This window comes from Centruroides sculpturatus, unplaced genomic scaffold (assembly GCF_000671375.1).
Source record: "Centruroides sculpturatus isolate CEXI.00-Female unplaced genomic scaffold, Cexi_2.0 scaffold874, whole genome shotgun sequence".
NCBI classification, from domain to species: domain Eukaryota; kingdom Metazoa; phylum Arthropoda; class Arachnida; order Scorpiones; family Buthidae; genus Centruroides; species Centruroides sculpturatus.
In genome coordinates this window covers 93,580-165,416 of record NW_019385253.1, presented here as the reverse complement: position 1 = coordinate 165,416, position 71,837 = coordinate 93,580, and the positions used below count along the sequence as shown (strand labels likewise).

General features: G+C 30.9%; 4 protein-coding genes across 6 annotated transcripts in view; 3 read left to right on the top strand and 1 right to left on the bottom strand.

The window, feature by feature from the left end:
* The first annotated feature begins 2,378 nt into the window (after positions 1–2,378).
* On the top strand, positions 2,379–9,031 carry LOC111636754 (cytochrome P450 3A8-like). 3 transcript variants are annotated; one of them, XM_023382076.1, is made up of 15 exons: positions 2,379–2,391; positions 2,503–2,524; positions 4,587–4,689; positions 4,880–4,976; positions 6,398–6,447; positions 6,561–6,657; positions 6,736–6,864; positions 7,093–7,324; positions 7,414–7,553; positions 7,617–7,735; positions 7,802–7,910; positions 8,094–8,182; positions 8,249–8,389; positions 8,481–8,640; positions 8,739–9,031. In XM_023382076.1, exons 3-14 carry the CDS (start codon positions 4,628–4,630, stop codon positions 8,494–8,496), a joined length of 1,281 nt encoding a protein of 426 aa, XP_023237844.1. In that variant the 5' UTR covers positions 2,379–2,391; positions 2,503–2,524; positions 4,587–4,627; the 3' UTR covers positions 8,497–8,640; positions 8,739–9,031. The 3 variants fall into 3 exon arrangements, with proteins under 3 accessions (XP_023237844.1, XP_023237842.1, XP_023237845.1); XM_023382074.1 differs by having other exon boundaries at positions 2,384–2,524; XM_023382077.1 differs by lacking the exons at positions 8,249–8,389; positions 8,481–8,640; positions 8,739–9,031 and having other exon boundaries at positions 2,384–2,524; positions 7,802–7,989; positions 8,094–8,168.
* Positions 9,032–20,594: 11,563 nt separating this feature from the next.
* LOC111636742 (disintegrin and metalloproteinase domain-containing protein 10-like) lies at positions 20,595–24,114 on the bottom strand. Its single transcript, XM_023382062.1, has 5 exons — positions 23,491–24,114; positions 23,039–23,391; positions 21,463–21,780; positions 20,732–21,284; positions 20,595–20,664 (listed from the first exon to the last, which is right to left on the bottom strand). The coding sequence occupies exons 2-5, from the start codon at positions 23,385–23,387 to the stop codon at positions 20,595–20,597; spliced, it is 1,290 nt and encodes a 429-aa protein (XP_023237830.1). The 5' UTR covers positions 23,388–23,391; positions 23,491–24,114.
* A 9,964-nt stretch (positions 24,115–34,078) lies between these two features.
* On the top strand, positions 34,079–37,465 carry LOC111636741 (patched domain-containing protein 1-like). Its single transcript, XM_023382061.1, has 7 exons — positions 34,079–34,156; positions 34,248–34,303; positions 35,663–35,986; positions 36,457–36,621; positions 36,700–36,944; positions 37,033–37,365; positions 37,446–37,465. Exons 1-7 carry the CDS (start codon positions 34,079–34,081, stop codon positions 37,463–37,465), a joined length of 1,221 nt encoding a protein of 406 aa, XP_023237829.1.
* A 31,900-nt stretch (positions 37,466–69,365) lies between these two features.
* The window catches only part of LOC111636756 (cytochrome P450 3A8-like), a 16,381-nt gene continuing 13,909 nt past the window's right edge, over positions 69,366–71,837 (top strand). The window contains exon 1 of the mRNA XM_023382081.1: positions 69,366–69,501. The gene's annotated coding sequence lies outside the window, so the exon portion shown is untranslated. The remainder of the gene's footprint in view (positions 69,502–71,837) is intronic.

The window sequence follows — 71,837 nt, the reverse complement described above, 5'->3', positions numbered from 1 at the left end:
CAACAACAATCCAACAACACCTCTCATTCCAATGATTCCCTGGTTAAGTACATACCAATCACGTACAACCCGGCACTTAAGGCCATATACAACCAGATAGCCAAGAAAAAGAATGTCCGCTTGGCATTTAGGAGGTGCGCCACAATATTCGATTGGCTTAGGAACGGAAATGACGCTCCAGACAGCAACAGACTTCCGGGAGTATACATAGAGACTTAGCTGTTGTCTCTATAATCGATCATAGAGACAACAGCGAAGTATTCTACATCGGGTCCACTAAACGCAACTTAGTAACTAGAATCAAAGAACACAAAGCGGACACCCTACATCATAGAAACAACACCGCCTTAGCGGTATACTCCTCCGACCCAGAAATAGAGCCGCTATTCCCTCTAGCCAAAATTATTCACACCACGGTCCGCACAGAACACCTCAGATGGCTAGAGGCCATACACATTTGCCTTAACACCCTCAGGAATAAGCACTGCATTAACTTCAAACAAAAAATGAAGATATCAACAGCATGGGAAGCCTTCCTCAATAAAACTCTAAAGTAACAACATACGGATAATGGGCAAGTCTACAATGACGCCATCGGTCACACGTCACAACGTTCCAAAAAAATTTTCCAAAACAACGGTTAATTCTGGAAATTCGAATTCATATAGGAAATTCCATAGCGCCTGAAAAACCACATTAGGTTCGAAAACGTTTGCAAAGTCCTCTGTATTGGAGAAAAAGAACGCCGGTTACAGGGTAAAGTTGGGTAATTTATCTATTCTGGAGTTAAAATTTCTGTACAGTTTAACTGTCTTACTTTCAAACAAGAAGAGCGATTCGGACGTTCTCTCGTCCCGTAATCCCTTTTGAGGTTGACATTTAGTTCCCCAAATAACAGCTAGATGAAAGCGCGTTAACCACGAATAAACAGACTTCCCCGTCTTAACCAATAGCCCCATCTTGCACCTCTTTCCGCTATATGTATTCGTGAATTGTTATTGTATCTATATACTGTATATATAGGTAGATACAATACCAACAACTTTTTCGCGGAGGAGGAGGAAATGGTGAACTTCACACAAGAGACTATGATCACCGCGGTCCTCTATGTATCGGAATAAGAATGTTCTGAGATTTATCAAATGATAAACCTGAGTCATTTTAACATTTACTTGTCATTTAATTTTATACAAATTTTCATTTTACTTTTTAAACTGTGTCGGTGATTATTTTTATCGTTTTTGAACATTGTATACTTCAAACGCACAACACAAAGCAATATTCATTGTAAATTTATTCAATTTTTAGTTGAACTAAAAATTGTCAACTAGTCAACTACTATTTGTATATTTACTTACGGGACATTCCAATTTTCAACGCCAGTATTGAGTGTTGAAGTCAACAATTTGACGTCATCAACGACGTTCCAACTCGAGTACGAAGTGCTTAGTTCCAATAATTCCATTCTCAGCAAGATGGATTCCACTTAAATGTTTTACCAATTACCCACAATTTATTGGAAAGTAGCAGTCAACATATCTGTTGAGTGCTGAGTGTGTTGAGATCAGCGCTGAATCAGCGTTGAAAATTGGAATGTCCCGTATTAATTTGGATTTCGAGTAAGAGAAACACATATAAAAGTAATAAAAAAAGGCATATCAACGCTATAAAGTGTTTCGAGTGCTTGTAATTTGAACGTATAACAGTAGTCTGCATCACGCAAAAGTTGTAAAAAGTTATAACATGCTATTATATTTTTATTCTGTTAATTTTCAAATTTTACTGCTTTTTGTACTTTTTTTATTCGTGGCATCAGTGTAACACCTCCAGTGCCATCTCCGTTTACATTACAAATCTGGCAGTAATTTTTAGTATTTCAGAAAGTCGTACTGTAAAAGTGTAAATGGTATTGTTCTATGTTTATGACATATACTAGTTTTTAATAGAATAGCAAAGAATGTTGTGATATTTCTTGCAGGTTGACGTAACATTGACAGGATGTCTCTGATTTATTGTACTTGAGAAATTCGTTACAATATTTTCAGAAAATTATGGAGAAAAAACCATGACAGTCAAATTATTAAAAACATTTAAATTAATAACATTTTATATAATCAAGTCGAAATATACTGGTTTTTTCATGTATTACTTTGACAAGTAATTTATACACTGCCATGAAGTAAGTGAATCGTTTAGGTAGGTATATTAGAAGTAAATATTTAAATTGTTTATAATTAATTAATGTCAATTAGTTTCTTATGACAAATTAAATACAAAACCGGAAAATAAATCAAAATTTATACGAAAGTAAATATGTAAATCGAACGACGATTCGTTCAAAAGTGAAGGACAAACACTTGAATTTACATTAGTCTACCGTACACCAGATAAGTAATATGTTTATAACTTTCTCTCTAACAGATAAATTCTAATTGATAACGTAAGAAAGTTTATATAAATTGTTTTTCTATTCATTTTTTTCGGAAATTTGTTATCGAACAGAGTAAAACGACTTCACAGTGTGGTAAGTGTACATTTTTTTTAATTATGTAGTAGTACAATTATAAAGGAAATGAACAAAACTGTCATTAATGCCATTAACACTTATATTGAGTTACTTACGTATTAAAAGTTTTTGTTATCAGATGACTTTAGTGTTGTAGATTATTTTGTATATTACGAAATTATTTGCATACAATGTTTGTATACAGCAGAAATGTATAAGCGGATGGAGGGCCGAGCGGAGAAGGTGGCAGCCTACCGCTCTGGGGGACCCGGGCTCGGATCCGAACGGGTCGAAAAAACCCCAGTAATTTTTCGGGGGGGTGGTCCGTTCGGATTTGACTGACCCCGTCTCTCACCACTCGGCAGCCCCATAGTGGGTTTGGCCGAACCCATAATGGGCTTGCAAAAAGAGGCCCTCTTAGTGCCCACGGGGTGGAAAGAGTTAAAAAAAGAAGAAGTGTATAACGCGCGAGTAACTCTAAATACTCGTACGATCGTAGAGGCATAATTGATAACGGTTATGTTTGAAACTACAGGTTCTAGACTGATTATAGAGCATGTGACAAAACGCTTGCAGATCGAGCTGTATTCGAAGTTGGCAGGAATGAATTTTAAGTTCAAATTACAAATTATAATGAATTTTGTGATAATCAGCATTAGTGTATTCTCATAACTTAATTTTTACATTAGATTTATCTGAAAGTAAATGAAAAATATAATTATTTATGTGTTCTAATCAATTGTATATTCATTCGATAACTTATACTAACCTTTTGAACGTTTAAAGCATCGGTTAATCTGTTTATTCGCTACACCACAATATAGTCTGTAGTCTTCAATCATCACTTTGCTGCATTCCTACGTATCTACACTATACTTTGACCAGCTTTCACAATATTACTCGTGACAATTCTGTACTTTTCTGACTGTTAAGAAAATATTGCGATCTTTCAAAAGATTACCCAAAAGATATTTACATTTTTTAAAATTTATTGACATTCAAACGTCAAGAAATGCAGAAAAACTTAACTATGAAAACTATGATAATGTCTGAGAAGCAACCTGTACTTATGAATGAATGGAAAAAGAGAAATTATAACTCGATATTTTGTTTCTGTTTGTTTCATTCAATGCGTTATCTCTAATACTACAATCGTACAGTAGCAACACTGTCGCATTTATTTATGACATTTGATAAAAAGAATAGCAACAGTTTATATAATTAGAATAAAAATAAATATAAAGATTAAATCAATATAAGCTTCATAAAAACGTGGTAAAAGAAGGTGCAGAAAAAAGCAGAGGAGGGTTGCGACACAGAATTCTGCTGTAAGGTGTTTTAGTGTATATTAATATATTTATATATTATTGTTTGCAATGATTTATGATTGAGATAATGTATCGCTGCATATTCTTTCGAAAATATTAAATTATTCATTATAAAGTCTTAGAATTTACTTTATAATAATAATTGTTAACTAGCAGACCCCGCCACACCTTTTTCTGGTTCAAAATGTATCTATTATAAATGTATAACACTTCCCCAGTGGGGGAAAATTTTTTGAAAAATTTTTTCTTAGTGTACATTCTGTTGACGTGCTCTATTAAAACGCAATCAAAAACGCAAAAACCCGTATTTAAAATAGTATAATAGAAGCCAAGTTTTTCACAGTATCCTTAATCCTGTCCCTTTCCCCTGCGGGGGGAATATCGAAAAATCCCTTCTTAGTGTACATTCTGTTAACGTACTCTATTAAAACGCAATCAAAAACGCAAAAAACCGCATCTAAAATAGTATAAATAGAAGCAGAGTTATTTACAGTAGGCCTTCCCCGTAAGGCTTACCGTAAAGAACTGTCTATCTCCCATGTTTAACGGAATAATATACAGCTTATGTCCACCCTGAAGTTCCATTCTAAATATTGGTGAAAAAATTTTTGAAATCGGATGAGTAGTTTCAGAGATTACCTGCTGCATACAAACTAACATACATACAAACATTACCTCTTTATTATATTAGTATAGATATATATTTTTCAGTAATAGTCGCATTTATAACATTGCTTTTATTTCTTTGACAGAAACCTGGAATAGAATATGAAATAAACAATAGAGGACGACAATGAATCTAATTTTATCAATACTTTTATCTGTTTTAATCTGCATCATTTTCTTATGGATAAGGTGAGTGACGTTAGTTTTAACTGCACTCAGTTTTTTAAATTAACATTAATTAAGTTAATACATATGAATATTTTTGTAAGTGAATTAGCATATATTAAATTATAATATATCGTATTATTTTCGAATTATCAACAATCATAAACAAATTAAAAATAAGCTTCTAGTATACAATTACTTGTAATTTCTATAGATGGAGAATACAAAGGATGTCATTGTTTCAACGATACGGGATTCCAGGCCCGAAACCAAACTTTATCTTTGGAAATTTAATTGAATTCGTTAAAGAGGTAAATATTTTAACTATTGAAATGAAGTTACAAAGCAGAATTTCAAATGTAAAATATGATTTTTAACTAAATTATTACAAAAGTTGTTTCTGGGCAATGATGGGCACAAACGCTCAGACCAATGATGGGCACAAACGCTCAGGGATCAAAGTGAAAACAATTTAATAAACTCAAAAAAGTTACTACATAAGTGTGAAAACGAAAACCCAAAATGCATTTCGGACTATTTTCCCAATAGAAAACAGTCCCTCATCAGTTGGTATTAGTTAAAGGTAATGCTATAATAGAATTATACAAGGTAACGGTCAACTTAAAAATAACCTTAAAGTTATACAATATAAAAAAAATGGAAGACACCACTGTAATGGTATGAGTAGTAAGCATCATCAGTAGGTGTTATCTAAAGTAGGTGGTATATAAAAAATTATACAAAGTAAGGTAAACTTAAAACTATGCCTAAAACTATACAATATAAAGGTGAAGATGCCAATATAACAGTACGAGCATTAGGTAATATCAGTGTAGACAGTTATGAGTTAGACAATAATTAGTTAACACCAATGGACTAAAGTTACACTGACAGGTAATGTACTGTACATACCAAAACAAGGTAAGACGACAGAGTAGCAGGTGCCAGCTTACAACAAGGTGGTGAAAGTGGTAGTGAGGGAGGTGTGTGTCAGTCCACATCTGGTGTACAAGTGGTGACAACATGTGATACAATTACAAGTTCCCAACGGTTTTTAACAGTACATGTGAACATTACATCACAAAGATACTTAGTATTTAAAAGATATAATTATACCATCCTCCGTCAATTTTAACACCTAAGTTATCATTAATTCTATTAACATTATCAATTTTTAAAATCTGTATGTGCTCAAGATATTTCTCAAGATATTTACGTTTATAGGTGTTAGTTTCAAATTTTATTGCTTTAATTGTACTTTTATTAATTTCACAACCATATAGGTTGCAGTGTTTGCAACTGCAGAGTATTCATAATTGTATTTGAGTTTTAAGTGTACCTTACTTTGTATAATTTTTAATATACCACCTACTTTAGATATCACCTACTGATGATGCTTACTACTCATACCATTACAGTGGTGTCTTCAATTTTTTATATTGTATAACTTTAAGCTTATTTTTAAGTTGACCGTTACCTTGTATAATTCTATTATAGCATTACCTTTAACTAATACCAACTGATGAGGGGTGTTTTCTATTGGGAAAATAGTCCGAAATGCATTTTGGGTTTTCGTTTTCACACTTATGTAGTAACTTTTTTGAGTTTATTAAATTGTTTTCACTTTGATCCCTGAGCGTTTGTGCCCATCATTGGTCTGATAAGACCTCACTATTATCTGCCTCACGTTTATGGATAATTTAATTGATATGATTTTTAACTATTTACTTAGGGAGACAGATGCATAGAAACATGGCTAAAACAATACGGAAAATTGTTTGGGTAATTAATTTATTTTCCTTTACAAATGATTAGATTAAATAAATACTACTTTACATTAAAAAATCTATATTTTTAATTTAATACAATTTATAATTAATTCAACTTATGTTTAGGTTTTATCTAGGAGCGAAGCCATTTATAATATGCACTGACGTTGAATTTTTCAAACTGATTCAAATAAAGGACAGTTACAATTTTTACAATAGAGATGTAGGTATTTTTCTGTAATTTTCAGTTATCAAATATCTTAAAAAGCTTAAAATATATTTGTTATTTTTTCGGCAAAAGCCGCTGCTGGCAGGTCGTATATTTCCTCACGATGAGTCTAAAAATATGATTTCAGCATTAACTGATCAGAAATGGAAAAACCTAAGAAGTATTCTAAATACTTGTTTCACTACAGGAAAAATTAAAATTGTATACTGATATTTCTTAATTTAAAAAAAATATTCCTCTTAAAATAACATAACAATTTATATTTTAGATGAGTGCTCTAATGTCTTCACCGATAANATCAGAAATGGAAAAACCTAAGAAGTATTCTAAATACTTGTTTCACTACAGGAAAAATTAAAATTGTATACTGATATTTCTTAATTTAAAAAAAATATTCCTCTTAAAATAACATAACAATTTATATTTTAGATGAGTGCTCTAATGTCTTCACCGATAAAAGCCTTTCTAGCAAACGTCGAGAAGCAGAGAGATCAACCTTTTGATATCACAAACCTGTGTAAAAAATTAGTGTTTGATATCATTTGTACATCAGCATTTGGGGTAACCACAAATGTTCAAAATAATCAAAGTAGTAAATTTATTGAATCGACTCATACTATATTTTCAGCTGATTCTACTGTTATTTTAGTTGGAATAACAAGTAACAATTGAACAATTCTTTATTATATATATCATTATTACATAATAAAAATTTTAAGATAGCTGCGTTTAATTTTTTAAAACATTTAGTTATCTTCCCGGAAGTAGAGCCAATATGTACGATTCTTCGACATAAAATAGAGTTTTTAAGGTATATTCTGAATCTACCATGTTTCACCTTCGTTTATGAAACCTGTCGGAAAATAGTCACTTCCCGGAATAAATTAGACGTGAGTCCATTGTCAATAGTTTAACATAAAATGTTTCAATATTTATATAATTTTGTATTTCAGTCTCCTCCACTTGATCTACTGCAGACGATGATAGATGCGGAAGATGAGACTATTGTAGAAATGAAGAAACTACCAGATAATTTCGTTATTGCAAATGCCATGTTGTTCATGGCAGCTGGGTAATATAACATAATAATGACCTGTATATTATAAACATTTAATGTGGAATTTTTACACATTTGTAGATACGAAGCAACAAGTTTTGCATTAGGAATGTGTATTAAACATCTTGCTAGTAATCCTGAAATACAAGAGAAACTCCGTGAAGAAATAAAAAACCACGTTTCGGAAGATGTAAAATATTATTTTTTTTCAATTAGAATGTGCATATATCTTAGAAAGATAAAATACTAATTTATCTGTTTTTGTTTATGTATAGAAATCCGAATATAAATTTTAAAGTTTTAAAATAATAAATTAGTAATCTCAATGATAATATGACGAATTGTAATTATAGAATTTTTCATTAATTTTTAGGTAAATATTCAGTATTCTGACTTGACCAATTTCCAGCTGTTAGATCAAGTTATCTGTGAAACTCTTCGCTTTTTTTTATTACCCTCAATGTAAAATTCATAATAAATTCAATAAATTAAATATATAATATAATAAATATTTTTTTATATACGTAGACCTGTAAATCGCGTATGTAAAGAAGATTATCGTTATAAAGACATCACCATTCCTAAAGGTAGTATTATATCGATTCCAATAAACTTTTTGCAAAATGATCCAGCTTATTGGAGTGAACCGGATAAGTTTAATCCCTACAGGTAAAATGATATTCATCACTTAAATATCTGAATGATTGCTTTATTGACATGTTTTAAGAGAGTAATTATTGAAAATTTTGCATGGTTTTAGATTTTCTTCTGATTAACGGCAGAAAATTGATTCCATCATCTACCAACCATTCGGAGCAGGGCAAAGAATATGTATAGGAAAAAAGTTAGCTCTAACTATCATGAAGCTAGTACTAGCAAATCTTATACGATCATTTAAACTAGAATACTGTAGAGTCGATGTAAGCAATACCAACTTTTCTATTGTATACAACATATATGATATTGCGTGAATTACATTACATTTAAATATAACGTTTTAATTTTTCATTACATACAGGAAAACCGAAGAGCATACTCTTTATTTTTGAATTATCCTAACAAAGGAAAGGTGAAAGCAACTCTATTAGCTTCGTGATTTGTGACATTGGTTTATGTTTTGAATTTTAAACATAAATAACCATTAACGTATTATACGAATTCGATTGTATTCATGCAAATTTCGCGTTTGTTTCGTGCCGTCTTCACGGTGTAGAAATTTTAATGGGCAGCAACATATATTGCTTAAAAGGTTATTTGTATTTAGTGATGCTTTAATTTGAACAATAAAAATTAATGTTATGATAAATTGAACTATACGTTGTGTTCATTTGTAAATTATGATTCCAAAATTATTTTCAATTTACAAATTTACAATTTATAATTTACAGAAAAATACAAAAGAACAGTATTGCCTCAACTGAAACGTGCTAACCTGGCACCGTGTACATGGCGTGGCACGCGATGTTAAACTCTGCTTCCTATTAAATATATAAAGTTCGATAAGTGATTGCGATATGTTTAGTTTCTAGTCATATGCTTGTAATATTTAAATTTTGTTTCAGAATCTGTGTATGCTGCGAATTCTGATTACTACTTACGAACATTCAAAATTATGAACAATCAGACGGTTCTGGTGAGGATCCGCAGCCAGTGAAAGGTAGCTGAAAACGTTTTTATTCTGCAATAAAACTTACACGATGTGTAAGTTTTATTGCAGAATAAGCAGCGTGGTCTGTATGAACATGTTCAATTCTTTAGCAAATTCACACTGTCTGTGGGTCTGCACTATTAAATTAACTTTAATTCGTTCCATTTTACTGAGTTCCGCGCTTTACTTGTAAAAAGATTAAAAAAATATGAATGTAATTCGTATTTCTTTTTTGTCTTTACAAGTAGGACTTATAGGACACATGTATGTTTATATAGGTATATACAATATAGGTTTTATACAATATAAACAATATTGTACACGGAATGTGAATTTTTAAACATAAAATCGAATGTTACCGAAATATTATTCCATACTGTTCCAACCATTTCTGAATACATTTGTCTCTCTACAAAAATGATATAGACTTAAATAAATGCTTATTTTCTATTATTGAAAGTTTATTTTTCATTCAAAAAATGGAATTTTCGAAAATAATAGTTTATATTACTATAGTGGACAATATCACTGGACACGGGTCGCGGGTTGTCACTTCATCTATGGTTAGTCAACTGGCGTGTTCTGGATGATTTTCTGCATCTCACGCTTATATAGGTGTCAGTATAATACGGAAAGTTCGCGTGACAGGCACGTACTCTTTGGCATATGACTCGTGTTGTGTTGGCTTATTCCATCGCTATACCTATTATTCTCATCATAGATTTACAATCAATAAGTGCGAATATATTGAGAGATCCACTCAAGAAACAGAATCTGCACAATTTTGCAAATTAAAAAATTAAATAATCAACTAAATACAGTACTTATTCTAACAAGAAATTCGGATTATTCGAAACAGAGTGCAATAATATTATTTGTTTTTTTTTTAAATTCAGTTGTGATTAAAGAATTCTAAAAACGTTCAGAAACTTGATTTACAGAAGAAATTCGTTAAAAAGCGGCTAAATTTCAAGTGCAATGGCTATTTAACATGCAAGAGAAATTACTGTACAAATTCTCATTATGATTTGCCCAATATCCTTGTAGTGTAATATTAAATAACATATTACACATTTCAAGATGACAATTTCCTAATTACTTATTCACAAAGGAAACTATTAAGGTTTTTTTATGAACAACAAATACATCTTATAAGAAATAAGTCAGGAATAATGGAAAATTATTTTATCGATTATGACAAGTCCAAATGTGTGAATAGAAACTGTAACGAAAAGTTCAGTGTAACTAATAATAGAAACAACACATTATTAAAGATTTGTCCCAAGATTTTAATTTATGTTCCATTTTCAAGTTTCTTGTAAAATTCTGTTGGAATTGGTTTTACTAATTCGTATCTACGATAAATAATACGTGTTCTATAAGTTTGTTCAAACAATTAAAACAGTAACTACAGGATGATTCAACATCCTCAAAATATAGATTGTAATACTCTCGCTATAATTTACAGTTTATTATTTACCTTGAGTCTGATTTAACTGATTACACGTACTGTACTTGTGCTTTCTCTATACTTTCGGTAACATATCTCACGATGCAACACGTTATTTATGGAAACATTTGAATCATTCTGCACAACTGAATATGTATAAATTTGAAGTCTAAATTATGTCAATAGATATTTTACAATATTATACACTATATAGGGGAGACCGGGGCAACTTCGGCATGCGGGGCAAGTTTGTCAAGCGTTTTTTTTAAAAAACAAATTAAAAGGAGACTTTGGTTATAGGTTAGGCAGTTGAGTTTTATTGGTGGCTTGTTGAGTGTAGTGTTTTTATTGTTCTCCAACAAGCGTAGTTGAATTATCAAGCAAATTTTCATTTTCGTTCAATTCCATATAATATTTTTTTTCCATTTATATTGAATTGGCAGGTTTTGTTATAATTCCATGATAACGAAAGTTACTTTTCCTGTTAGAAGGATGTAACTTCAACTTATTCACGTGGCCAGATCGTGGCTTGGCATTCTGTTCTCAGGGTTGTACTTAATGTTTCGAAATCATGACTAGCGGGGTAAGATCGGCAACATAAAGCCACATTAGAAGCAAAGGATAAAAATCAAACAGATGATAAATGAAAACATGTTTGCATTTGTTATTCATGTATATATGTCTTTGAACTTGCATTTCGTTGTAATAATATTAAATGGGTGTTGGATTTGTATTTCTTTGTTTTAATAGTGAATTCCAACTTATACATTGTTAATAACATAATTTTATATACGTGCCTATCTTGCCCCATTACTGTTGCCCCTATACCAGGGGCAACTTTAATAAAAATAATTAAAATAATTACAACTTTACAAAAAGAGAGAAGTTGCCGATCTTGCCCCTATACCCGGGGCAACTTCGTCAATTTCTCTCTTCTTGTAAAGTTGTAATTATTTTAATTATTTTTATTTCCAAACTGATTTTAACCAGTTCTATAGTAAGGTAACATTCCAATAGACAATATGCAAAGATTTTTTTTCAGTTTAAAGCAGTATTTATTACACAAAATTTAAGTAAAGCTTAACATGCCGATCTTGCCCCGGTCTCCCCTGTATAATTCAGGATGTTACTTTTTAGAGAAATTATTTTTTTACTTACCGAAATTTCGGTTTTTCGTGAGTCAAATTGAAAATGTTAAGACTTGGGTTTGAAATAACTTTATTTTGCTCAGCATCCATCTTCATATCATATATCCAGGGTGGCCAAGCTCCTTAATAGTCCGAGCCATTTTTCAATATTTGAAATTTTTCGCGAGCCGCAATTAAATACGTATTAAAAAGGTATGCAAAAAATTCCAGAACACAAATTATATTCGTAGCAAGAGTGATACAAATTGTTTCCTCCAGAGCACAATGTCAACTGTTCATTACAATCACAATTTACAAATTCAAAATCGGTCTGGAGTCGGTCGATAACGGACGATTACTCTACTGTTTATGTTCGTTTGTTAAGTTTTCGATGAGTCATATCATTCTTAACTTGGACGGAAATGAAATTTGTTACAACGTTGCACTTAGTCTTTCATATTTGTTGTTAGTGATTTAAAAGACATTTTGAAACACATACGGAACGATAATAATTATTTAAAATATAATAACACAAAAATGAAAAGGGAATTCGGGTACATTTATCGAGAGCCACAAATAATCATTCAAAGAGCCGCAGGTTGGCCACCCCTGTCATATATGTACTGAATTCATGAGCATCTACAACCGAAATCGAAGGTGAAGAACGTTTTACTTACTTGTCTTTCCAGTTGGGTTTTCAACACAAAAATCAATTATTAAGAATAAACAGTAAGTAAAATATTTCATTATTTTTTCGAAAAAACTTCGTCCAAGTTCGACACTAGTACAAACGAAAGTGGACTGTGTTTGTAAGTTCCGAATTCGTACTTATTGTATGACAAAATCAACTGCTGTATTTTTGAAATTATTGATATAACTCTCTATATAAAAAAGTATAAAATTATTTTTTAATTGTCTACTTGGACTTAATTTATTAATAGGACATAATCTGGTGTTTAAAGATTGACACAGCAATGAGAGTTAGTTCAGAAAAGAACAAAATTTCTTTATTATATCACCTGTAGTAATAGTTTCTGAAAAGTATAAAATTATAATAGAAGCTGTTCAATAAATATGTGACCGCAGGGTCGGCACCTCTTTGGCGCCCTGTCAGGATGACACCACTGTCTTAATTAAGGACAGACACAGAAACCAGTTTGGCCGTTAATTTTCCTTACGCGAACGGTCGCCTGTGCGAACTTTTGGTTCCGGGATGGAGGCGGAAGGAGAAAATCAGAGGAATTACACTCTATAGATTTGCTTTATATACATAATAGCCGTTTATTGTTCTATTTAAGATATATACAAATCATATTCGATTTTAGTTAACATAGCTACTTCTTTCCCGATAACCCGTAGTAATGAGAGAGAGAGAGTTTACATTTACTTCGCGCGAGGATAAATACCTTGATTTTAATTATGAGTCTCAAGAGCTCCCTTCGAAGGTTTATTATGAGGTTTCTTACAAAGTTCTGTTGAACGATGAGGTTTCTTGCACGGCGGTGATTTTAAAAGTCACTTGCAGCGGTTAATCCACACAGTAATCCTCTAGTGAGCTTAACTCTGGAGACTGTCTTTGACGCATCGACCCCTCCTTTTTATAAAGGGGGTATCGTTGGGTTTTTTCGCTGCCATATTAGGACTGGCTTCCACCACTGACCAATAGTTGTTTGTTTTTGTCCTCTTCGTAGATTCCGGGTGACACATTTGATGTATCATCTTTTTACCAGGAACTAAGTCCGTGGGAAAACAATTTAATTATCTCTTTAAATGTCGTTTTTGGTGTTTATTTCTCTAAACTTTTTCTCTCTCAACAAAAAATATTTAAAGAATTTCTTTCACTAAGTTCGGCTCTCACAAATACATCACGAAACTTATTATTTAAGTTCTTTGAAAATTCCGTGAATAAATTAAATTTAATGAAAGTAAACGTTCGGACAATACAATATTAACAATAAAAATATTCATATTTATTTAAATATGTATTATGAATAGTCAAAATAAAACCGATATCTATCTGCAAAATTTATAATGCAAATAATTAAATAATTTCTTATAATATGCTACGAAGGTATCTTTTGAAATGATGAAAATTTTTTTCTTTATTAATTAATGCAATTACACGTACTTCTTCGGAAATCAATGAATTGTGACCGTCTAAAACACATTTCATATTAATATCGCTATGAAAACATTACAGTTTTTCTTAATTTTTTATAGAATAGATTTTTTAGCAATGTGTCTATTCATAAATTTATTTTATTTTTATATTTTACTAATAATTTCGAAAACTTTAAGCCAAATTCAAAACGTCACTACTCAACCAGATCAAAAATAATAAGAAAAATATTACGTAAGACGAGATCTATTACCCCATTACCCGAGAGTAAACAATCGTAAGAAACCATTGACCCCACCACGCTCTTCAAAATACCTTACGTAATTTATAAACGGCCCCTTGCTGTATATTTTTCTGTATCATTTGTTATCAATTTAACGTTACAGAAGTAACTATTTTTAGCAGAATCATGCCAAAAGTTAAAATAGAGAGACTATAGAAATGTCATGTTTAAATATCTGTATTTGACAAGATTGAATACAATGTTTAGTATTGCCGTAAACAATATTGTTTGAAAATACTGCATTTCCAGCAACTTATTCGTCTTTTTAACGTGATAGAAAAGTACAACTTACAGTAATATGTATGAATCTATTCTAAATAGTTAACACATACGCCGATATTTGAAAGTGATAATATCAATCTTCCTCTTATTCTGTTAGAAATTACTACAGTATATTAGATATTAAATAAGATATAATTGAATTATTTCAAGAATTTGATTAAAAACATTCATTTCAAAGTAAAGCAGAAAAAAAACATGAAAATATACATTAGCTTACATCTCCCAAATATACAACGAATGTGCAATAAAATGATGGTAAGTTTGATATCCATTTATATGCAAATTCTAGTAAAAAAGCAATAATAATTTTTAACTTCTATCTCAGTTAATATTATTAAAATTTACATGTTGCAACTGCTTTACAAAGTTACAGATACGAAGTTCAGAGTGTACAACAGAAAATACTCATAAAAGGAATAAATCATATTTGTCGCGACAAAGTTTATAATGTAGCCAAACCCAACACGCAATTTCATTTTGTTCGTGCAACAAATAAGTGAATACATCTATTTAAAACGTTGAAAAAAAACTTTAATTTTCGTAACGTTTTTACTTGAAATAAATAAAACTCAAATGTTGATGCAGACAATAGAGTTTCCTATCTCATATATATTGCAAATAACAATTATCAGTCACGTATTGTCTCTTGTTACTCAGTAGTCCTTTGTATAAATTTTTAAATTATATGTTGCTATTATTACCAAATTATAACATATTTTTAAGTTTATTGATGAACAGAACACGAAGAAGAAAAACACAATGGCAGACTAAAAAATTAAACTTTTTAATTGTGCGTATTTTGATTTACAAACAAACCTACAATTATCTGAAGCGGGAATCGAGTAACTGTAGAAACTGTCTATAGAAGCAGTTAAAAACATTTTATGAATAGATTATACATAAAGGGAAAAATTTATATATGAAGGCGACCACGTTTTTTAAAAAAAATGTGTTCATTATGCCACATTAATAAATTAATTTAATTATCCATTATATTATTTGCAAAGTACACCTGAAGTAATTTAGATATTTCTGATTCACATCTTTACCAAGTACAATTGAAGAAGGACAGTTAGACTGTAATAATCAGTGTAAATGAGCTTTTTTTTTTTGTTATTCTTTTTACTGCGTGAGTAGGAAGTGCATGGTAAGTACACCTGAAAGTAAAACACTGGTGCACGTATTTCCAGTTATAGTTTATATAATAGACGAAAAATATGGCAATTAGTCAAAACATTATCTTCAAGATTTTTACATTTTTGGCCTCAGACTACTTTGAAACGTCAAAAAGTGCGAGACAAATTCGGCGATTTTGTCTCCGTATAGAAAATGTTAGTGTGAATGTGTGTGTTTCTTGCATTTTTCAAGAACATTTAATAAGTATAATACTGAAAATATGCAATAATATTAATATTGTTATAATATTTTTTGTTGTTTAACGTATTATTGTTTAAACAACAATTACACTAAAAAGATATTGAGCAAATCATAATGAGAATTTGTACAGTAATTTCTCTTGCATGTTAAATAGCCATTGCACTTGAAATTTAGCCGCTTTTTAACGAATTTCTTCTGTAAATCAAGTTTCTAAACGTTTTTGGAATTCTTTAATCACATCTGAATTTAAAAAAAAAAACAAATAATATTATTGCACTCTGTTTCGAATAACCTGAATTTCTTCTTAGAAAAAGCACCTACATTGAAAAAAAGCTGTGCCATATTTTACACTCTTTAAGGAATGCTAAAATAAAACATCATTGCCGGAAAGTAAAACCTCATAATAAATACAGCATATATTTCAGACTTGGTTGAAATTTGCCCAATAAGCCTCTATGAAGACAATTCTTAACAACTACTTTTTATTTATGAGCATCCCGTATATAATTAACTGTAATATTTATATTTTCAGAAAGAACATATGGTTTTCTTTCCAATATTTATAACAGAAGACAGATACAAGAGACTATTTTTCTACCCCGGTGTATTTCTCTAGCATAAAATTTGTGGTTAAGATGACAATTCCGAAAAGAACTGGTTTTCGATTGCAAAACCATGTTCTTTCAAAGTATGTTTTAGCTTTTCTAATATATTAAAACTAATTATAACATAAACGGTGCAAAGAAACTTCGTGCACATGTTATAGAGTTTTATTCCAAAAACCCTAAAACATTTGGTTCTATTCTAAAAATAAACGTAAATCTCCTATATAAAGGTTTTTACAAAGCCACCTTCAACTTCGACGTATGTTGTGCAAAGGCGTTTTGTATGAGCATTGCACAAACCTTTAGTGTATTTCTCGTAAATTATGTCCAAACGTATTTGTATAAGATTTAGCAGTTTTTTTCATACTAAAATCTATTTTTAACATATTAGCACAAAGATTCGTTATACTCTGTATAAATTGTTATATATAACAAATACTTTATTCATAGGTATGGATTATGATAATTATTACTATAATTATCTGCGTATTCGTATTTAATGCGTTGCAAAATCGAAAGTTTTCATGGAATAAAACAACTCAGCATTGTACTAAAGTTAAGAATATATTCTGGTACTTTTCCGGCATTTTCTCCAATCAAGGTAACAATTTAACTCATTTTCTATTTTGAAATGTAAAAAAAGTGTGTCTCAGGTGAATACTCTGTACGTTTATAATGCAATACACTATTTAATAGTAGAATAGTTAAGAGTATACATAAAGAATTAAAACATTACTTATTCCTGATATTTTTCTACTAAATATATTACTGGGTTTAATTCAACAGTTGCAAGTTGCCAACTTTCATAGGTACAAATTACGAATTCAGGATATCCAGCACCAAAATGTACAGGTGATAAGCAAAAAACTTACAAATAAATTTTTTTTTTTTTGCTTTTTTAATGATGATAATAAACTCGATGACAGATAGCCAGAATTGAAGCGGCACTTACACAAAAATAAATTGTTTCTAGAATATTAAGTTTGTTCGAAGGAGGCGTGCATCTCAGACAGAAGAATGAGCAGGAATTTTAACCTGAAACAGAAGAAATCCGTCCACTTGAGATCGAAGCAATGTATAGAATTCTGGTTTTTCTCTGTTTCGGTTATTCACTTTTTGTTGTATGTTTAATAATAGAATTTTCTCTACGTAAATTACACTCGAATCTCCAATAACGGTCATCGCTCAGTGATGGTCAAGATCAATCAATGGACATTTTTCGCAGCGTTTTTTGAACACATCCACACAAATTTTTAATGTTGCTGTCACTAACCGTTTTTAATACGTTTTTGTGTATAATATTATTCTCATTACCTTTACTAACGTTTACTAATAGATCTATTTATTTTACAAAAGGATATTGAATCTGCAAGATGGCCGGAATACTGGAACTGTATAAGAGTGGAGCAGTGAATAGCGTGGCTTCGTTGGCATTTGGTAGAATTTCGGTTTTTTTTAAACAGATGAATAAATACAGTTACTCGGCGCTCTGAAATTCAATACTGTACACAAACTAAAAAGCAAGTAAACAGAAAGACGGTATACGTAACATGATGTAACATTTTCATGAAAAGTAAAGCGTACAGGTGCTCACATCAGAGAGTATTCCAGACAAATAAGTCTTTGAATTAGCAAGAATATAGTGTAATTATGCATATAATCTGTATATACATTAATAGCAAAATGTTCTGTCCCCACCGAAACTAAAACCAACACTTTACCAAGAATTACCATGTAAGTAGGTCACACCAGCTTGCATTTGGGGCTTACGTTTCATTTTTCGAAAGGACCATCTGTTTACTTTCTCTGTGCTCTCGGCCTATATTCAGGAAGAGAGTTAAATTCACAAAAAGACAGGAAGGTGATAGTAATAGGAGAGAGAAAAAAATTTTTACTTTTGACGAAAACTAAATTGAAGAAAACGGGTATTGGTTTACTCCCGTAGCTATTTTTTTTAATTTGATTTTTCAACAATAGCCTTTGGTTATATAAACAATACAGATATGCAGATTTAATTTTAATTTTTATATTAATTTAAATAATCATTATCTGTATATATGCGGTATTAAAAACAAAGCGTACCATTACCACCANATGCAAGAAGCTAATAAATTTTTTAAACTTTTAAAAAATTGCTAATACACTATTTAATTTTTCAATTTTGAAATTAAAAAAAAAACGTTATTATAAATTTGAATAACTTAAATGTTAAAAATTAAAAAATATTCTCTTTATAAAATATTCGTTCATATGATGCGGTATTAAAAACAAAGCGTACCATTACCACCACACAAAAAACGTGAATTTAAAAATTAATTTAATTTATTTACTATTAATTTAGTTTTAATATTAACATGATTAGTAATTATTAATTAATTATGTATTATTATTTTTGTAATTTTAGTTCTGTTAATTACAATTTTTAATTACTTTTAATAATTCAAAATCGCTATTAACAGATCTTGATCGTTTAACCGTTGAAATTTATTTCTCTTTTGCAAAATGATGTTCATATTTTTTAGATTTTCAAGTAATTGTACCAAAGAATTATAATTTTCTTTCGCTTAAAATACAATATATAACATTCAGAGTTACTGTAATAATGATAATATAACGTAAGTTTAACCACCATTTTGTTATTGTCAATTTAATTTTAAAGAAATGCATATAAATTAAACGTCTGAATAAAAGGTAACTCATAAAATTGTCAAAGAATATTTCTTAATCGAAGTATTTAAGTACGACAAGTGTTGGTTAAATTAATCTAATTAAATAACAACGTAACATTAAAGAAATCTTAACATTAGACCTCAACAAAAGTAGATAATATTCGAAAGAAATGACATATCTAATTATTCAATGAAATGAAATTGCCGAATCCTATTCAGTTTTACACTCATACGTTTTATCACGAAAAATTTTATTACCACAAAAACAAGCCCGATATAACAGAGTTTAAGATAGTGCGTTAGTAATACCCTATAAACATCGTCCATGAACTAGACCAAACCCGATTTTTCATACATTGTTCCATTACGGTTAAAGAAAAACAACACTCGGTGGAGAATATTCTATGGACTGTCATGAATCACGCACTGAACTTCTTTTGTTTCAGTTTAGAACAAATAACAATACAGTGCTTCTTGAGGGAGAGTGCTGTGTGGTAAAATTTATCGAAACTCTCATTATATAGCTGTAACAGAGTTGGTATTTATCAATGCGTCTACAGTAGCAACGCGTTTTTTCAGAGAACAGTGCTACATGTTCAATGAACTCGAAGAATTGCTCAACTAGAATATGGCAATGTCTTTCATGACTATATTCTTGCTGCATACTTATAATGCAATTATTCTCAGCTGCTTAGCTAATAACGCTACATTTCAATTCAATTTATAGTAAAAAATAACCTCTATCAGGTGTTTAGCAAGATACTGTTTCAAAAGCAAATTTCAACTATTTAATACATAGGGTGTAATTGAACTCAATGCCATAATTTGAGCAATTTACGGGGCAAAACAAAATTTAAAACTTTTACGTAAATAAATTTCTAAAGAAAGAATTGAAGACTGTATTTAGGACTTTTGTAGTACTTAAAATTCAAAAAATTATGTATTTTGCGTTTATACACAAACTTATTTAAATTGTTTTAATCAATAACCATATATACAAGTATACTTTATTCAATTTTAAGTTTTATAATTAATTTAATTTCAAGTTTGATATAAAATAATATTTTTTACGCAATATCGATACAAAAGCACGAAAAGTTGGATGATCGTGTATATCGGAATCGGTAATAAAAATGGCCAGAAAGTATTCCACCAATTTCCACGAATGTGTTTTACGTTGCATGTTCCATTCCTAAAAAGGTAAGAATTATATTGTATCACAAAGATACAAAATGTTCTGTAAAGTAAGATTTTCTTACATTAAACACTTTCCACTATTATTGTTACAAGGTGTTCCTATTTTCTCTGTTTCGGTTATTCACTTTTTGTTGTATGTNTATTCCACCAATTTCCACGAATGTGTTTTACGTTGCATGTTCCATTCCTAAAAAGGTAAGAATTATATTGTATCACAAAGATACAAAATGTTCTGTAAAGTAAGATTTTCTTACATTAAACACTTTCCACTATTATTGTTACAAGGTGTTCCTAAATAGGTTTCGAATATTTCTTTATCTGGTAGGCTAATCTTCCAGTCCGAAGTCGATTTGCAATTTCCCATCTGATCTTCACAGCATATCTGACACTCTATGTTGTCTGGACATTTACAAATTTTTAGGTCATTTCTTTTACAAATATCGATGAGGCATCTACCAGATTTACATATATTAGAACCCAAACACGGTGATCTGTCTGGTGAAATCACCTCCGGGCAGAATGGCGTCAATCCATTACACCGAAAAATTTTTTCTCTGCAAGGAGTTAAAACGAAACATTGGCGTTGCTCTTCTTTTGCCACAAATTCGCATTTCTCGTTGCAGCAATCTCCTCGCGAACTACAAAAGTTTTTTGATCGTTTCCGGAGTGCACAAGGTGCACCTGATCCTGGAGGATTACAACAACGATCCAGTTTTTCACAGGATTCTTTACTTCCGCAGTCGCATTCTTCTCCTTGTTCCGTTATTCCGTTACCGCATGTTGACTTTGGCTTCATCATGCAAGAAGCTAATAAATTTTTTAAACTTTTAAAAAATTGCTAATACACTATTTAATTTTTCAATTTTGAAATTAAAAAAAAAACGTTATTATAAATTTGAATAACTTAAATGTTAAAAATTAAAAAATATTCTCTTTATAAAATATTCGTTCATATGAAATTTAAAAATATATATAAGTTAAGCACCTCCTTTTTTCACGAAAAGAGTATCGTATATTTCACTTTTGCTACATGGAGAAAACTTCCAGTTGTTGTACAACCATCCATCTGAATAATTATATGTTGACTGACTGTACATAATATAATTTCCTAACGTATTATTCAAGTATGCGGGTGAACACACGGGATTATCAGGTGGATCGTGGTTACTCCCGAATAAATTCCCCATTATCTGAAGCAAACGTTTACTAATCTGCATTCGTGGAACTCTTCTCATATATGCCACGTTAGTTATAAATGCCACGTTCGCACTGACTCCATTTGTGTTTCCTTGGCAAACTCCTCCTAATAGAAGATATTCATTTTAAATATACGTACTATATTAAAAGTACTATTATATCTGAAAATAAGTTAGGATACACTTATTAGTTGATGAATATCGGGATTTCCTATGAAATAACACTTAAATATTTGGTAATTGGCTGTTTAGGATAAATCCCTCATTTCTCTGCAGATATAGTGGAAAATGGAAAAACAAAAAAACTATCGTCGTTTTTATTAGGAAATGGAATATTTCACATAATATGTGAAAGTACAGCTGCAGATAATTACTAATTTTAAACGTTTTTGAAAATTGAAACGTATAGAAAGAGTATTAACTCATCTGAAATACATATGATTCTCAGGCGTACGTTGTATATGCCATTCAAATTTGAAAGAGTGGCAAAGAATTTTTATATTGTAAAGATAGAAGCTATAAAGCTGTAAAGATTGTAAGAAGGATAAAAGCCAAAATAGAAGAGTAAACAGTATATATATTATAAATGATATAAATAAGAATACAGGAAGGACAGTCTAATACTGCAATTGGGAAATTGTCCCCAATTTGATATCACATGAAAAAACCTCTTGTATACTCTACGTGATCAGATTATTAAACATGTTCGAACCAATGACAATTACTGTTGTGAGTAATCGTATCCATTTGGTCACCAGTAATTCATATTTTTTTGAAGAACATTAAATAGTTTTAGAGTTCAACAAATAATTTAAAAATAATTTAACATTTTAACATTAAAACTTGGTCTCTAGATCGTGTTTTTGTGACAGATTAGCTAAGAACAGTATTTCGAGCGTCCTTCAGGTGTCTAACACCGAAGTAAGGGCCAGTTTACTGGGAAAAATTCTCCTGGAAAGCATATAACTTAACAAATCGACCATTTGTTGAGCATCCAACTAAACAAAACAAATCCAATAAAAAAAAACAATAATAAGTATATATTTATATGCATTCTAGCATGATTCAAAAATCATTTTCATGTTATATTTATATAACTGAAGAGATTTTTCTGCGATATTTCCTGTTACTGCATTTGAACTCGTTGTATCAAGAAATGGAATTGAAAATTTGAAGCAAAGTTAATTGACAATGAATTAACATATTAAATATATAATACTCTATGTTGATGTAATTCATAACAAGAATAATAAATCACACCAATAAATTAATGAGATCCGATATGAGATTCACAGAAAAATGTACATTATTAAATACACTATTTTATAAAATTTAAACGAATATTACACAACATTTTAGACTCACCACTAAACGATAATCCAATTGTGTCACTAAAATCTCTGTGGCAGAAACTTATAAACATGCACCAAGCTTGTTTTGAATAACCAGATAGAAGGAACGTGTATTCGAAAGAGTCATCTATAGATTCGTTTAAATAATAACCAGGATTATTTCGGTTTTCTACGAGAGTAATTTTCTCCACATTGAGTCTTATTCCTTTAGGTGCATCTACCATGCTAAAGTCTAAATTTCTGAAGACTTTGTCTGCAACTTTCATATGATATAACATCTCTGCGATAATTGTTCCACGATCTTTATTAAAATCGTCTACGAAAGTATGGTCTGCCATAATCTCTATACTGCACATTAACATGTTTCTAAAAAACAATGGGAATTTTTATTTTAGTACCATCTTAATTGTTAAAATTACAAACTAGTCCTTATTAATCCATGAAGATTAGATTAATAAAACTCACCGTTTTTTAAATGTAGAGTTTTTTTTCAAAATCAGATCTCCAAGTTTCTTTACGATTAGATAAATTTCTATACAATTTATATCTCCGCTTGAAATGAGATCGATATCCTTTCATTTTTTTGATTTGTACAGATGTGATATCAACGTCTTTATAAATTATCAATTTATCTTTAAAGGTTTCGTCTCTTAAATACGTAAACGCATTTTCTGTATAAAAAGTATTGTATTTTAATTGAATTTTGCCAATAAATCCATTTCTGTGCAGATAACCATTTGCAAAAGACTGTGGCTCTCCCGAAACGATTCCCTTGTATATGGAAGAGCCTTCGATGTTTTTAGGATATAATTTGATAATTTCGTCTCCAACTATAAAGACTTTGGCATTCGGAGATATTATTGAATTATCTTCTTGCAAAATCAATTCAAAATTCTTTCTGAATGCCCGAAACTTCAGAGTAAATGGCAACTTCCTCCTTATATGTTCTGCTATCTTACACTTATTGAATTTCGCTTTAAAGTCTATTATGTCGTAATCTCTGAACTGTTGTAATTTTTGATAATTTAGTGCTTTAGGAAATAAAAGAAAACTAAAAAAAATATTCAGCAAGAACGTCAAAATGTTCATTTCAATAAAATATTGCATTATTAAATTTTATTTGTTTCGAAATAATTCCTTCATCTACGGTTGATTTATTTATTGTTGAGACAATATATTTACGTTTGTGAATTTTTTGTCTCTTTAATCCTTTTGGTAGACTATCTCACAGCAAAGGTTAATAAATTCTTTTATTAGTTTTCACATATGCATTTCGAACCGGTATAATATTTCCGGTTCCTCTTCAGTGTTCTACAATTATAAAAATTAAATTGATATAATTTAAAAAACTAACAAAGTAATTTGCCAAGTAACATAACATAAACACATCACAAATACCTCTAAGGGTTTTACACATTTCCTNACGTTTGAAATTAAAATTTATTAACAACAAAATATATTTAATGAAGAAATTAATTCTTAAATTACTTTCTTAATTAAAATATATGAAAAAAATAAAATAAAGTAAAATATATTTTTAAATTATTCCCGAATAACATCCTGTTATTTACAAAAATTCAAAATTTCCTAAAATTGAGTCATTGATTCGTACTGTTAAATAATTCATTATGAAGTAATTTCACATTATTTTTTTATAATTTATTTTATTTCTTTTAATAAAGTACACAATAACCTTTGTAATTAGGCCTTCGATACTTTCGACATATTACTCGGATATTACTGACTGTAAAGAATTTCAAAAGCATTTATAAAAATGCAGTAATTTATTTATAATGAGAAATACTACTCGAAATAGTTTTAAACTATGGTTTTAAAGGTATATTTCGTGTTTAATAATGCATTTAATTTTTTTAAAATTGTGTTCAGAACCACTGCTTTATTTTTTATTGCTATGAATTCTTCTGGTCACGCTACTATAGACCGTAAATTTACAATAGCGAGACCAGACAAATGTATAGAATCTATTCTGAATGTTCAGTATTTTTAAATAAAACATCGTTTATTTCAATTGTCTCGAAGAACATTTTACATAGAAATTTCAATATTTATACGTAGAAGATATAATAAAAGAAGAATCAAATGTTAAAGTTTTTATATAAATAAGTATGCCAGTAATACTGCAAAGTTTCAAATTAAATTTTCATTTGTTTATATAGCCAATTGAACCGTAATCACCTTACTTTGTAGAAATGTAATGGGTGGTTTTTCGATGACAATCCTCGCAATCCTGATAGTATTGTTTAAATCACTTATTACTTTTTATCGTAGACCGACACGCAGGAAGCTGCCAAATTCTCATTGTTACATGAAATAGTAAGCTCATAGTATCTTCACTAAAGAATTTCGAAGAATCTCAGATCGAATCAGATTGATGTACTAAGGTAATACAATACTTGAGTGACTTCACAAAGAAATCTGTATCGCATGAACTTTCTATGGGAATGTGTTCCATATTTAGTTGTTATACACTATAAGATAACGCGAAAAACTTCGCGATTATTTTTATGAGATGTGAACCCATCAGTGTTAGGTTTTATGCACTTTTCCATTAGTCGCATTCCATTAGTGGTATTGTTAAATTAATTCGGCTTCTCGACGCTCTTCTTACCCCTATAAACAACGTTTTACCCTTATTCCTCGTTGACTCCGTCATTCCAATAACAGGAAATGCAGTCTATTAAGGCAGCGAGAACACACCCACCCGTAAAAATTTGAAAGGCGGCCTTCGGGGCAGTTGGAACAAGCTTCAATCGCTGTGGCCATTCGGCTGTTTCCTCCTTCACTTTTTATAATCTATAATTGTTCACTGTATTGTTCATAGTTGGGTATAATTTAAAATATTTTAAATAAAATTTTCCTCCTTGGATAGTGGTCAGGTGACATTTACTCACTGACATTATCGTAACTTCGAAGTTATATTACCTATTTACTTTTGTCTACAACTAATATTAAAACAGGCAGATCAAATAATACTAATGATTAATGTCATTTTAATATGCACCTTTCTTGAAAAGTGATTTTAATTTCAAATATTATTGTTTTTTTTTGTACTGAGACCTTGAGTAAGTATTTGACAAACTTGTTTTTCGATTCAACTTTAAAACTTGTTTAACACCAACCAAACATTACGTAGTCTTAAAGGTAAATAATAAAGGTAAGTTCTCGATTAATTTTATACATTTTCACCTTAAATATTCGAAGATTTATACCTGGATAATATATTATATGCAATTATTTAATTAATTTCGATAATTTCAATATGATTAAAATTTATTTTGATTTGGTACGATAAGATACAGTATCCCAAGACATGAATGCTGGATGCCCCAAAAAACATTCCATGCAAAACTAGATTTTATTTAGGTATTAAGCTGTGTACACACAGACACTTCTTGCGTCACGTTACGTATCTCGTTACGGAGATACGTAGCGTGACACAAGAAGTGTTCGATTCTGACGGTGTAACTATGTTTGCACCGTCACAATCGAACGTGGCCGTCATCAAATTAGAAGTGTGCTAAAAAAATGAACGAGTGAATAGATCTGAATATAAATGAACACATAAACAGTCTCAAGCTTTGTGTGTAATAATCACACATTTAATTTATTAAAGATAGATTTATATTATCGTGCCAGACACTACGCTTACGGCTGACGATCAGTTACGTACGCTCTCACTATCAGGTAATGCGTGGTAAAGCAATAGAATTACGTAACACTATGAAAAAAATTAACGTGTATAGTCAGCACAGTAGCTATTTTTATATAAAAAAAAACCTTAAACTGACGTAAGGCTGCTTAAAAAAACACAACATTCAGCATATTTTTAAAAAGAATTTAAATAATTTCAACACAATGGAAATTAAATACACGCAGTAGAATTATAAGGAAAACTTGCAAAATAAGAAAAATATAAAATAATCACCGGAGAAAAGCAATTTTAAAGATAAAGAATAAATGCAATTATAACTAGAAATAATTCTTTCTTTCGGAATTAATGACGAATCGGTGTTATAAAAAATAATATCGGTTTCACTTTAAAAAGTGATGAAAATGCCATAAAATGAAAATATGACAATTTGAATGACACGTAATATGAAAAAAGTCACAATATAAAATGACGTAAATAAAAAAGTGACAACAAGAAATAGCCTAAAATAAACAATTGACTTTTATTTCGTATAAAATGTCATTTATTAAATAACATTTCTTTCCTATTGACTAAAAAATGGCGCATTTTCTGTGTTATATACCGAAAACATTGTTACTATTCATTCGTTTTAAGCATGAATTTATTTAATAAATGAAGGTCACATAATATGAAACTTTCTTTAACGAATGTGGTCATTATTTAAGTAAAACGTTATATAAGTACTGTAAGAATAGACAATAGATGAGTTCGTGTTCCGAATATTAAATACATTACAAAATTGTACAATAAAAAAGTAATTGAAAGTACATATTTTATTTAGAATTTTTTATATACAATTAATTTTAAATTAATTAATTTAATACAAAATTTATTCTGCAATAAACTAAGACAGTGGCGTTTTTTTACACTATGACTAACGAAACTGGTTTTGTAAGACTGTGCGCGGTATTCTTAACGATACGAGATGCATATCAGCAAACCTGTTACTCCACATCCTGGAAGGATACAGATAAACATATTCGTCTGAATATAGATTAGTTATGCCCTAAGCTATAACGTAAAACAGGTTATTTCCTTTCAACAAATAGTGATGTATTTAAAAATAAAAGGACCGAGTGGGTTTCCAAGCTGCAACTTATTTAGCAGTCATTATATCTGGCGCTAGAGTCGCTATTTAGGCTAAAACAAGTTGCATTATTCATTTGTTTAGTAAATATTTTTTCCATTTTTAAGCATTTTTATAACTTTTAATACCAGAAAAAGTAACAACAGCATGATGAATAATTGTTTTGTGTCTGGGTGAAAGTTCTCCTACTGCAAATCTGGTGAGAAGTGCGATATTTTTACACCACTTCACGTGTGTCTTCTTAACAAATAGGTGTATTTGCATTGTTCTATACTTATTTCATTGTATATCTATTTAAAAAAATCCATAGCTTATTCTGTAATGCATTTAAGCACCCATAGAAATTTAACTCAGATAAAATAATTTNACCTGTTACTCCACATCCTTGAAGGATACAGATAAACATATTCGTCTGAATATAGATTAGTTATGCTCTAAGCTATAACGTAAAACAGGTTATTTCCTTTTAACAAATAGTGATGCATTTAAAGATAAAAGGACCTAGTTAGTTTCCAAGCTGCAACTTATTTAGGAGTCATCTATGTGGAGTTAATATGCCAGATTGCCGATATCTGGCGCTCGAGTCGTTATGTAGGCTCAAAGAAGTTTCATTATTCATTTGTTTACTAGATAATTTTTCTATTTTCAAGCATTTTTATAACTTTTTATTACCAGAAAAAAAAACAGCAGCGTGCTGAATAATTGTTTTGTGTCTGGGTGTAGGTCTTGCTACTGTAAATCCGGTGAGAAGTGCATTATTTTTACACAACTTCACGTGTATCTGCTTAACGAATAGGTGCGTTTGCATTTTTCTTTACTTATTTCATTGTATATCTATTTAAAAAAAACCATAGCTTATCCTGTAATGCATTTAAGCACCCATAGAAATTTAACTCAGATAAAATAATTTATTAATTTTAACAGTGCATAATATATAAAATTTTATTTGATTCAATAATGAAAAACAGTTTTGGGATGTCATACACCTTTGTATTTTACTATAAGATAACGCGAATAACTTCGCGATTATTTTTATGAGATGTGAACCCATCAGTGTTGGGTTTTATGCACTCTTCCATTAGTCGCATTCCATTAGTGGTATTGTTAAATTAATTCGGCTTCTCGACGCCCTTCTTACCCCTATAAACAACGTTTTACCCTTATTCCTCGTTGACTCCGTCATGCCAATAACAGGAAATGCAGTCTATTAAGGCAGCGAGAAGACACCCACCCGTAAAAATTTGAAAGGCGGCCTTCGGGGCAGTTGGAACAAGCTTCAATCGCTGTGGCCATTCGGCTGTTTCCTCCTTCACTTTTTATAATCTATAATTGTTCACTGTATTGTTCATAGTTGGGTATAATTTAAAATATTTTAAATAAAATTTTCCTCCTTGGATAGTGGTCAGGTGACATTTACTCACTGACATTATCGTAACTTCGAAGTTATATTACCTATTTACTTTTGTCTACAACTAATATTAAAACAGGCAGATCAAATAATACTAATGATTAATGTCATTTTAATATGCACCTTTCTTGAAAAGTGATTTTAATTTCAAATATTATTGTTTTTTTTTGTACTGAGACCTTGAGTAAGTATTTGACAAACTTGTTTTTCGATTCAACTTTAAAACTTGTTTAACACCAACCAAACATTACGTAGTCTTAAAGGTAAATAATAAAGGTAAGTTCTCGATTAATTTTATACATTTTCACCTTAAATATTCGAAGATTTATACCTGGATAATATATTATATGCAATTATTTAATTAATTTCGATAATTTCAATATGATTAAAATTTATTTTGATTTGGTACGATAAGATACAGTATCCCAAGACATGAATGCTGGATGCCCCAAAAAACATTCCATGCAAAACTAGATTTTATTTAGGTATTAAGCTGTGTACACACAGACACTTCTTGCGTCACGTTACGTATCTCGTTACGGAGATACGTAGCGTGACACAAGAAGTGTTCGATTCTGACGGTGTAACTATGTTTGCACCGTCACAATCGAACGTGGCCGTCATCAAATTAGAAGTGTGCTAAAAAAATGAACGAGTGAATAGATCTGATTATGAATGAACACATAAACAGTCTCAAGCTTTGTGTGTAATAATCACACATTTAATTTATTAAAGATAGATTTATATTATCGTGCCAGACACTACGCTTACGGCTGACGATCAGTTACGTACGCTCTCACTATCAGGTAATGCGTGGTAAAGCAATAGAATTACGTAACACTATGAAAAAAATTAACGTGTATAGTCAGCACAGTAGCTATTTTTATATAAAAAAAACTTAAACTGACGTAAGGCTGCTTAAAAAAACACAACATTCAGCATATTTTTAAAAAGAATTTAAATAATTTCAACACAATGGAAATTAAATACACGCAGTAGAATTATAAGGAAAACTTGCAAAATAAGAAAAATATAAAATAATCACCGGAGAAAAGCAATTTTAAAGATAAATAATAAATGCAATTTTAACTATGAATAATTTTTTCTTTCGGAATTAATGACTAATCGGTGTTGTAAAAAATAATATCGGTTTTACTTTAAAAAGTGATGAAAATGCCATAAAATGAAAATATGACAATTTGAATGACACGTAATATGAAAAAAGTCACAATATAAAATGACGTAAATAAAAAAGTGACAACAAGAAATAGCCTAAAATAAACAATTGACTTTTATTTCGTATAAAATGTCATTTATTAAATAACATTTCTTTCCTATTGACTAAAAAATGGCGCATTTTCTGTGTTATATACCGAAAACATTGTTACTATTCATTCGTTTTAAGCATGAATTTATTTAATAAATGAAGGTCACATAATATGAAACTTTCTTTAACGAATGTGGTCATTATTTAAGTAAAACGTTATATAAGTACTGTAAGAATAGACAATAGATGAGTTCGTGTTCCGAATATTAAATACATTACAAAATTGTACAATCAAAAAGTAATTGAAAGTACATGTTTTATTTGGAATTTTTTTATATACAATAAGTTTTAAATTAATTAATTTAATACAAAATTTATTCTGCAATAAACTAAGACAGTGGCGTTTTTTTACACTATAACTAACGAAACTGGCTTTGAAAGACTGCGCGGTTTTCTTAACGATACGAGATGCATATCAGCAAACCTGTTACTCCACATCCTTGAAGGATACAGATAAACATATTCGTCTGAATATAGATTAGTTATTCTCTAAGCTATAACGTAAAACAGGTTATTTCCTTTTAACAAATAGTGATGCATTTAAAGATAAAAGGACCTAGTGAGTTTCCAAGCTGCAACTTATTTAGGAGTCATCTATGTGGAGTTAATATGCCAGATTGCCGATATCTGGCGCTCGAGTCGTTATGTAGGCTCAAAGGAGTTTCATTATTTATTTGTTTACTAGATAATTTTTCTATTTTCAAGCATTTTTATAACTTTTTATTACCAGAAAAAAAACAGCAGAGTGCTGAATAATTGTTTTGTGTCTGGGTGTAGGTCTTGCTACTGTAAATCCGGTGAGAAGTGCATTATTTTTACACAACTTCACGTGTATCTGCTTAACGAATAGGTGCGTTTGCATTTTTCTTTACTTATTTCATTGTATATCTATTTAAAAAAAACCATAGCTTATCCTGTAATGNAAGTAGTTCGGCTGCTCATCCACTATTGGTCCAGACTCTATCAATCTTGTTGCGAAACGACGTTATAGGAGGTACTTTATACGAAAGTTTCTACAATTTTTTCGCTACGTTACAGGAATTGTCGTTATAGGAACGTACGTTATAGGGGGGTCGACTGTACTTTTGTTATCCTTATAAAAATTGCATATATTGCAAGTAATTAACGAATATTTTTACATTTATAGGTTTAATGAGAATAATAACAGTTGGATTTTCAAGTAGAAGACAATCCAATTTAAATACCGAAAAGTGGAATTTTTACAGAGACGAATTAGGTAGAATACTGAGCTACAGAATAACAAAATTTATTGTTATTATCGGTTTTATTATATTTATATCGTTCGGAATATATTTCACGAAGTACATAAAATACGATTTAATATATTCTAACTTATTTCATCAAAATTCTTATGCTATCAATTTTGTCGACGATAATTTCAAGTACTTTTCTCAATACAGAGATAGAATACAAGTTGTTATCAATGCACCGGTAGACTATTCGAATCCAAAAGTACAACAGCAAATTGAAAATTTGATAGTTGATTTAGAAAATGTTCCCGGTATGAGTCGATATAACCTGACTGAATCATGGTTAAGAGTTTTTATAAAATCTGCTAAAAATCCGTTTTCTTGGATCTTGTTAAGGGAATACAATATGAGCCATCCTGAGCACTTCGTGAAAGCTATCCATGATGTATTCTTCAAATTCAACTTCGCTAAACGTTTCAAGAACGATATTGTATTCGATAAAGACAAGAAAACAATCATTTCTTCTAGATTTTTTGTAAATTCTAAGACGATCGATAGTTTCGCTAAACAAATTGAACTTCTTAATCATTTACATGATGTGATCGATTCATCTGGTTTGAATGTGATTATTTACTGTTACGAATTCTTAGCTGTTGATTCATTTGTAAACATTCTCCCATACATAATTCAATGTGTTTTTGCGAGTTGCCTGATAGTAATAGTAATATTTTTCTTATTTATTCCAAACTTGCACTGTGTAATTTGCGTTAGCTTCAGTGTTGCGTCAGTTGTCACATCGACAATTACCTACGCTTCTGCCTGGGGAGTAACTATTAATGCACCTCTTTTGCTTACGTTAACTCTTCTTGCAGGATTTTCTGTTGACTACGTATCTCATATATCATGCGCTTTTGTATGTAGTAAAGCGGATACACCGGAAGAGAAAATGAAACATGCCTTACAAATTGCTGGTCATCCTATTATTCAAGCTACAGGTTCGACAATTTTAGGAATTTCGTCTGCACTTATTAGTCCTCATCGTATATTTCACGACATTTTTAAGATTGTGTTTTTGACAGCACTATTTGCTTCATTTCATGCACTATTTTTATTACCTGTTCTGCTTAACATTTGGGATAATATTGTTTTAATTATCAGAAAGAAGAAAAATAGTAGAGAAGAACAGCAACTGTCTAACACATCAAATGTAATATCACAGTTGTTAAACAACACAGATCGAATTAGTAATAATATGTAATATAACTCAGATTGCTTTTACTTACTTATTCTGTCATCATTAAAATTTTAAAGGTATTTTTATTCTTTTATGTTTTTGTTACATTCTAGCGAATGATCCTTCTTAAAGTATTCCCTATTCAACAATTTTCAGAGCTATTTCACAGTCTGAATTAAACCGAATTTGGTATGATAATATTTCAGTGTACGTTGACAATTTTGTAAATAATAATTATCACCATGGTTGTCCTGTCTAGACTTTTGTTTTATTACTACGACTGATATTTAAAAAATTGTGACACTGGGCCCCTTGCTAGGAATCGAAGTTTGTTGATTATGTTTTTATACCTAAACTTATAATAATCATAAATTAAAATTGTGATTTGTGCTAACGTGTAGCGAATTTATGTGGATTTGCATGAGATAATGCAACATATACTATGTGCGATATTCTTCTGATGTATTCTATCCTGTATTTCAGAAGGCACTAACATATGTTTTACATGCCATCTTCAGAATCTTTAATGAAGAAAGATAATTGCAATTTTACAAATATTTCTCTTTTGTATTTCACTGCATTTTTAAACTTTCTGATTCAGATCCTTTTTTAACATAAGGGTGAATCATAGAAAATAATTTTACAATAACACATACAACTTGAATGTATTATTATAAATACAGTAAACCTCGTGTTTCCAACGTCTCGCTTTTCGAACAATTAGGTTTTACGAACGAGCTACTCAACACAGCCAGCCACAGATGGTGAAGTTCCTATATTTTCTATGTTGATTTAATGCTCGACCAATCAACGTCAGAACTACCGATTCAGAAGTTAGTGGCGATGAGATCGCTTAGTCTCATTAGAGGAATCAACGATGACGTTACTATTTTAATTATATTTCAATGCTCATACGGGAAAGATACTATTATCGTTTATCGGTTTGCGCTGCAGTTGAGTTTAAATTAACCACTTTATCACTGATTAAAAAAAACTGACGTTCAAACCCACGACGGATCTTGCTTTATATACCCCCACCAATGGGTAGTCAAACTCATACAAAAAAGGTTTCGAATGGTCCACAATCTTCCAGAACATTCCACAACAGTCGATAGTGTTCTGGAATGTTCCACAATGGTCAGGAATTGCCCGGTATGTTCCCGAACGTTCCAGAACATCCCGGAATAGGGTGCAATGTTGTGGAATGCTCTCGAATACGCTCGAATGTTCTGGACTATTCTAGAAATTTCTAGAGGGCGAAACTTCCAGTCCTCATATGTTCAACAGCACGCTCTTCAGGTAAAAACGGGAATCTTCTTCATGGATAAGGGATAGAGGGCTACCATACCATATAACTCCCTTGATCGTACCGGGACTCGTTTTTGAGCTTTAGCAACACGCACATTGTACACTTACCTTTATTATATATAAGGGAGATCGGGGCAAGATCGGCATGTTAAGCTTTACTTAAATTTTGTGTAATAAATACTGCTGTAAACTGAAAAAAANAAGCACCCATAGAAATTTAACTCAGATAAAATAATTTATTAATTTTAACAGTGCATAATATATAAAATTTTATTTGATTCAATAATGAAAAACAGTTTTGGGATGTCATACACCTTTGTATTTTTTACGTATTAAGTCTCAGTTCTTATGAAATACACATTGTGTCTACATATTTCAGAATTTTATATGATATTTTGCACCACTATAAGTAAAATATTAATACAGATTTATGGATCGCCTAATATCTTTATTTGTTAATATATAGGTCAACATATATATGTATTTTCTTTGCCTGTCATCTATGTGACAATGTCATATTTCTATTCTGCTGTCTGCAAGGCATATCTCTTCATTCGTAGACTACCTAGAAGGGCGGTAAAATCGCCCTTTTTATCGTACTTTTTGACCAATAGCAATCGTCGATTCAACTCTGCTGACAGGTTGTGTGGGGACTTACAGAAGGGTAAATAATCAGATCTTTTCACAAACAGAAAAAATAAACTCTTGGGGAAAAAAGTTGATTTCCTTCATTCTCGTAAAAAGTGTCGAATGTCTTTCTTTTTAGTAAACAATTAGGAAAAAAATAACTAAATATATTTCCCACGCTAATTATGATAAAATCTCGTATCTCACAATCGTAAGTTCAGAAAGATTATTAAGGATAGCTAAATGACAATGGATTAGGCCAGGCATTCTAAACCTCGATAAAACCCTATGGTGTTTACAACACACTGCGAATTCTTTCCAGTACCTCTACAGTGGTAGTATGACATAGTAATTATTCAGCCATTCGAAAATGTAAATAATTTTTAGAATTTCTATTGATGCAAACTGTTTATAATTAGATTAATTTAACAATAAATCAATATTGCTTATAAAATAATGATACCGTTTTTTACAGATCTAATTTTCGGATAATTTACCATTAATTAAAGCATCACTTTCCATTATGGCTATATGTAAGAGTAGAAATTGCAATGTTATCTATGTCAAATTATCGGAAATTTTCCGTCGTTTTGGGTATCGAGTCGCAAAATATCCGTTATGGTTCATATTTGTGCCTATCTTCGTTACAATCATCTCAACAGCTGGCTTTTTTCGTTTGAAATTAACTACAAATGTCCATTATTTGTTCTTTAATTCTGACAGTAGAATCGTGCAGGCAAAATCCGTAATCGACAATTTGTATCCAGAAAATTACACAAATTATGATATTCTACGATCAACCGAATTTGAAAAATATGGAGCTGTAATTGCAACTGCAAAAAGTGGACAATCTATGTTTTTAAACAGTACTTTTGAAGAATTAGATGTCTTAGATCAAGAAATACGCAATATGACAATACAGTGGAATGGTAGAAGTTTAAAATTCGCTGATATTTGTTGTAAATTCGACGGACAATGTATTCAAAATGATATATTGAAGATGAAGAGCAGAATAGTGGATTTCAAAAAAGGAAATTTCAAAATAAGGTATGAATTAATTATGTAATTCAATTCAGTTATAAGATTACTGTATTCAAATAAGCGGGAGCGTTGTACAATAAATATCTTTCTTAATAAAAATATTATGTTGAAGAAAGATGCCATTGTAACACATTGAAAAACTGCTAAAAGTATGCCTTTCTAGTCGATATTTGCATTTATTACCGTGTAAAAAGTCCATAAATTTCCACATTACTGTTGAGAGAGTGAAGGAATCGACTGCTACAGTATTCAATGAGTGGTCTTATACATACGGCAATTGTGTTCCATTGTCATTTCGCTCTCAGTTATTGTGGTTATGCAATATAATAACTAAAATGTTTATTACTAAACTTTAAATCCAGACTAAATTGAATAGAAATCTTTCTTTTATTATAAGTTTTCGTTTAAATTAAGAAACTAGTATATTAGGTTTTGAAAATTTTGAATATATTATTAAATATATTGTTATATTTCAGATATCCAATTGATATAAATTCGAAATCCTCAAAACTTGAAATTTCTGCTATAAATTTAGGTGGTGTCACAACAGATAAAGATAATGTTGTCAAAGACTTCAAAGCGGTGCGACTGCTGTATTTTATTGATAGCGGCAATTATACGAAATACGAAATTGCTTCATTGTGGGAGGAAAATTTCTTAAAATTAATAAATAAATTGGAATTCGAAACAATAAAAATTTCAGTACTTTCTGGGAATAGCATCGAAGAAGAATTCAATACTTTAACCGTGAATAATTTACCAAGTATAATTATTTCACAGTTTATTGTGTGTTCCTTTGCTGTCCTAACTTGCATGACTACCGACTGCGTAAGTAGCAAACCATGGATTGGTGTGGCCGGATATTTATCATCCATTTTAGGTGCTGCTACTGCGTTTGGATTGCTGTTGCTATTTGGTATGGAGTACGTAGACATGAATACGCTCGTTCCTTTAGTCGTTCTAGGTTTGATATTGTTAATCACAATAGTTTTTAATGAAAATTGTTTTAATTTCCGTTTGGTATTCTACATATTACGACGTTTTCATTTTAGGTGTTGGAATAGACGATTCCTTTGTCATGTTGTCAGCTTTTAAGAAAACTAATCCAGAAGATTGTATAGAGAAACGAATGGCTGACACATATTCAGAAGCTGCCACTTCAGTCACCATAACTACACTGACAAATGTGACATCATCATTTATTGGTCTTACACTACCGTATTCAGTATCTAGAATAATCTGTGTCTATTTGGCATTTAGTTTTGTATTTTCTTATCTATATCAGCTAATGTTTTTTGGAGGATGTCTGGTGTTAAGCGGCTACAGAGAAAGTAGAAATCTGCATGCTTTATACTGTGCACCTGTGAACTGGAATCAGACGTCAGGTAAATGTGTTTGCATTAAATTACTTTTATAAAATTAAATAACACATTTTATTTAAATTATTATCATATAATACGGACAGCCCATAGTATCGAGAAATAGATTTTAAATATAAACAAATAGTGTTGTTTGCGCAGTGGCATATTTATAATTTTCAAATTATATGCAGCTTTTAATGTAGACTGAATATGATCTAAGAATCTTGTAGTTTTAATTCATTGTTATTCATTTACATTAAAATTACTATACAGTACTTACATATTCTTGTATAATTGACGTTCTTCCTATATGCACAATTATACTAAAGTAATGAAAATGAATGTTTTGGTATGAAGAATTGAAATATCAGTGCTGCGGCTGATGCGAAGAGGTTGGACAAAAGCAATCACTCGAATAATACCTTATGAAACAGGTATATACACATATGTAGGTCTGGTTTTACCTTATTTTTGGTGCCGCCATTTTGGGTCTTTTTGGATTGGGCATGTTTTAAACTAACTTGTATGGGCAGTTAGTTTTATACGATACTAGCTGCAAGGACCCGCTTCGCTGGGTTTTTATTTGTGGGCAAAAAGTATTTTTTATTTATTTATTTAGACATACTAGGCAGAGCCCATGATGCGGAGTATACAATAATTCGTTACATGTACATTATACAAAAAAATATCATCATCCATCCATTATTACAGAGAAAATTAACATATACATAAATCAAAATAAAAATTATACAAGTATTATTATAAACATCAAAAATAAATATCTGAAAATAAATATCTGAAAGCCAAATATCCAAATATAAACATATAACATAATAACAAAAAATCATCATGGGGAGAACTATCCAACCAAAAACATCATTATATAAAGAAAAAAACATTAATTACACCGACCTATAAAAGAAAAAGGATTCAATTATCTTATCCAAAATGTGGATAGTCTCCCAACACTTCTTAGCCACAAGCACACTTTTAAAGAAAAAACAAATGCCACCTTTCGGCAAAAACGAATACTCGGATATGCAAAATAAACAACGATGTACGTCACTCCGTACAAGGGATCACTAAAACAAAATAAAAAATCAACAGAGATTACCTAAAAAATAATTTAATCTTTTGAACAAAATTAATTAAATCGAAATTACTTATATTAGTAATAAGTTCCAAAAAATTCTCCAACGGAATAATAGAAGTTCTAAACACACTTTCCCGAATTTTCTCTAACTTAGAGCATTTAGCAATCACGTGAAAAGCATCCAATAGCTGATCATTCTTACAATACATGCAAATTTCTCTGCGATAATTCTGTAAAAAATTAAGTGAATTACATCTGATTTGCATTACTGTGGCACCAATATTAAAAGAAAAATTATTATTATAAAGCGAACAGTCAAAAAAAAATTTATTTAAGTGCTTGTACCAATCATTATAAGAGCTTGCATTAACTCGTTCATTCAAATCTATAATAAAATTATCAAAATAATTTAATTTCAAAATAGAACAACTATCAGGCAAAAAGTAACGATAGTGAAGATTAAGATAATTACATTATAGTCAATCTTACCCGTTTTCACAGAATGCAAGAATTAGATCCCCCGTTTCCAGTCTAATTAGAGACATGGTCCCGATTCTATTTCTGAACGTCTCCTGTTCACGTCAAGTCAAACGAACTATTTTTAACGTTTTTGGAACGTTTACAATCGTTCTATAATCGAACCAATATTCGAATTTTATGTTCGAATTTAATTCGAACATAAAATTCTATAAAGTTCTATAATCGAACCAATATTCGAATTTTATGTTCGAATTTAATTCGAACAAATTCGAAAAATTCGAACAAAACATTCGAAATAGAAAGCCACTTTAAACCACTTTCAGCCTCATATCTCCCGCACCTTATAGCTATCGAGACGCAACCACCCCTATGCACGAATGGAGACTTGGGGTTACCACCACATACAAACACCATTCATGTGCGATGTGTAGTTTTGGCGAAAAAGTGAAATATAGGGACATACATGTCCATTTATNTGAATTTCATCTGTGATTTCATTTACGTTTAAGTATAATAGGTCTACTATTTTTACAAGTGTATGTTGATCCAGCCTACTTACCTTTTATATTTTGTACAACAATTAGTATGTTTACTGTAGAATTTTAGTATTTTGTTGTAATATATGTTTCATTTACGTAATAAATGCGAAATTACTTCATTATTGTAATGTTTGTTTAATTTTATGTATTTTATGTTTTATTGTTAATTAACTCTTCAGGAGTGTTTTGTTTGTGATTCATATTTAAAGCAACCGCATGACTATTATACGCGAGTTTTTGCAAATATGTACAACTGGCAAGTCTTAAGACCTGACGAAAGTGACATTTTAAAATATTACCTGTGATATTCGAAGTCAAAATTTGTTATATAAATTCTATGTGCAGAAATCCGTTAGTAAGTTTAAATTAATCGCACCTCCATTAAACATCATCTTTTTAAAATACAATCTGTTCCGAAATGATAGAATCACTGTAAAAAATGATGGCATTAATAAAATAATATGAAGTACAGTGCAGAACTTCATAATTAATAATTAAGCAGTCATCTTTCGGCCTGATTAGTTTAAATCGTTTCCAATTTCTGTCATTTTGTCACATAAACAATCATTTTTCTTTTTTGTACTTGTTTCTAAAGAATATTACAAAACAATAATAGAGAAATTAATTATTGATTTATAATGATATCGTGTAAAAATTATATTATCAAACATAGTAATAAAATAAAAATACAAATGAATTTTGACAATGTTCTGTAATATTGTAATATTACATTATTCACAATGTTAATAAAATATTAATTGAAAGTCTTCTCGTTTCTTAAAAATAATAGTATTGTCAAAACTTATTAATCAGTAGATATATCTCTGGTATCTATTTGATATATATGAATTAGCAAGAACGATTCACGAAATTATTACTGTTATACGAAGGTTAAATATATTTCTCATATACCTTCGGAATAAGCAACACAATTCGACTCTTAATGACTATCTTCTTAAAATGTCAGCTTTCTTCAACGAAAATGAATAGTTTTGGTCTATGTAGATACTTCTAGAAAAGAAACGATTGCTTAATTGAAACACAATAGCATTGTCTGCACTGATAATATTGATAAATAAACGTAATGCCTCTCGCTATGCATTGAGATCAGCAATGGCGATGGATTATTACGATACATGTGTTCTGTATTGTAATGTCATAACTCCTCAATTCTCAATCTACTCTTTTTATAATATATAAGCTAATAAAACAAAAATATTTACTTAATTACATTAAGTTGAATGCAAAATGATCCATTACTGAGAATTTCATAATTTTAAAGTTTTATTCTATTTCACTTTTGGATACAACTGGTTTTATACCGTCCGAATTAAATAATACACTTGTTTGATTTAATTTTAAATATACAGCTTGCTTATGATTTCATTTTTCAAATATACATATATTCATTTTTCAAATATACATATATCGTCTATATATACATATAGTGTTACTGTAGCTATTTCATTTTAATAAACGCATTGCAGGAGCTCATTAACTCTTTTTTCACCTACTTTTCTTCTACACTTTCTTACTTCCCCTTTAATCCTACACTACTTACCCCTTTCTAATTTTATTTTCTCACTAGGCAATTACAACGAGTAGTCCTAGTTTTCCGCTCCTATTCTGCAAAAGGTATATCCTGTCAACATCATATTAAATCTAAATTATATAATAATGAATGTATTCCTATATGAATAAGTGTAATTACAGTCAAATTTTATAAAATATACATCGTTAAGATAATATCTTTAATTGGAAATAATTACACGAAAAAATAAAGTAATAACTATTAGTTTTTTCATCCATTAACGGAATTACAATTTATTCTCCAATTATTTTCAGTAATTGTTCATTATTACATACATTTAAATTGATGTGATTTGATAAACCTATCGTTATAAATTTAATACAGGATCTTTGTGTTGCTCAGTAGTTTTAATAATAAAAACATTGCAAAAAATCGATAAATAAAGAAGTTAAAACTTAAAATAAATCGTAAAAAATTTTTATGGCAGATAAATGTGCCCTGAAAGCAACATCTACACCAGAAAAAAGATTTGTCCGCGTTAATTTGTGCGTGGTAAATTACATTCTTTTATGTGACATTTGGAACTATAATCAAACATTCAGTTAATGAAAGAATACTTTTGCAGTATCCTGTGAGGAAATTTTGTACTTGCGAATTATTTTGTCATTTTTAATACAAATATAATTCGTTTTTTTATTATTGTTTATATTACACTACATAAAACTAATCAAATAATATATTGCTATTATATGACTCTCCATTACGCTAGCGATAAAACTATTGATAAACAGTATTTCGATACAGGTTTGTTCCTAATTAAAAAAGTAGGCAATTTTAAAATGTAATTATTTACTACACACAATATATCGTGTATAAAGCTATTTCTAGTATATAAATATTGATTTTAAATCAAATGTACCCGCGATTAAAATAACTTGTCGTTTACTATGCGATTAAAATAACAGTCCTAGTAAGTTGTTTACTATGCGATTAAAATAACAGTCCTAGTATAATAGTTTTCAATTTATCGATTTTCTTTGGGGTTTTCTTGTATGAAAACACGCAAAAATACTTTCTAATATCTTTTTATGACTGTGTGTTGGCTTTTCGTTAGGAGACATGAATAATTTTCTGATTCTCTCTCTGATAATTTTGTCCAATTTATCTGTTTTTGCCTTTTCTAACGGTAAGATAAATAATTTTAACATTCCATAATAGAATTCTTATATGTTTTAATTTATTAATTAACTAATTATTGGGTAAAATGAATGTTATTCTCTCAGTTATTCAGTAATCGAATATAAAAAGGTGTTGTGTAAATAATTCTAGATTCATATGAGAAAAAAATGTTTTGTAATGAACTCAAAGATTTTTAAACGTCGAAGAATGAAAAAATTAGGGTATTTTTTCTGTATTTATAAATGTTAGTGTGTGTTTGTAAGTGGTGGAAGAACAAGATATTGTTTACCTAATTTGAAGCAAAATAACTCTTGTACATTTTGAAAACTATTTATATTTCGCTGGAGCTTTGTTTCTTAAAATGTTCGATGCGACTAAATTTTGGTCGCTAAAGATTGATTGGCTGAAAATGTATAGTGTCGTTTGTCATATCTCGAGTGGGGTAAGACTTAATGACGATTTTACTCGTTATTAACACATACAATTTTTATAAAACTCGTCTCTACCCTTAAAATTAAGCCTTTTCTAAATTTATAATAAATTAAAAATAAAAAATTTTAATAATAAAATATCATAAAACTGAAGGCGCCACAAACTCAGTTTTAAATGTTGCCTGGCAACTAAAGCAATCGTTGCTGGTTTTTTTTGTACTGTAATCTAAATATGTCTATGTTTTCTTTTCACAAAATTCAAACATATTTAAGACATAGTTGTTGCTTTCATTGACTATTTGCTTTCAAAAGTCTCTTTATTACTTTATTCATATTTTGGAGAATAAACCTCGTTCTAATTTAATCACTTTTATAACAAAAAATCATGTCTTAAAACCTCCACGCACAATATTTAATAGTATAATTAATAACATAAAAGTTATTTTTTAAGTAAAATCTGAACTGCCATGAAAGCTACTCAATTCGTTGCTGAATATTTTTTACACTAATAAACTTATACTTATACTAAAATTCTAAAGAAAATACGCTACTAGGATAATACCTATAATACTTCTAATTTGCACAGTTATATGTAGTCAAATAATATCTATTATTTTTTCATGTGATCTACAATTATATTCAGTATATATATTATCACAAATTTTCTATTCACATCTTTAATTAATTAATTAATTAACACTACGTGAGTCTAAGTTGGTCTCACAGACCTGGCGCGACATTTAGTTAACATTTTTAACCCATTTTTTCCCTGTTTGACGGAGCACGAGCGTGCCACTCCGGCACGCTCGNATAGAAATTACGCACGCTCAGTCAATTAAGCACCAAATTAAAAAATTAATTAATAAAAATTTAGCGTCGAAAAACGGATATTTTTACTTTAATCCAGTTTTACGATATGTTTGTAGTCGAATTTTGTAAAAAAAAAAATTTAATTTTGTTATAATTTTGTTTATAATTTTAATTTTTTTAAAACAGAAGGTAATTAGCATAAATTACAAAGTGTCATGTTTCATCTTCGCTTCCGTTCAAGTTTTCTGTTGAAATTTTTACTTTTACTAGTGTTTCCGCTTTTATTTCACCCCCCGTCTGTTTTGGCTACAGACGTAATCGTTTACCACACTTTTTACCACAGAAATTACCTTACATTGAAAGTTTTATTTTTTTTCTCGATTTTAGTTATTATTAACTAACTTTTTTTTCATAGATTCTCATATATATGTGTTTTCTGAAGTTGCAGATATTTCCTTTATTAAGTTTTACGCATTTACGTGTTTTCATTCGCATTTTATATATAAAATACTGTATAAGAAAATTCATAAATTAATTAAATGTTATCGGAAATGCTACACTAGAAGTACGATGTGTATACGATGTTTATTTTAATTAATAAAGCTATATATAAATAATATATATTACTGACTGTAGTTTAAAGCTTACTTGGAGCAATGTAACAACAAAATATATAAAGCAAATTAATTTTTGAAGCAACTTTTTTATTTTTACTGATATACAGTAAATGCTATAAAACTTTATAAAATAATTAAAAAAATACCAATGGAAAAAATTACATGATTTCCGATAAAATTTCAGTTTTTTAGAAGTTATACGCTTTATAATAACGCGATTATAAGCGAAGAAGCGCAAGCTGTATCTGCAACTATTTTTAGTAACAGCGACTGGCAGAAAATTTGAAAATTGAAATCCGAGATCACGCGCGCCATAGTGCTATTCGGCATCAATAATTAAATAAAAATAATGAGGCGCTTTAAGCAAATACTGAATTGAGCATCGTAAAATTGAAGAAAAATTAGACGGGTAATAATTTTTTTCAGATTTTTCACACAATAAGAATTTTTACACGAACTAATTAAAAATCGATTGGTACCTAAATGGCACTAAGCGCGTGTCGACGGTTTAAAATTAAATATTCCTTAAAAATTCTGAAATAATTAATATTCCTCCAACTTTTAATCAGATCATAATATTGTTAAAACTTTTTGCATAGATAGCAATGTTTATTTTCGAAAAAAAAAATACTTCGGGTCTGACAGACCCATGCGAATCGCGATGTGTGTAGAAAATTACCAATCAATTCGTTGCCGTCTCTGATAGCGAGTGTCGCAATTACTTTTTATCGCGTTTGAGTTGTGGAGCGGTATCTATTAAACCTATAATATCGTTATTTATTTATATCAACGACTTGTAAAAACAGTCTATCTATAATTTTCCCGAAAATATCCCATCTTTTTCGGGAATATTCTTGGAAATGGAATGTAAACAATCGCTATAAATTCGCTCGTTTTATTCATAAGCTATGAATTAATAATTATTCTTTTCCGATCTTTAGATAACTCCGGCTCGGTACGTTGCGTTACGAAAAAACTGGGTTTTACCTATAAATTTAGAAAAATAAATAAATAAGTAAAGTTACAGTGTTTTCTATTACGTGTGCAAATATAAGTTTTTTTGGCTGAAATTTTTTATTAATTAGCTAATTAATCGCACTATTTTTATATAAATTTTTAAAATCAAATTAATTATATAGGTTGGATAGATATTCAGTAATGTTTTTAAAATAGTATTAGATGTTTTTTATGACATCAGGATGTTTTTTTCTTTTTTNCCCTATACCCGGGGCAACTTCGTCAATTTCTCTCTTCTTGTAAAGTTGTAATTATTTTAATTACTTTTATTTCCATGCTGATTTTAACCAGTTCTATAGTAAGGTAACATTCCAATAGACAATATGCAAAGCTTTTTTTCAGTTTACAGCAGTATTTATTACACAAAATTTAAGTAAAGCTTAACATGCCGATCTTGCCCCGGTCTCCCCTATATCAACGACTTGTAAAAACAGTCTATCTATAATTTTCCCGAAAATATCCCATCTTTTTCGGGAATATTCTTGGAAATGGAATGTAAACAATCGCTATAAATTCGCTCGTTTTATTCATAAGCTATGAATTAATAATTATTCTTTTCCGATCTTTAGATAACTCCGGCTCGGTACGTTGCGTTACGAAAAAACTGGGTTTTACCTATAAATTTAGAAAAATAAATAAATAAGTAAAGTTACAGTGTTTTCTATTACGTGTGCAAATATAAGTTTTTTTGGCTGAAATTTTTTATTAATTAGCTAATTAATCGCACTATTTTTATATAAATTTTTAAAATCAAATTAATTATATAGGTTGGATAGATATTCAGTAATGTTTTTAAAATAGTATTAGATGTTTTTTATGACATCAGGATGTTTTTTTCTTTTTTATTATGTAGAATTTATTCCATACCTTTTTCTGTTTCCCTTGTATTTTAATAGCATAAAAATCGGAAATTTTGTGTTATATTTGAATAAATGTGGTATATTAGTCCCCATCCTGTTTTATATCAGTCATGTTTAATCAGGCATGCATGAGAATATTCCGGGAAAGCTGCCAACAGCTGTTCTCAAAGCAATCCCGAATTAGACATAAAAGAAAAATATTACAATTACGTGACATTCATATCACGAATCTATCATTATTCTATAATCTAATAATCAAAATTAATCTGATAAAAATACTTTTAATTAAAATCTGTATTTATTATCTGTTCTTTTTTATTAATGCACAACAATACAAATCTAAAAAGGCAGCCCGAGCTACATTCAAATTAATTATAAATGAAATCGATACGTTTGATCGCGTCACAACATTTTTGTCGCACAATAAATAACACCCAAGAAAAAAACACAAAAATAAATTATGATAATACAAATTGTGAAAATTATAAAATTTTTGATAATTGCATTTTTATAACATTCAGGATTTGACATGGATGCATTTTCTAACTATTATTTTATATTATGAATAAAACAAATTATAGAATCGAGAACACGTCCTAAATTATTGACTTTTTGAAAGTCCACTCATTATTTTATTGATTGCCTCATTTTATACAGAGAAAACCTTTATTCCTAAACTAAGTGCAAAGACTTTTGATGGTTTCTATAATATTTTGAGCGATGTCAATTTTTTATATTAGGTGATCGAGATAAGCGACACACACGAGTACATCATATAAAAAATTGAAAATAAAATTCATGTTTAAAAATCTCACGTAACTAACTGTTCAATCTTGAAGACAACATACTTGTGAGTAAAATGAGATAAAAACTTTGTGAATTAGTCGATTCAAAACCGAGAAAAAAACATTTGTCATAAAACAATTACAGTAGAACCCCTCTAATCCGTCACCTTTGGGACTGCGGGTATGGTCGGAACGCAAAAAAGGTCGGATTATCAGAAAAAAGTAAAATAAAGAATCTTCCCTTTGTCCAGTCTTTGTAGCACTGCTAATTTTTTATTTAATGAAAGAGTAACGTGTTTACGTTTCACTCCTGACATGTTGAAAACACACACAAAACTGTAAATGTACACAGAATGTAAAACATATACTGTAATGAACACAGAAGAACGCCACGGACGGTGAGTCACTGACGAGTCTGGACAAGTTTCTCGAGTCCAACCAGGGTCGGATTAACCGGAGTGACGTACTCGCCGAGGGTGGACTAGAGGGGTTCTACTGTTACTATTATTCTCGGTGGTAGGGGGTAACGCGAGGTCTATTAACAAAACTTTTTACAGTAGTACTAAATTTCTAACAAATTCATATGAATGAGTTATTTCTCTTCCCCATTTAGAAGGAAACCAAATAATCTGTGAAACGTGAGATAATTTACAACGATTTGTAATTTGATATGCTTATTAATTTTATTTTTTTTATCAAATTACGCAAAATTAAATATTAAAAAAGAAATTTTCTGAACATACGAGAAATTTATACTACTAGATAGAAAAAGCAGCACAGAATTTAACTGAGAAACTGTAGTTATTTCAAGCTATAGATAAAATTTAATAATTTTATAAGAACACGTGTCTGAGAGAGACATGCAACTCAGGCAAAGAAAAACAATTCTAGCGACTTGCATAAAATGTATAAATGTATATAACCTATTATTATCATATTACAATAGCTTTAGCATGTTTGCACGGCATTTTGAATGAAATCACATTAATTAAAGAAGCTCGATAAACTGGGAACTTTTAAATCTGCAACTCAGTTGTAAACAATTATTATGACGTTTAAATTTGAACCGAAATCAATACAGTTATTTTATTTTGAAATATGATATTTAACAAATTATTCATTCTTTTCAGTTTATTTCAGAATAATTTTATAATGGTAAACTAAATTATCATAAATTTGATACTTCTGAAACACACACAATATGTTAATTTTTGCGTAGAATGGATCACATAGAAACAGAATTTTTTTTTAATTATAAGATAATATCGAAGTATTTCTTTTATTTTTTGCCAAATAGAAAATACTTTCCGTACATCACGTTTTTCTGCAAGTAATAGCCGAGGACGAAAAAATAAGCATGTTTTATATTTTAAAACCACAGTTGAACCATAAAACCGTATTAATCTTATTGTGAGGAGCCGGAGATATAGAGCACTCTTAAAATGAACTTTATGTCATTTAATCGACGTTCAATTTGTTAGATTGGTCAGGAGCATCAAAGGTTGGCTTCCTAAGACTTAAAATAGAAAACAGAAGTTCGTGAGTACCCCTGAAGTTTGTTTACCTGACACCAGCTAGATATAGCGTTAGGCACGCTTGTAATCTTTTTAAAGGAATATCAAGTGAGAGAGTCGCGAGTAAGTAGAAGTGACGTAGGCTTGGAGTTCAGTCAAGGATGAGGCCATATTATAAACAATAACAATGAATTTAATAAAACATTAAAACATGATACAATTAAATGATATAACCAGGTGTAAAAATCCTTATTTTAGTCTATTCTATACTTATCTCTCGGATCTCGCGGAGAGAAATTTTTCAATAAAACTATGTTTCTACTGCCTTATGGAGTGATCTTCTTGGAAAGTTCGGAGAGGAGTCGAATAACTTTTTCTTCTAATGTAGAAGTTAAATTACATTGTCGAGTCTTGTATATACGTCTTATTTTTTTCTGAGCCGTCAGAGATCTATCTTATGAAGTAAAATTTTTCTCTTGGTTAATCTATATCAAACTCCTAAATATAGAGAGAACTTTTTTTCGGTGGGTGTAGTTGAACTTTTCTGTCTTCTATGTAGAGGACTGCTGCAGATTTTTCTCTATGTGAATCTGGTGGAAAACTCCTTGATCCCAGAATGTTAATTGATATATTAAATGTTACTCAACTAATTGAAACATGAGCTTTTCTGTCAACAACGGGATGTTTGGGGAGGAATTAAGGGATTAATTATGAGAAATTCTAGTTGTTTGTTAGGAAACAAGACAGGTCAAGCCCATCTGAAAGCACGCTCCACAAAAGCGAATTAAGTATTCCTAAAATAAATTTATTATCTATATATTTATATACATATATATAAAAATGAACGTGTTTCACTTTATATTTCACTCTGCAGCAAAAACTACACATTGCACATGAATGGTGTTTGTACAGTAGCAGCCCCAATTCTCCCATCGTGCACTATGGTATGGAAGTTAAGAGGTTTGAAAATGATTGACTTCGAAAATGTGTAATAATGGAAGTGTCAACAATGGAAGTGTTAACAATGAAAGTATTAAAAACAGCAGCATGCAAGATTTACAGGGGCAAATGAAGTTTTGTGCGTTTTTGCGAGAAATCAAACATATTTTTAGACCCATGCATGAATTTTCTAATTAGTCTGGAAACGGGAGACCTAATTCTTGCATTCTGTGAAAACGCATAAGATTGCCTATAATGTATTTTAAGTCTGAATGTTAAATATTTTAGACTAGTTGAAAATGTTTTGGAAGAGTCGAGGACCGTTTTGTGTGAGTAGTGGAAATCTCTTTTGGAAACGTGTGATGCATATGCTTCAGTTGATTTTTCATAAGTAAAAGTGTACGAATAACAGAAAAAAGTAAAAAGTGAAAAATGAATAGTGAAGTGTGAAAGGTAAAAATATAAAAAACAATGCCAAAGCATAAGCAAAAAGTTTTGCGGTCTCCAATCATATCTCAAAGGCAAAAGATGGCACGAAGAAATGAAACCACATAAGAAAAAGAAGTACATCTAACGCTGCTACGCGAAAATTATCAACGAAACAGAAACAATTAGACAAAAGACCAACTTGAAAATTATAGGGAGACACATCGAATCAGAAAAAGTTTATGTAGAGGAAGAGAAACAGTCTTTTATATATATATATATGTAATTTTCGCGTAGCAACGTTAGATGTACTTCTTTTTCTTATGTGGTTTCATTTCTTCGTGCCATCTTTTGCCTTTGAGATATGATTGGAGACCGCAAAACTTTTTGCTTATGCTTTGGCATTGTTTTTTATATTTTTACCTTTCACACTTCACTATTCATTTTTCACTTTTTACTTTTTTCTGTTATTCGTACACTTTTACTTATGAAAAATCAACTGAAGCATATGCATCACACGTTTCCAAAAGAGATTTCCACTACTCACACAAAACGGTCCTCGACTCTTCCAAAACATTTTCAACTAGTCTAAAATATTTAACATTCAGACTTAAAATACATTATAGGCAATCTTATGCGTTTTCACAGAATGCAAGAATTAGGTCTCCCGTTTCNAAACCAAGCAAAGCAGGTACTTGCAGCTAGTAATAATAATAAATATTATTATATTAAATTTATAAAAAGAAAATTTAATTTAATACAGTAACTATTATAAAATTTAATCTAATACAGTATACTAACCGCGCAGTTTTCACTATAGCTTACAGTAACCATAAACGGAAATATTAATTTTCTTTTTGCGCATGCGCATGAAACATGAAAGATGGGCAAAAGTCCTGACATAAGCACTTATCCACTACCGTGAAGCGTGCTAAAGATGCATAATTTATAATTTTTGTACCATTCAAATACTTTAATTTCTACTTGTTTGAAATAAGAACTAATTTTATTTAAAATATAAATTATGAGATGAGCCTGGCGTTGCTCAAGCAGAAGTGACGATAGCGAATGTAAAATTATTAGATTACACCCGTTTTCACTGGGTGCAAGAATTAGGTTCATCCTACTCTGAGGTTGATTAGAGAATATTTACATGATCTAAAATATGTTTGATTTTTTTGCAAAAACACAAAAACCACATCTTAAATAGAACAGTGAAGCTGAGTTCTTTAAAATAATCCTTAACTCTTTCACTTTCCTTCCCAACAATAATTTCCAAAAAATCCTTCTTAGTGTGCATTCTCATGACATACCCTACTAAAACAGAGTTAAAAAGAAAAAATCGCATCTAAAATAGTAGAGTAGAAGCTGAGTTTTTTAGGATAAGCCATAATCCTCTCCCTCTCCCTTGCGTGGATGAATTTTTCGAAAAATCTCTTCTTAGTGTATATTCTCATAAGGTATCCTGTGTACCAAATTTCAAGTTTCAACTCTTAACCATTTTGGTTCTGTGTTTATTATTATTATTGCGCGGGCTCCGAAACTAGCGCCATGGTGCAGAGAGTGGCAAAACAAAAAAGAATGATTAAAAAAAGAATAAAAGAATAATTAAAAAAAAGAATATTTCAGGAAAAAAACAATTTGAAAAAATAGAACTTTCAAGATGTTTTTCTTTTAACGAGTGATATTACGTTATTTTTTATATATTTTTTTTTGTTGTTGTTATTTGTGCATCTAATAAAAAGTGCCAATTTCAGTAAACTGTATTCTGAATTTATATCCCGAGTTCCACAGCTCGTAACAAATTGGTGTCAGGATGCGAATTGAATCATGCGGGTTATGCCAAAACCAGACACTGAAGGGATTCGTTCACGAAGCCTATGGAGACAGAAGGCGGAGACAGATCAGTGGCGTTTTAATAAATCTTCTGATTAGATGGTCAGCTAACAACTGACCCTGTTTTAATTGCCAGCACCTCTAGCGCTACTCCAACACCAGTCATGCTGGACCTATCTGTATTGTTTGTGGCATTATAAGAGCAGTTCAGTCAGTTGAAAGATATGCAAAAAGAGCTTCAGCAAAGTCAAGAAGAGCAGGCACGTGAAATGAAATAAGAGCGCCAGCGAGGCCAAAGAAAGCAGGCATGTCAACTGAAAAAACTGCATGCCAAAAATGGCAGTTATTTAAAGGTAATCAAAGAGCAGGTTGAGCACCATGAAGAGCATGTCTTCAGGCATCAGGATCAAATTGCCAAAGCTTAAATGAAGATGATGGATGTTGAGAAAGCTTTGGTCGAGCTCATATTTGAGATTGGGAATGCCACTCCTGTTTTAGCTATGTCAGCAGTATGTGGATTTAAAGTACTGCCTCTCAACAGGACATCTTCAGGACATGGTTGACTTATAAAATTCAGTTTGAAGCCGTGGTGAAGATGAAAGGATAGACGGAAGCACAGGCTAAGACAGAACTCAGAATGGCCCTCTGTTATCAGGCCTTGACTGTACTAGTGCTCCTCAGTAAGAATGTCACTTTTGACCATCTTGTGAAAGCATTTAAGTCCAGATATGGGGAGAAGCATCTCGAGCACGTGTATATGGCGCAGGTTAAGAACCGTGCGCAACGTAATGCCGAAACTCCACAGTGCTGAGCAATGAAAGTGGGAAAGCTGGTCTGAAAAGTGTATCAGTCTTCGCCTACATTGGTTCAAGGATTACTTGTACAAGCATTCATAAATGAAATATGCGATCTAGATGTTTGAGCCGCTGTTAGATTGGGATGATCATCAATCTCTGAAGGACACTTTGACTCATGCTTTGAAGGCAAGGGCAGTAAGACGCAATGATCGATTCCATCGTGTAAGGGAAGTTGTAAAGACAGGTCCACAGTGTTTCTACTGCAGAACAAGGGGACCTGCAGATGAATTCTCCATAGTGAGGGCACATTGGAAGAGATCAAAACGAAGATGGACTTCAGAAGGCAGAGGCAACAGATACCACTACCCAGCTGCAGTGGCAACAGGGAAATGAGTAAACGCCAGGACTATGAGGCGGTGCTGGCTGGTTCTGAGGGAGCCCAAAGAATTTCGTTTTCCGAAGCCCATGATCGCTATAGCCTGATTATCCAAGAGGAAATTAATGGAACATCATTTATGCTGAGATTGGACACTGGAGCTTCTCGAACGATCATCAGTTCTCGGCTGGCGAATCAGTTTCTTGGGTAATACTTCAGTGACGATGATCGTATTCATCTTATAACAGACACTTGTTAGCACATATTTGTCCAAGGTAAAAATGAATTAAAATTGCAACTAGGCAACAAGATTTATCAGCATTAAGGCTATCATTGCGATGAGAGAACATTATTGTAAAATTTATGTCAAGCAGGAATCTTACAATGCGGTTCAGCGAAACTCTTAATGGAAGGTGCATCATTGGGTGAAGCACAGTGCTTGAATAACATTATTCTTCTCCCTAAGTCAGAAACTATCGTACCAGCTAGACTACCATAAAACACTGGTCAGAAGAATCGTTGTGTCCTTGTAGAGGGTTTAGTCAGCGGCCTGCCATGGAAGATAACGCGAACCTTGGTGAGGGCCACCAACATTTTGGCAGTATGTGTTCTAAATCAGGGTGATAAAGAACAGGATATTGGAAAAGGCACTTTAATAGGCACCTGTGAAGAAGTTGCTTGAATGCGTAAATGCCAAGAGCAATCTACTGCGACCAATATGAAACATTCCATGTTTAATGTGTCGACACTTCTGGAGGAATATCGTAAGGATTTGTGAGAAGAGGAACTAAACTAAGTTAAAAAGACGTTACTTTGATAAGATGACATTTTCTTGTCATCTGAAACTGATATAGAAAAGACGGGATTGGTTTGGCACAAAATAAAGAGAGGAAACGAGTTACTGATTCATCAGCGATCGAGAAGGCTACCGATGGCATATGAACAAGAGGTGAATGCCATAATTTAGGGAATGCTAAGGAATGGCATTATAGACCCCTCATCTAGTCTATGGTGTTCACCTGTGGTCCTGGTAAAAAAGAAGGATGGCAGCATGCATTTCTGTGTGGACTATGAGAAGAAGGGAATTACTTGCCATAGTTAAAACCTTGCAATATAATATTACCACTTGTAAGGCAATACTGTCCATAATATTTGTTCATTGTGAAAAGTGAATTGCAATGGTATAGTGTCGGGATGGAATTTTTTAAACGTATGATTCCTGCCCTTTTTCTATTGTTCAAATGAGCAACGGTTGACGCTGTAAAAACTCAGATCGAGAAACGACCGTTAGTTTTGAAAACAGGATCGCTGATTGGCCGTCGATCATCGTACAATCGCCAGATCTCTGATAAAACTAAGAAAGCTGATAGGTCAATCAGCGCTATCTTTAATCCATATAAAAGGTGAGAGTTTAGGCGGGAAAGTTAAGCTCACCTAAGTAAAGATCGCCTAGGTTAAAGTTCAATAAAGTTCATAGAAACTTCAGGTTAAAAACGTTTTGTCTATGTTCGGCTAAGAGAACTCAGGAGTTGTCAAACGAACTTGTTGCAGCAAGGTTGCTTTCGTCTTGTCTGTTATCTTCAACGTATGACAGAAGGAGAATACAACTAACTACTACTCAAGGATTATGTTGTAATGTGCCGTTTCGACAGATCTGTTCAGGATTAACGGACTATTTGGACTCGTGAAACTTACGTTGTAAATATCTGAAACGTTGTAATTTGTAGCTCTTGTGAACATCGTAAGTTCGTGTAAATTTTATTTGTTATTATAAACGTTTTGTGGACTGTGATTCTGAATTTGACTTATGGTATAGGAATAGACAGGGTGCATTAATGTATGCTGCAAATGCTAAATTGTAAGGTATTACGACGTCATGTTCTGTCTACTTACCCAATAGTGCTATTATTGATATCCAAAATATAATACGAACAGAACTTTTTGTAATGACATAAAACATAAAGGATCTGTATTCATTTTTCCAATATTTTTTATAAATAATAAAAATCTGTACATAATTACTTATCTTACAACTTGTCCAACTGTTCCACTCCAATAACCTGTTTCATTTTCGATACCAAATTCACGTAGAATCAGTTCATATCTGAGTAATTAGAAATGTGTATTAATTTAAAAGTAATTTATGATTGTATTAAAAAATACTAAATGACGTTTTTCTTTTAACGAGTGATATTACGTTATTTTTTATATATTTTTTTTGTTGTTATTTGTGCATCTAATAAAAAGTGTCAATTTTAGTAAACTGTATTTTGAATTTATATCTCAAGCCCCACAGCTCGTAACAAATTGGTGTCAGGATGCGAATTGAATCATGCGGGTTATGCCAAAACCAGACACTGAAGGGATTCGTTCACGAAGCCTATGGAGACAGAAGGCGGAGACAGATCAGTGGCGTTTTAATAAATCTTCTGATTAGATGGTCAGCTAACAACTGACCCTGTTTTAATTGCCAGCACCTCTAGCGCTACTCCAACACCAGTCATGCTGGACCTATCTGTATTGTTTGTGGCATTATAAGAGCAGTTGNGAGTTACTGATTCATCAGCGATCGAGAAGGCTACCGATGGCATATGAACAAGAGGTGAATGCCATAATTTAGGGAATGCTAAGGAATGGCATTATAGACCCCTCATCTAGTCTATGGTGTTCACCTGTGGTCCTGGTAAAAAAGAAGGATGGCAGCATGCATTTCTGTGTGGACTATGAGAAGAAGGGAATTACTTGCCATAGTTAAAACCTTGCAATATAATATTACCACTTGTAAGGCAATACTGTCCATAATATTTGTTCATTGTGAAAAGTGAATTGCAATGGTATAGTGTCGGGATGGAATTTTTTAAACGTATGATTCCTGCCCTTTTTCTATTGTTCAAATGAGCAACGGTTGACGCTGTAAAAACTCAGATCGAGAAACGACCGTTAGTTTTGAAAACAGGATCGCTGATTGGCCGTCGATCATCGTACAATCGCCAGATCTCTGATAAAACTAAGAAAGCTGATAGGTCAATCAGCGCTATCTTTAATCCATATAAAAGGTGAGAGTTTAGGCGGGAAAGTTAAGCTCACCTAAGTAAAGATCGCCTAGGTTAAAGTTCAATAAAGTTCATAGAAACTTCAGGTTAAAAACGTTTTGTCTATGTTCGGCTAAGAGAACTCAGGAGTTGTCAAACGAACTTGTTGCAGCAAGGTTGCTTTCGTCTTGTCTGTTATCTTCAACGTATGACAGAAGGAGAATACAACTAACTACTACTCAAGGATTATGTTGTAATGTGCCGTTTCGACAGATCTGTTCAGGATTAACGGACTATTTGGACTCGTGAAACTTACGTTGTAAATATCTGAAACGTTGTAATTTGTAGCTCTTGTGAACATCGTAAGTTCGTGTAAATTTTATTTGTTATTATAAACGTTTTGTGGACTGTGATTCTGAATTTGACTTATGGTATAGGAATAGACAGGGTGCATTAATGTATGCTGCAAATGCTAAATTGTAAGGTATTACGACGTCATGTTCTGTCTACTTACCCAATAGTGCTATTATTGATATCCAAAATATAATACGAACAGAACTTTTTGTAATGACATAAAACATAAAGGATCTGTATTCATTTTTCCAATATTTTTTATAAATAATAAAAATCTGTACATAATTACTTATCTTACAACTTGTCCAACTGTTCCACTCCAATAACCTGTTTCATTTTCGATACCAAATTCACGTAGAATCAGTTCATATCTGAGTAATTAGAAATGTGTATTAATTTAAAAGTAATTTATGATTGTATTAAAAAATACTAAATGACAGGATGTCAAATTGTTGTATTTGAATATATCAGTTAGTTTATATGAGCCCAGTGGACAAGTTGATAAAACCGCTAAACACTGGTTGTAAGTTGCTGGTTCATTTCTCAACAACCACTAAGTTTATCTTTATGTGTAAATTCCCTAAATAGGCGCCACTTTCTCATTCAAAGTCATTCAGTTTCCATAGGAAATTTGACATCTTTTCTGTTGTTTTTTCATTAGAAAATATAATAATGTAAATGTTATTTTTACCTAAACTTTAGTTTATCTTCAAATATTTTAAATAATTTGAAACTCGATCCTCCGACAATACGCTTTCCAGATTCATCTAATTACATTCTATTTCACATCTAAAATTTAGATTATATTATACCGGTATTACCATTAGTAAACAAGAAATATAAATATAATTAAGTATAAATGTTTTTAAAGATATTTTAATACCCGCCATTCTCCAGTGTAGTTAACATTCTGTTCTGAAGTGATAAATTGAACTTTTAGTTAATATTTATATTTTTAAATGAATATATGAACTGCTCTAAGCATGGGATGGCTCAAAAATACAATAACTAAAAAGTATATTCTTTAACACTGGAATTGCAGGTATATGACATTAAAGTAGTCATTTTTATGCCATTTCCATCATCGTTACAGGAAAAAAATTACTGCCATTTATCGGTTGTTCGACTGTACTTTATTTTAACGTGAAACGTATCTAAGCGTTATAGGGGGTCTACTGTATTTGAAATCAGTTAAGTATATTATTTTACTTATTACTTTTTATTTTAAAGTTATACTTATTTATTGAAATTTTATTTCCTCATAATATTTCGTCTACATTCACAGTTTTCATTACACGTACATCAATTTCACAGTATTTATTCAGTCTGATAGTTAACGGCATGTTTAATTTATGTTTAATATTTCAAACAAAAACATCACGAAATAAACATTTTCAAGTTTAACTATGTACATTGAAATCACGAATATAATACAGGAACAGAAATGAATAATATTTACTTTACTTAGCAATTGAGTTTTTTTTTGAAACTTCATCCATTTAAATTACTTTCAAAGCTGCATAAAAGAATTTCTACTGCTTGGTTACACTTGGCTGTCGAGCAGAAAATTAAAATCGATCTCTTCCAACAAGTATAAATTATTATTTTAAATGTTCTATATTTATTTCTATTCTAGTTACTTGGTATGTAAATAGGTGGATAAAGTCACAATTGCATGTGAGGAATTATTGCAAAATGAACCATATCCTTCCAAATATGGCTTAGGTAAAGTAGAAAGATTTTAAAATATAAATGATTTAATACAGATATATATTTAGCATTTTGGATTTATTTTATGAATAACAACATGGTACGTTATATCGTCTCATGTATTACTTTGTACGCTATACTACGATTTGGTAAGGATAAAGCTATTTTCACATATTTTAGATTTATTGATTGTATTGTATAGTTATAGATTAAATGAATACATTGTATTAACATACACTTTACTGAATGTATTAATATATGCTGTATATTGGGCTGCAATTTGAAAACATTTCAGACTAATATAAAGCAAATTTAGACCTGTAAATTTCCACTGGCTGCCTGTCTTTCTCTAAGCTCGCGAATAAATTTAAAAAGAGGAAACTCGAGAATGAAAATCTTAGGTGTTATGAACGACTATATTGTGAAAAGGAAAGTGTGATGTACCGGGGCAAACGAGCACTATTTTGAGATGGAGAGCATATATTTTAAATTAAATAAATTAAAAATATGATTAATAATTGATCCGTTTTTCATCTCGTTTAACTTACAAATATACATTATTATTCTCGTGAATATATGAAGGTTTTTATGGGAATATTTTCTTACTGTGTGTACATGTATGTGAAGCACGATTTGGTTCACTAAATTTGAAGCTTATTAACTCCTTGTCCTTTTGGCGAAAATTTCTAAAATTTGGCACATAGGTTTGAATATTAGGATACTTTAAATTTCATTAATAATATTAATGACTTTAAATTTTCGTGGGTAAAGGTCAACTGGTTGGACAGACAGAGGAATTTGAGTTCATACTTCGACAGTGGTCAATTGAATCATACAAAAATATTGAAATTTCGCCGGGAAAGTTACTAAACTCGTTGCAGGATTTTTATAACAATTTAAATTTCAGTAAAAAATATTAATTTTACTATTAATTAATACATTTCTATTTTTAGAGTTTGTCCACGCAAACGATTTGATAAGAGTTTCGGGTATTCAGGTAAATAATAATGTGCCGTTTCGACAGATCTGTTCAGGATTAACGGACTATTTGGACTCGTGAAACTTACGTTGTAAATATCTGAAACGTTGTAATTTGTAGCNAACATTTGGCAAGGAGGTTTGAATATTAGGGCACTTAATGACTTTAAATTTTCGTGTGTAAAGGTCAACTGGGTGGAGAGACGGAGGACGTTGAGTGTCATATTTCGACAGTGGTCAATTGAATCAAACAAAATATTGAAGTTTCACCGAGGAAGTTACTCAACTCGTTGCAGGGTTTTTATAACAATTTAAATTTCAGTAAATAATATTAATTTTAATTAATACATTTCTATTTTTAGAGTTTGTCCATGCAAACGATTTAATAAGAGTTTCGGGTATTCAGGTAAATGATATTTTTTAAATATTTAAATTAGGAGAGAATTTCGTGTACGTAATTTACATTTTTATTTCTAATTTTAGAAAGAAATTTATATGAAATGTGATGATAAACAAGAAAAAATTATTGCAGGAGAAATGTTTCAAACGTTTATGACAATAGTAAAATCGTTAAAATTAAGGTAATTATTTATAAGCCGAATTTTTTCATTGTATTTATATATAAACTTTGTGAAAATATTATATTTTTAGATGTTTTGGTAAAACCGTTACAAACATCTTTTGGAGAAAAATTTAAAAATGGAAGCTGGATCGGCTTCCATTTTTAAATTTTGATTTAAAAATGGAAGCCGATTTTTAAATCACAAGCAGCCTAACTACTTACCTGATACGAAGAGTTTAGGCGAATAAGTTGAGTTTACTATCGTCTGTACAGTATATTGGCCTAAATTAGGTACTGTAAGTCTAATACAGTACTGTAATTTTATACATTTCTTGTGAAAAAAACACTTCTTATTCAGCGGTCCTAAAAATTATTGCTACTAATGATGTCTCCAATGTTCAACGAATTTTTCGCAATAAAATAACATATCAGAAAACGCGGCCGCTGTTTGGTGCGCTGCTCCGTGACGAAAACAAGCTTAAGCAATGGCGTGCTTGAACAGTGCACACTCGGTAAGTAAGCCTACAATTTTTTGTTTATAGCATAGTTTATACAGATTATTCCCAAAAAATTATACGTGTTTTGAAAATGCTGAGTGAAATTAGTCTAGAATCGATTAATATTATGAAAGAAAACCTTTCAAACAGTTGTAGTCCGTAAACTGCACACGTGCCGGGTTGTGATTGGCTCATGTATTTGAGGATTCTTACAACGCGAAATTCTTATAAAGCGGAACGTATCTACCGCGTTATAGAAGATCCACTGTATTTACTTGTTTCTTCTATTTTTATGAAAATGAGTTATTCAACTGACTTATTTGACATGCTGATGACTGTAATGCTTGTTACCAAAATTTTTCATAGCTGCTACTTTTTATTCCTGTTTTCATAGAGATATAATATAGAAATAGTTTACTTTGAGCATCCTTCTATAGAAAACATGAAAATCAGAATTCAGGAACGTTTTCATAAGATCAGTAGATGTAAATTATAAAATGATTTAAATACCTCTTTAGAGTAATACATCATTGTATTCACTAAAATAGTAAATATTTGCAGCATCAAATTTAAGTAAATTTTTGAATGTGTTTTCATAATTGTCATGCGGATCATTTTAATAATTAAGATGATAAAGTTATTTCAAGCATAGAAACTTTTAGGAAAAAAAAAGTCAGAAATTTAGAAAAAACTGGCTTATAGCTTCAAACTGTTATGTTTAAAAAAACGTGACCTATTACAAAAAGTGTTTATTTTGTCGGACTATCCAACTAAGTGGTCAAAAGCACCCCTTTCAATAAAAAATACTTATATTTTGTTGTATTTAAAACATCACTGATTTTAAAGGTTACTCAAGGTCACCTTTTGCAAACACTGTATTTATATAATATAAACACTAAAATCAATACATAAGTAATAAAGTTCCAATTTTTGTAGGTTTTTTTTGCATTTCTTGACATTTGAAGATCCCTAGTCCAAAATAAAAAACCTTTAGAGGGACATTTTATAGTGATTGCCATACTTTTTCTCTTTCACATGTATAACAACAGCAAGGAAAGTAAACTAGATAACATATAACTATCATATTACGTTCTTACATCTGTTTGATTTTATAAATTTTGAAAATAATTTTAATTGCTCATTATAATACTAATTTTTATAATGGACACACTAGGATAAGTAAATTTGTTATGTAATATATGTTATTATTATTATTATATATATTATTTTGTAAGAAGTAATTATGTACAGTACTTACTACTACAAAAGAAACTAAAAAATTTTTGTTTCAATATTTGCAGGAAGCAGATATTTCTTTCACTACGCTCCTTGTATCTTACAAAAGATTCCAAGTAATAGATTACAGTTCTCACNTATATATTATTTTGTAACAAGTAATTATGTACAGTACTTACTACTACAAAAGAAACTAAAAAATTTTTGTTTCAATATTTGCAGGAAGCAGATATTTCTTTCACTACGCTCCTTGTATCTTACAAAAGATTCCAAGTAATAGATTACAGTTCTCACGTTGCTTTTGTCAGATATCAATTCGTGGTGAAGGCACCTGGACAAAATTCCAATTGGTCTTCATTACTTCAGCCATTCTCCAGTGAAGTAATTATACTTTTATTTCTGTGAATTATTGATAAAATAATTAATAATTAATCATTACAAACATTATACATTTTGTAAATATATAACCTCAATAATTGACATTGAAGGGTCATCACTCAATTGAAACCATTGTTGCCTTATTTTCAAATCTAAAAGGCATTTAGTCTACTAGTATTCAATAGCCCTCATTTGTTAGATGATTATATATATAAGGTAAAAAACATATTACCAGTATTACAAAACGCATACAATAAATTTTAATGTATTTTTTGCCTTACACATTATAATGCATGATCTAATAAATTCTATTTAACGCCATGGGTTGAAATGCACTTTATGTAGTAAATAGGACAACAATTGCGAGATAAACTTTTAATGAAAATTATTTATTTTGTATTTGTAAAAGGTAAAATGTAGTAAATATAAGAAATTAAAGGCTAATTATGTTAATTATTACACAGTTGTGGATAGCAATCGACACTTCATTCTTGATATTTGGAATAATACTTTACAAAATCATTCAGAAAGATAGAAACCTCTCAGAATCTCGTTCAGTTTGCAGGATGGAGAAAGTATATTGGTTTCTTTTCAGCAACTTAGCCAAACAAAGTATGTAAAACAAGAAAAAATTATTGAGTATAATGATTACAAAAGTGTGTAATTATGATTTTCGTTTTTAGGCGATAGTTTAGATAATTATGCGGGCTTTTCCTCGAAAATCTTGATTTCTGTTTGGTTGTTGACAATGTCAGTTCTGACGTTAAGCTATAGCGGATGTCTGGTGTCATTTATGAGTTGCCCTGTTCAAGAATCTGTACCGAAAACCTCGAATGAATTAGCATTACGTATTCAAAGAAGAGAATATTCTTTAGGATGTGTCTCTGATCATGGTTTTACATCGTACCTATTGGTAAGATTACATTTTACTTATCGCAATATTTTTTAAACAATAATTAATTCATTTCAAAATGATCTTTTGAAATCTCAGAAACTTATTAATATGTTTTATTGAGTCAAGATATCAAGTATTATTACAGAACTTTATAGTTTTGTAATAATTCTTGTAAATAAGTGTAGTGAGTTGAGAATTAAGTGGTAAGAACTCAATTTCTTACACGCTTAATTCTCCTTAATTGTCTATTATCCACTTTAATTAGTGGATAAGTGTGCAAACGAAACTAATATAAAATGTTTACTTTTTAATTGTTTCGCTGCACAAAAATACAATGTTATGCTTGTATGTTACTTTTTACGCTATTCTTAACGAATGTTCATAGAATATACGCAAAATTAACTATTAAGCTTACTTTTTTGTCTTTAGAAACATTTTGTTACGTATCATTCCAGGAGAATTAATTAATATAAAAATAATTATTATTAACATACTGTATTATCTAGATAAATGTAATAGTATAGACTGTCCCAATTGGGAGAGACCCTTTAAAATTACGAATAACTGAGGAACGCATAAACGTAAAGATAAGCTGTAAAAAGCCGAACACACCTCACTTGTATACTGTACTTTGTTTAGAAAATACTGTTCTCCGTGACAGGAGTGTAAAACCTAAAAGAAAAAACCTAAAAGAAAAATCCTAAAAAACAGTATTTTTTAGGATTGATTGTAATTGATTCTCTATGGTGCTTTTCATATGCAGTATAAAACTGTCTTTCAACACTGCAAATTTTCCCATATATTTTCTAGAAATCATGTTTGAAGGTTAAAAATTTTAAGAATTACTTCCATTCTGGCATATAGGTATGGATACTGGAACTCTTCCATACTGAATCACCTTCATTCTGACATGTAGGCATGGATATCTTGTTATTTCATAAATTCTGTATGAAAGACAGAAAATCTGGAGACATATTTTGTGTTATTATATGCATGGGCGGCGAAATTGTTCGCAAATTTAAAGGGTTATCTCCTAGCAGGCCACCCTGTACTTTCATACCTACTTGAAGGTTTTGTTGCTACACATTTAATGTTTTGTTTGAATGATAAAGCTGTTTTTTTATATAATATAGGTAAAGTTATTTTTGCAACTTTTTAGGAAACGAAAGTATCTGATACTAAGATATTAGCCGATCACATTAAACAAAACGGACATCTTTATTCAGAAGAAGAAGGATTTCGACGTGTGATGAGTGATAAATTTGCCTTTATTGCTGGAGAATATTCCATTAGAGAGTTGACTCGAAAGTACGGTCCCGAAAATTTCGTTGTTTCGGAAGAAGCGTTAAACACATATTTTTTAGCTTATGCCACAAGAAAGGGATTTCCATTTGCAGCGAGAATACATAAAGTGTAAATACATACATATATATTAATTAGTTAAATAAGGAAAGTTTGTATACAACTATTATTAAATATATAATTATGTTTTCAGAAGTAGCCGTTTGTTCGACTCAGGGATATCAATGCATGAGCATCTCGGATCTGTTCGAGAAAAATTGAAACTAAACAAGTATGCTCCGTTAAATTTGGAAGAGTTTTTGAGTGCGTTTGCGTTACTTATCATCGGATATATACTTTCATTATCTTGCTTTGTTACTGAACTTATTTTGTCTAAAATACTACGATGATTCAAGCATTTAAATAACTATTTTCGCTAGAAACAAGTTTTTCTTACAGATGAGTACGTATTCGAATCTTACCACAGTAAAATATAGCTTAGAAGTAGATTATTTATTGACTATACAAGATGACTTGAAAGATCTTAGATAAACCTTAAAGGTTGGTCAAGAATGCAAGAACAAACCACTTTTACATATAAACATATAGCCGCAAATGCCAACCCCGTTTTGGTAGATGAACAGGATAAATCCTGTAGAAAGGTAAAAGGTAAGGTGTACAACGTGTTTATTAGATATACAGTATGTTTAGAAACACAGAGGAGATGCTCAAAGATCTTTTCACCAGGAGTAATACATTCCTCGCTGTGTTGGCACATGGATTAACAAACTTGCTTAAAAATACCAGCCTCTTCATGAACACATGTACCCCTCAACAATTCTTGAAACGAGATCAACTTTACAGGCTAGGCAGATTTTGTAATAAAACTTTTTGTGGTAACCTCACAGTCATCACAATACTCCTAATGGCAATGATTTAACTCAATTTCTGGAAAAAAATGCTTTCTGAAACACTCGCAGCTTCCGTTCATACATAAAAATGGTATCTTTGTGTATTATTGACCTATTTTTAAAGTTTATCTAATACCTGTAGAATCATCCTGTATTCAAAAAGTTTTACTAAATATTAATTATACTTATCCACGAAATGTATCACGTATTTTTCACAAGGAAACTTTTCAATATTTGCTGTAATGAATCAAGAATGTAATTACTCTTGAAAATAAAGAATATGCACGATTTTCATGTTAACACTCACTTACGTCTCATACAGAGTTTTTATACTTTACACGAGTACATTTGTTGCAATTGCAACTGTGAAAGCTTAATTATTTAGCAGTAATGTTTGTTCATGTAGAATAATACTTTATCAGTTAACAAACTTTATGCTTTATGCCATTTTATAGTATCATTCAAAAGCTGGTGTCTTTCGTGATGTCTATAGAAGATATGATTGGAAGTAGGAATGAATAAGTCGCTGCAGCTATGAGAAATAATACATTTCTTGTAAAAATATAAGCTTTTTAAATTAACAATGGCATAGAATTATTATTTTTGTTGGATACTTTATATTATTTCGTCAAACTTAATATAATTACCTTACAAATTTTATTACAATATTCTAGAATCATTTATATCCAAATACTAAAACTCGCATATACGGAATATTTACCCAGCGGTGGTTGTGTAGTATCATGCGAATTAATGTATTCTTTTCCGTAAAGTTTCTGAAAATTCTGAAAAAGTAGACTTTTGCTACCTTTTCGAGTCAGAAAAATGCAATGTATACGTTTTACACTGGGAAAGACTGACACCAGAAGAGTTCTCAAGTGTAATAATCTTATACATAACTTCTCTGAATGATCTAATAAGTCGAACAACGATTTAAAATTTTGGTGGTGCCATGTGTTAAATTTTTTTAAAATAAAATATCTCATTTTTTAAATTTTTATAAAAAATCATAAAGCTTAATTTTAAGAGTAAGAGTGGAGTTTATGCAAAACTGTAATTGCTAATAACGAGTAAAATCCTCAAGACTGACCTATCTCCAGGTATGACACACAACCCTTTATCTTTCTAACCCCTCGACCTTCAATCACCAAAATTTAACAGTATTTATCACTTTAATAAGTAAACCTTACTGAAAAATTTCTGAAAATTTCGACAAAAAGCACAAGAGTTATTAAGCTTCAAATAAGACAAATAAAAATTTGCTACATAAACATATGAGGTGTATTCAAGATGTAAGGACTCTTATTTTTGAGAGAAGAATGGAACAGATAGAAACGTGCAGTTTTTTAAAAAGAAGCAAACTCAGCTTGTGCTTGCTTAACTGAGTAGCATCGTACCGCACACGGAACTCAGCAGTTCGAGTGAGAGGCGTTTTTGACACTCGAAATGGCAATGTTTTCATTACAAGAAAAATGCGTAATCACTCGTTTTCTGCACTTGTGTGAGACTAATCGGGGGTAGGATGTTTACGAGTTCTTGACTCTCCTACCTCTTACTCGACTCAAGACCTTGAGGTTTAGTCTCGCTTGTCTAAAAGATGGGAAAAAATGGTTAGGGGAAAGGATCGTTAGATTCTTTCACCCGTCAGGATCTGACATCAATCTATCAATTTATCGCGAATAGATACGCGGATAAATAGGGGGAATTATCACGAGCGATCTTGTAGAGGACTTCGGGTTCAGTATGGAGTGGAAAATGTCGGAAGAAACGCACACCAATCCATGTTGGTTAACAAAATACCCGTTTATTAGTATACATTTTTTCATAGTTAATTATTGGAATACAAATCCCACTCGGGGGTTTAAATCCGTATACTGTAGTTCACATAAGTAGCGGGCAAAATATAAATTAGTCGCGTCCCTAACCGCGAGTTTGGAATAGTCGAGAGAGAGCTTACATATCATCGCGAGTAGAATAAATACCTCTAGTTATAACGTGGATGTAAATTCTTGTTCTCCTGGGTTCGTAATACAGTAATACCCCGACTTACGCGAATCCGGAGTTACGCGATTTTCAAATCTCGTCGATTTGTCTTTTGTTTGAGCGCCACCCAACCCTTGATTACTCACTCCCCCACACTATTGTTCAGCTTACATGTTCGGATGTGGCGCGCGGAATCCACACATAGCTACAATTTATTTTGTGTTATTTATTTCTGTGTTTGTTATATCTACAGAAACTTGAGAGACTCTACTGTGTCATCCAAACGAAGTAGAACTGACTCTTCTGCATCAAACAAGAAAAGAAAAACTTTATCTTTGAAATGTAAAGTTAACTCGTTCGTAAAGTCGAACGAGTTAATTAAACGAGAATGACGTCATCGTTATTCCTATTTCGTTAGACTTTTCGAACGATTCGTTACTAACGCGTTTAACTCGTTTGACTTTACGAACGTACCCATTATTAAAGACTTCGATACAAAAATGAAAATTTGTGAATTGGCAAAGAAGTTTGATCTACCGGAATTGTCGGTCAGAACAATTATAAAAGGCAAAGAAAAAATTCTCGAAGCTGTGAAAAATGCTCAATCTTTAAATTCGAGCATCATTCGTAAACGTCACAGTATTATCGCTGAGATGGAAACAATGTTAAAATTATGGCGTAATAATCGAGTAAATGTGAAAAATTGTAAAATAATATAGGCCTAATTTGTTATACATATGTATTATCTAAGATTTTATTAAACATTTTTTTCTAAATTATTCTTTTCTTTAGTCTCTGGCCCCAATTAAGAATTATTTGTATGTATTTATAGGCGAAATTATACCCCGACTTACGCGAATTCTACTTACGTGGTTACCGCTTGGTCCCACCTATCGCGTAAGTTCGGGATATTACTGTATAGTCCAAAGTTTAAATCAGTCAAAGTTCAAAGTCTGTTGAAGACGGTGGCGACAAGAGGCAGGCAAATCCACGGACATACTCACAGTATAAAAAGAATAACTTGTTCTCCCTTGTGTCGTCATCGCACTTGCCTTTTATATGGGGGCTCTGTTTTCGAGATTTCCCCATGTACGTCACAGGTGATGATCTTCTTTGACCAACAGTGGGCGAAATGACAAACTTATGACACAACAGTTAATTCATCTTCTGCAGGGAAGTATTGTCGAGGAAACGGAGTTTTTATGAGCGATTTTTATGAGAAAATTTGTCGGTTGTTTTTCCCTTTTTGTGTTAACCCTAACTAAATCTAATCGGTTTTATTTCGAAAGAAAACGGTAAACGAATGAACAGAAATGAATATAACTATTCGAATTTCGGCCTTCTTAAATCCTGGCCCTCACATCACCGCGGACTTTCTATAATCGAGCTTGTTCTCGACGAGCAAGCTGGATTTTTTTTCTTTAAAAATAAGTTAACGAAGTTGTTCCGGCTCTCTCTCGGTTTTTTTTTCTGGTATCGCGTCGCAGTATTATTTCTGTTGCGGAAGTTATTGACACGTCGCGATTAAGTTGTCTCCGTTTACACTGCATTTGTGGAGGTAATTTTTAATACTGCCAGAAAGTAATACTGTAACTACTATTGTCTGATGTTTATGACACATTCTGTACTTTTGGCCAGAAGGCATCGCTCATACGTTGGACTGGAAATTCGTTGGATGCCTTCTAGCCAATTACACGTCAGAAATTCGACACAATAATTCTAGAAAAACTTATTGATAAAAAATTCATAAAAGTTAAATTATAATAAACAGAAAAATTGATAAGATTTAATGTAATTGTCGTGAAATATGCTGGTTTTTTTATGTATTATTTTAATATAGGTTTACTAGTAATTTACACACTGGCTTGTAGTAAGTGAATAGTTTACGTACTACATAATAAGTTAAATTTAAAATGTTTATATTTAATTGAAGGCAATTAGTTTCTTATAGGGGAGATCGGGGCAAGATCGGCATGTTAAGCTTTACTTAAATTTTGTGTAATAAATACTGCTGTAAACTGAAAAAAAAGCTTTGCATATTGTCTATTGGAATGTTACCTTACTATAGAACTGGTTAAAATCAGTTTGGAAATAAAAATAATTAAAATAATTACAACTTTACAAGAAGAGAGAAATTGACGAAGTTGCCCCGGGTATAGGGGCAAGATCGGCAACTTCTCTCTTTTTGTAAAGTTGTAATTATTTTAATTATTTTTATTAAAGTTGCCCCTGGTATAGGGGCAACAGTAATGGGGCAAGATAGGCACGTATATAAAATTATGTTATTAACAATGTATAAGTTGGAATTCACTATTAAAACAAAGAAATACAAATCCAACACCCATTTAATATTATTACAACGAAATGCAAGTTCAAAGACATATATACATGAATAACAAATGCAAACATGTTTTCATTTATCATCTGTTTGATTTTTATCCTTTGCTTCTAATGTGGCTTTATGTTGCCGATCTTACCCCGCTAGTCATGATTTCGAAACATTAAGTACAACCCTGAGAACAGAATGCCAAGCCACGATCTGGCCACGTGAATAAGTTGAAGTTACATCCTTCTAACAGGAAAAGTAACTTTCGTTATCATGGAATTATAACAAAACCTGCCAATTCAATATAAATGGAAAAAAAATATTATATGGAATTGAACGAAAATGAAAATTTGCTTGATAATTCAACTACGCTTGTTGGAGAACAATAAAAACACTACACTCAACAAGCCACCAATAAAACTCAACTGCCTAACCTATAACCAAATTCTCCTTTTAATTTGTTTTTTAAAAAAAGCGCTTGACAAACTTGCCCCGCATGCCGAAGTTGCCCCGATCTCCCCTAATAAATATTATACAAAATCAGATAATAAATCCCAATATATACGAAAGTAAATGTATAAATCGAACGACTAATCGTTCAAAAGTGAAGGACAAACACTCGAAGTTGCATTTGTCTACTGTATACCAGATAAGTAATATGTTTATAATTCACTTCCCTCTAACAAGCAAGTTTTAGTTAATAACGCAAAATAGTTTACATTAATTCTTCCTATTAATATTCTTCTCAAATGTGTTTATCAACAGAGTAAAACGACTTCAAATTGTCGTAAGTGTATATTTATTGATTATTTTCTAATTCTCTAATAGTACAACTGTAGAAGGAATTAATAAAACTGTCATTAATGCCATTAATTCTATTATATTAATTCTATTATATGTTAATATATTAAAAGTCTTTAATACTACATTAGATTTAGTTCTTTTACATTATTGAATCCACTATTCTTTTTATTACGTGATAATCGGCACCAGTATGTTTTTGGACGTTCTGGATAAACGATCTTCCTGTGTACTTTTTCACATAACGAGACTTACTTATTTTTTAATTAGGTTTTTTTTATAATTTACTTTTGGATAGACCAATTTAGAATAAATATTTATATTCACATTTAATTTACTATAATGATAAGTAATCTGTGAAAAAAATTATATTCCAGTTTCGTATAATTCTTATCAAGTAATGTGGTAACCTTAACCTAATTTCCACATTAAATTTAAGTGATAAATATAATTATTTATGTGTTCTGATCAACTGCCTATACATTCGATAACTATAAGTTATCGAATTTATAGGCATATCGACATAGGCATATCAGCATATCGACGTTTAAAGCATAGATTAACTAGTTGATAATTTATAACACAGCGATCAGTTATCACTAGTCTTGAATCATAATTATGGCGCATTCGTAACTATCTACACTTGACTTTAAACAAATAAGATACTTGTTACCGCCCGATATTTTTAAATTTACCTACAAAACTCGTCTTTGCCATGTTAAGTCTATGGGAGACCCATTCTTTCGTTTATTAGAAGATAAAATCTTCGTTCATACGCCTGTTGAGCTCTAATTGGTATATTATATACCAATTAGAGCTCAACAGTTTATGTTTTTAACAATTATAGTTAAATGACTATCCTTCAACGAATAAACATCGATTAAGTTTTGTGGAATGAGACTTTTCAAATGTATACTCGTTAATACAATAAGGTAACAATCGATTATCGTACTCCACGGTTATTATAATAGTGTAAATAACATATAAATAGAATTAAATATAAATAATCGATACAAAAAAGTCTATTAAAGTAGATTTTGGAGATAAACCACTATTCTTCCAAGCCGATCGAGGGTTATAAATTACTAGCAGGTTGGCCCAGCGTTGCTCGGGCAAGTAACGATAGCGAAGATTAAGATTTTTACGTTATAGTCAACTTTACCCGTTTTCACAGATCGCAGGAGTTGGGTCTCCTTCCTTGTTAGTCCGGAAACAGTGGGTCGGGAAACAGTTAGTTCCTTCCTTGTTGGTCCGGAAACTAATTAGTCCAGTGGGTCCTTCTGTTTCCGGACTAATTAGAAAATTTTTAGATGGGTCTAAAAATATGTTCGGTTTCTCGCAAAAATAAAAAAAAATGCATCTGCGTCTTGCACGTCGCTTTCTCTTAACAATTCCATTGTTATTTGACACTTTCATTGTTATTTAACGCTTTTATTGTTGATAGAAGTGTTAAGACTGAATCCTGTCCCTCTCACCCGTGTGGAAGGATTTCGAAAAATCACTTCTTAGTGTGCGTTTCCGTGAAGTACCCTAACTGTGTACCAAATTTAAACTTTCAACTCTTAACCGTTTGGGCTCCGCGCTTATTATTATTATTATAAAACCGTCTAGATTTTACATATAGATAAGCCGCATTGTCACTATATGCAACCTTACTTATCAATACCATCTTATAATACTAAATTATCGTTTTCTATAACTATGGGTATGTCTGAAAAAAAACCTTGAACCAATAGAAAAAGCGAAATCAGAACTCTATACAGTAGATCCGAAAGCCGGTTATCCGAAACGAACGTTATCCGAAAGCATTCCAGTCGGCAAATTTAAATTTTCGCTAGTGTTGTGGCGCTGCAATCTTTGGCTATATCTTGGGTTACTCCAATATTTTTTTGTTGGTGTGTGTGTTTTAGCTGGCAGCATTAACACTTTTGTGTAGTGTTTTTCTGAGGATTGTGTGTCGCGCTGAATCAAACGATTTTGAACTTGATTAACTTCTAAAGTATAATTTTTTTTTGTTTTTATATTTTTCAATATATTTATTTTGTTTGTAAAAAATAAAAAAAATATTCTTAGCGGTACAATAGCCACGATTATTATTTTTAAAAGTTTACGTTAGGCTTAACATTGACGAAAATTCAACGCGAAGCGACACGCAACGGAGAAAAATTTCAACATTGGATAAGTCAATATATTTTTTCGTACATAATCGGTTATCCGAAAAATAAGTTATCCGAACAACCCCAGTCCCCAATTGATTCGGATAAACGACGCTCTACTGTATTTTGTTACTGTTTGTTTAAATCATTTTGCCTAATGTATAGA

Excerpts from the sequence above, each read along its gene's own strand:
- LOC111636754 (XM_023382076.1), top strand. The coding sequence starts at position 4,628 with ATGAATCTAATTTTATCAATACTTTTATCTGTTTTAATCTGCATCATT. Across the intron at positions 6,865-7,092 it reads CTACAGGAAAAATTAAAATT|ATGAGTGCTCTAATGTCTTC; the intron begins GTATACTGATAT and ends TTTATATTTTAG. Across the intron at positions 7,911-8,093 it reads AAAACCACGTTTCGGAAGAT|GTAAATATTCAGTATTCTGA; the intron begins GTAAAATATTAT and ends ATTAATTTTTAG.
- LOC111636741 (XM_023382061.1), top strand. The coding sequence starts at position 34,079 with ATGGTCCACAATCTTCCAGAACATTCCACAACAGTCGATAGTGTTCTG. Across the intron at positions 35,987-36,456 it reads AAAGGAAATTTCAAAATAAG|ATATCCAATTGATATAAATT; the intron begins GTATGAATTAAT and ends GTTATATTTCAG. Across the intron at positions 36,622-36,699 it reads AAATACGAAATTGCTTCATT|CATCGAAGAAGAATTCAATA; the intron begins GTGGGAGGAAAA and ends TTCTGGGAATAG.